Here is a 58471-nt window from a genome sequence, read left to right as displayed (position 1 = left end):
AACCGATTTAGTGTCCTGTTTCGGGAAAAAAACGCTTGAAAATTTAACTTGTTATTAAATATTAAAGCCAAAAAGTTCATTTTAATTTAAAACAAAGTTTTAACCAGTTTTTGTGTTCGCGCCTCGGATGGTTCCTAAACGGTGTCTTTCCCTGGCGATAGCCAACTTTACAGGGGCATCCCATCCTGCAATGTCGGCTTCACCGTATAGGTTTCGTGATTTGCTGGGAAGCTGCCGTTCGTGGGTAAAGTAGGTTAAAAATAATTTAAAAAATAAAACATGACAAAACATAAAATAAAAATAAATTTGATGACATAAAAGATATTTTAAAATAATATATAAAAGATACAATGATAAAAATACAAAAATTGAATCATAAAAATACAATAATATAATATAAAAAAGAAAATACAATAGAAAAAAGATGAAAAGAATATAAAAAATTGAAAATTTGACTTATACATAAATTAAAAATGTAATTTCGTATGATAGATCTCAAAACACGGTGCAGGACATAGTGCAACCTCACATTTTGGGCACCAATACCGTGTTTCTTTACGTATTTTTTTCCCCCGGTGGTCGCGTCTGTTGCAACATACAGCACAGCATCTTGTGGGGTTGGCTTTTTTCTCTGTTGGCGGAATAAACGCCGGGAAATGCCTTTCAACTAGTCTAAGAGGACCTGGAGTCCTCGACCGACTATGTTGGCTGATCATCCTTTGGGTGTGATAAGTCATTACAAGGCGCTCTACTAAATTCATTCGAAATAATAAAGGATTTTTTTCCCCACCATTTTTTTTATATAAAACGTGTGCGTTGTATATCGAAAGGTCCAACATTTGAAAAAATATTTTTTTATAGTATTTTTTGCCTCTTCCTCGTCACAGGATAATCATGGAGATGTTGATCTAAAAGATCAACACCTCCCATTCTCTGATTATAATCAAGGACACATTCCGGTTTTATTATTTCTATTCCGCTCCGAGTTTTTGTATTAATCATTTTTGGACTGTGGAATGTAGAGAGCATTGTAACAGTTCTTTTATCCTGCCATTTTTGGATTAATACTTTTCCCCTCTTCATTGCCACAGTCTCCCCTTTCTTCAATTTTTTGCTTTGAATTTCGTTTGGAACGTCTCTTCTTGTTACGCGGAGCGTTCCACAAAAATCAGTCTGGCAACTTACTAGATGATCCGCTAACTGTGGCGAGGTATAGTAGTTATCTGTTGTTAGGCAGTATCCTTTGCCTAACAACGGGTCTATCAAAGTAAGCACGATTTGGGTCGTTAGCGGCATATCTTTGTATTTTTCATTTAGTATCGTGCCTTTGCCTGTATAAATTATAAAATTCCATAAGTACCCCGAGGAAGATTCGCACAAGTTGTAAAATTTTATACCGAAACGTGCTCGTTTGCTAGGAATGTACTGCTTCCATGAAAGACGGCCTTTGTACAAGAGCAGGCTCTCGTCAACAGTTATGTTTTCTTCTGGTGTGTAGAGAGAAGAGAATTTAAAATGTAACTTTTCAATTATTGGCCAAATTTTGTTTAGTTTTGGGTTTGGGTGAGTTTCCGGGTCGAATGTGTCTGTGTTAGAGAAATGTAAATACTTTTTTATGCTTAGAAATCTTTTTTTTGTCATTAGTTTGCCAAATGAAGGAGTTATAAACAGTTCATTCCTGGACCAATTCATTTTTTCATCCGGTTTGTGCAAAATGCCTTCCATTATGCATATTGTTAGAAATATAAACATTTCTTCCATGGATACTAACTCCCACGTATCTGTTGATGCCCGTGCCTGTTGCATTGAGAAGCGGTTTGTTTCCGTTACTATTGAAGTCATAATATCCAAATCAAAAAACAACAAAAAATACGCGAGAGGGTCGAAGAAATTATTCACAGTGAAATGGCATCCTGGAGTTCCCTGAAAGGGAAATCGCGGAGGAGCTGGAGGAGGGTTATCGATGCTGACATCACACCAAGTTCTGGAGGTGTTGTCTCCACTGTCATCATTCTCGGACACCTCGCTTTCGCTGCCATAGCTATCTGACATGCTATCAGATAGCTGGGAATAATTGAAATCAGATTCCGATGACATTCTGCCAAGAATAAAAATCCTCTAAAAGCTCGTTATATTTATCTAACGCGTAATAAAACAATTATTATTATTCTCTGGAAATATTATATTTCTTATAAACTTACTTGATAAAATAGCGAAATATAATTAGTCAGAACAGATCAGATAATATCGATTTTCTAAATATCTAGCAAAAAGAAAAAAATTATCTAAAAACCCGTTATATTCATCTAACGTGAAATAAAACAATTATTATTATTCTCCGGAAATATTATATTTCTTATAAACTTACTTGAGAATTTCTGGATAAATTTTATCTAGCTTCTAAGAGCCCACAAGAACCAAAAGATAACTGTCTACTAGAAAGTAAGACAACGAGTGAGAATTTCTCGAAGCATTCGAAAGAAGAACAAAGAGACATGTTTGTTCCTAGAAATTCTTAGACATTATTTATTGCAGTCATAAATTATAACATTCGAGAACCCCGGTATCGGAAACTTTTGTACTTACAGTACAATATACATTTCCATTTAGCAAATTTTTATTACACGTTCTCCACCTGAGAATTGATAATTACATGCAGGTGTTTGGAAGTTCTTTCTAAATGCTTTTATACATAAATAATTTTACAGAAATAGGAATAACATATCACCGTTTATGATTGTTAACTATGTATGTTTACAAAAATTTATAAAATTCAAGACTTGAAAAAATCAAAAAACTTTTTTGTATAAACATTCGATCAATCTGTTATATGTTACATAGACAGGTATATTTTCTCAAAAAAAAAAACCTGCAGCTTTCTAAACCGACGTAGAGATAGAATATGGCCTATAGTTTACAACGCGATTAGTTTGGGGGGGCGGTTGAATTTGTAAAAGTAGGTCAACACACATTTGTGCATCGTGGTGTATATTTGATTTTGTTCATGTTATTTATACTATTATAATAACAGAGCACTATAATAAGCGATTATTACCTTATTATATGAACGACTATACATGTATTATTTTTTATGTATTACGGAAGTACCACAATAAACCGGAATTACTTTGTTTTTTAGAAAGACCTGTGGCTGGATGATTCTGAAAAAAACGTTTACATACGTAAAACAGTATGAATATACATATAAATTTATTAAACTCGAATAAAAATAAATGAGAGTAATGATTTATGATTGTTTGTATATGTTTGTAGCTGACAAAGTATCTCCAAGAAGGCATGGCTTTTAGCATGAAAATTCCCAACCCACAAACTCGAATCGATGCTTATTCGTTGAAGGATTGTCAATTAGCTATAATCTATCAATTACAGCTCAAAAAGCATGGTGAATGAAGGTTTGTTTCATCCAATAAACAAAAGAAGGTTGTTCTATAGCTATAACACGGGAAGGAGGAGTTTTGTACAAACTGTAATCAAGTCTGTAGCGATCTAAGCTTTCATCTGCTTTCTTGTATGTGTCTTTTCACTGTCTCAATCAAGAAATGTTTTTTCACCATCTCCGGACCATAAATATTTCGCGTAATACCGTCCTCTCCCATTATAAAGCAATTAGAGGTGAGGAGGCAGATTATTGGCTGATAAAATTGATAGTCAACTTCTTTTACACTGTAGTTGATTACTTTCTGTCTATGTGGATATTAGATCAACGAATGAGACACCTCTGGAAACAGTAGAGCTCAAATTTCCACTAAGTGCCATCCCTCTCAGGCTAGTCTGAAATATCTAAACAATCGCTATAAAATTGCTTGTTTCTATCGTTTTTTTAGCTCTATGTACCTAATTTATTGTTCTTAGGGAGTATTTAGGTGAGTAAGAATTATTTTAGAACTGTGAAGTTATAAATTATTTGGGAAAGTGAACATTTTTCCTTGCTATTACATAATATGAGAAAATATGTAAACAATCGCATGCAAAATTGCATAGTATAGTCGATTATTTAAAAATCGTCGAAATATTATAAAAATAATGCTTCTTATACATTATCACTAAGAAAACTTGTGTTGACTTCGACCCTCCGATGACTCATCCACTCCCCTCCTAGGAGAGTAATTAGAGAAGTAGTGTGAAAAATGACAATAACTTCTCACTTGCTGAAGCTAGAAAGCTGTGGTTTTCAAAGAACACGTGTGTGAGTAATGAATTTACGATATTATAGCGATTTTCTATAAATAAATACATTTTTTTTGGAACTTTAAAATTTTATTATTATAATTTTAAATTCGTGATAAACAAACTACAAAACTACAGTAAACTGTAATATGATTTTGCTGGAAAAGAAAAAGAGACTGAATGTAGCGCGAATTTGAAACGAGATAGCACATTTGAAACAATACTTGCACCCGTAAAAGTGCTTTTCCTGCAAAACATTGTATTTTTGATAGAAGAACACAAAGTTTTTATAAAAACTCTGTATATGAATATTTTTCATTAGCTTATTACCAGAGAAAGGTTTTTTTCTGTCCTACATTGCTTGAGCCGCACTACCTCCTGGAGTTTGTCATGAAGAGAGAAATAGTATATTGTAAACAATGATATTTCACACCATGAGGCTATACAAGGGCGCAGTTCGTTTATTACAGAAGAGAACATATTACTTTACATTATAAAATTTGCAAATAAAATCTATTGATTTATTTTTATTTTATGATTTTTTCGAAAATGAAACATGTAAATATTATTGTAAATTTGTGTTATATGAATAAAATTACATCAAATGTGTTTAGATGAAAATAAAGTATAAAAATACTAACTGCAAGAAAATATTCAACAATCTGTACAGAACAATCGATATAGGAAGATAAGAAAAAATTAGGCTAGACAAGTGTGTTATTTTGATTTCCTCCATAATTGCAGGCAGGTGTTCCAAAGAACTTTTATTATAAAAGCTTTATTATGTGTATTTTTACACAAATACAAACAATTTCTTATATCACAGTAATATTTGTTCTATAATTCTTCGTTTCTAGCTTTATATGCTGACATACAAGCTTTACAAAAATATCTCTCAAAAAATCAGAATAATTTATAATACACCATTTTACGAAATGATTTTCTAAAAAATTTTAGTTTAAAACTTTATTTATTTTATTATGTATTATTTAGAAACTTGTTATTTTTCTTATAAAACAAAACTGGCAAGAAGACACTTGACACAGGCTTCTAGCTAGCTTCACATATAGATACACAGCTGGATGACCTTGAGAACAGCTGATTGTAAACTTTCGCGGGATGTTCCCAAGATTGCCTGAAGGGGAGTAGGTTTTTCTACACGAGTCTGAACGAGTTACTGTAACTACTCGAATGTATTTCGTGATTTTCTAATAGTTTTTATACTAGTTTCTTCTTATTACTTATATTATATGCTAAGTATAACCTCACATTTTGTTTTTTTGTGTTTTACAGGAAAAACACCCAAAAATATTAAAAAAATTAATAATACACCAAATTATGAAATACATTTCTAAAAAATTTTAATATAAAATTTTATTTCCTTGGTTACGTATTATTTAGAAACAAATTATCTGTCACATAACAAAAAATCGCAGAGGATCACGTGACGCGCGCCACAGTTCGGTGTAATAAGCTTATCGTCCTTGAAAACAGCTGGTTGTTGATGTTGGCGGGTTATTCTCAAGTAAGTTTCAGGGGAAGACCGGTTTCTAGCCAGATGTGCTTCAGTTACCGTGAATACTCAAATAGGTGACGAAATTTTCGGTCATTTGTGATGTTTCTATAGGAGGGGACCAAGAAAATGGTAAAAAAAACCCACTTCTATTGGATGTTTAATTTTAAAATTTGCTGAGGTCATAAAAATTATCCAATAGAATACGAAATGATCTTTTCCCGAGTAATATAGCGCATAGAACGTTAACGAGAGATTTTTAATTGTTGCCCGAGTATACTCGGGCGAAGAACTACGTAAGCGCGCGTCTTGCCCGAGTATACTTGGGCTAGGGACTTAACGCGTTAACCTCTTAACAGTGGAACAGTCAGACGCGGCGCTACCAGTAGTTGTGGAGTAGAAGCGTGGGAAATTTTTTAAGAATTTTCCCACGCGTTTTTCTCGTTTCCGTTTTGGAAAAAAAATTTTTAAACAGTTACGTCTTGTAAAGAAAAAATCGTTCTTTATTGTCACATAATTTTTTTATATATGAATTTTTTTCGCGGTATTTTTTTGCTAAAATTTTTTTTTCAAATTTATATTAAATTATTTTTTTTATTTTCCATCCGTTACGATTTTTTCAAAAGTTTTGAATTTATTTTCAATTTTATATAATTTTTTAAAGTTTTAGGTATTTGTCATGACGATTTTTTTCAACCTGCGAATCAAATTCAAGAAAATGTAATTGACAGTTAACGAATTTCATCCACAACAATAGAAGACGTAAAGGTTGTTATGATTACAACTGGCGGCCTTTCCCCCCAGACTGAAATGTGGGTGAAGGTCGTCTCGTGTTCTACTTTCTGTAGAAGTGACGTAATCATTGTAAATAAAAGAAAATTTCAGTATATCTTTTATTTAAAATTTTAAAATTCGTTGTTTAAATTTACGCCGAAATATTAAAGCGGATTAAAATATTAGCATTTTGTATATAAACTTACTTGACATATAATAAATTTAAATGAATTAATCTTTAAGAAACAACAAAACAATAAAGAAATGTAGAAATATTTTTATATTCGTTTTCACATTTATAACATATGTTATCGTCATTGATCGATATTTAATTTTAAAAACAATTTTCATTATTGGCATCCATCAGAAATGAAAGCATAACTTTCCTAAAACACTTCACTGAGCGGGTCCGCTTCACTCTGAAAAAGCTGACAGTTTTATGTCAGAAATCCAATGTGTGACCAACTTTCTCTAACATAGTAAAACAAACTAAGTTACAGTACAACAATACACATAAACGCAAATAAATAAGTAGCCCAATAATACATACCTTCATTTATATCCATATGTTATATCCAAAGGTCAGTTCTCCCAAATTGTCGAAAAATAAATTATTTTCAACTTTTCTTTCTGAATTTAGAACTAATTCACAGTAAACTTTACGCCTTAAAATATCCATTGCAATGAACGCAAAATCTATCAATCCACGTAATAAAAAATTATCGCAGTGAACTTCGAAAAAACAAGAAACACAGAACCATCAAACCGCACTGTACGAAATCTGGCGGAACTGATCATATACAATAGACAAAACGAAAATGCTTATGTCCAATGTCATCAGGTGACAAAAAGTTTCTAAATAAACACTAAAAGTTTTAAAAAATTCTTCCACAAAAACCGATGAATTTAATTAATACACAATAACTAAATCTGTTTAATAAAGATTAATAATTTACTATTATAATTATGCAAATTAGATATAAAAAAGATTATTGCGCAAAATCTCCCGCGAAACATCGGATGACTGTTATGTCACGTGGCTTTGAAGCTTTTCTAAAAGCAAAACACTAAAAATTTTATATAATTATTTTACTAATCCAGTCAAATTTAAGTAATATAAAATGTCTAAATCTGTTTAATAAAGATTAATAATGTACTATCACTAATACGCAAATTAGATATGACAAAGATCACTGTAAGAATTATGCCGGCAAATTGATCACGTGACCGAAAGCTAACACCAAGAAATATGAAGAAATATGTTTAAAATTTAATTTTTCAGCTTACATAAACCGTACAATAAATGAATATTTCTTCGAAAGAAGTCGATATACACCAATAAATAATAATTATTTAATAATGCTTTTATCCATTTTAAGTTGATATTGTAAAAATTAAGCCATTTAATCTGTGTGGCTTTTATAATTTAGAGTTTCCGAGTATTTTACTGTGAAATTCAATTTAGTAAACAGAAACAAAGTTAGGCTACTAAGTATAAACAGCACAATACAATAATTTATACGTAAGTTGAGTGTAAATACAGAAAAAAACGAATTATATCAAAGATGGGACAAACAAGCTTACATCCCCAGAACAAAGCTTATAATTCGTTGTTACTTTCAGCCTGTTCCTACTTCGACTGTTTTATGTTGGTAAAAAGTTAATATTTTAAGATGTTCTTAGTGAAGAAAGATAAAAGTATCGAAAGATAATATTCACACACACAAAACTATTCATGTATGTCGACATTAGAAATTTGAAATCAATTATAGAATGTCCTGGATAGACATATCCTGTGATTGTCTGTTTCTTCTGTCTTATTTTGTTTTCTTCGTGAAAATAAGATATCTTTTAGAACTATTGATAATATAAACATTTTGTTTCGTTATATATTACCTTCAATTACAGATGCAAACTTTAATACATGGAGCATGTGAAAAAGTGTTATTGGATCGATTATTACATTTTTATGAATACATCTGAGACTAATGACAATATATATTAACCTAGTTTAAGTGTCAATATTTTATTTAGAATCATTTTAAACGTTATTATTACATCAAATTATGAAATGGAATGTTCCAAGTATAGGAGTAAGAGGGAGGGGAAAGAAGCCATGCGTGGGGAAAAAATGAGTTTTTATCTAAATTATAATAAAATTTACTTATATTTACGAGAAATATAGATAATTTTCTTTTGGAAAAATGTATCTTGATAAAATTAATTATCTATATAAATGAAACTTTCAATAATACATTAGTTACAGTGACTGACATTCCTTTCTTACCCTTTCTGTAGCATGTCTTGTGTATTAAACATAGTTTCCTAGATTACAGCATAATAATGTGTAAAAAAACGGAAAATTCTGTTAATTTGTAAACGCAGATACTATCACATAACAAGCATACTGTATCCTCTGAATATTTAAAGTCAGTTAGTTATTCGCGATTGAATTTTTCTAAATAAACCTGTTTAATCCGTAATTTATTTGACAGAAAGAAATTGTTTATGACCGTATTTCATATATCTAATGTTTTTCTCGTGATATTATTTCTAATATCAGAAAAAAATATACATTTCTAATATGGACATACATCAATATTTTTAATTCTGAATAATATATTTCGATACTTTTATCTTTCTTCACTAAGAACAAAGTACTTTTATTTTGAAAAATTAAGTTTTTACCAAGATAAAACAGTCGAAGTGGGAACCAGGCTGAAAATGACAATGAGTATATGAGCTCTGTTCGAGGGATGTCAGCTTATTCGTCCCATCTTTGATATAATTCGTTTTTTTCTGTATTTACACTCAATTTACGTAAAAATTATTCTATTGTCCTGTTTATAATTAATAGCTTGTCTTTGTTTCTGTTTACTGAATGGAATTTCACAGTAAAATATTCGAAAACGAAATTATAAAGGCAAAACAAATTAAATAGCTTAATTTTTACAATATCCACTTAAAATGGATAAAAGCATTATTACATATTTATTATTTATTCGTGCATATCGACGTCTTTCGAAGAAATAATCATTTATTGTAGAGTTTTTATAAGCTGAAAATTATTCTGTCGTCTTTGATGAAATTTGTTACAATTTACTAATTTTTACAGAAACATTAAATTTTAAACGATGACATTAGTTAAAATTTATTAATTTGTACACAAACATTAAATTTTAGACATATTTCTTCGTATTTCTTGGTAATCACGTGACCGAAAGCTATTTTTATCTTGGCGGGTGTTTTCCCGCAGTGATCTTTGTCATATCTAATTTGCATATTAGTAATAGTACATTACTAATCTTTATTAAACAGATCTAAACATTTTATATTATTTAAATTTGACTGGATTAGTAAAATAATTATATAAAAATTTTCAGTATTTTGCAGGAAACTTCAATCCAGATGACGTAAGAGTCATCCATGGTTCGTGGGAGAACTTGCGCGATCATCTTTTTTATACCTAATTTGCATAATTATAATAGAAAATTATTAACCTTTATTAAACAGATTTAGTTATTGTGTATTAATTAAATTCATCGGGTTTCATGAAAGAATTTTTTAAAACTTTTAGCATTTATTCTAAAACATTTCGTCATGTGATGCAATTTTTCATGGAGCATCCTATATGAATCAGTTGGCGCCAAATTTTTTACAGTGCAGTTTGGTGATTCTGTGTTTCTCGTTTTTTCGAAGTTCACTGCGATAAATTTTTATTACGTGGATCCATACATTTTTCGTTGTTTTTAACGGATAAAAGATGGAAATTTTACTTTGAATATAGAACTTGTTTTTCAGAATATGCTACTTTACAGAAAGAAAAGTTGAAAATAATTTATTTTCGACAATTAGCGAGAACTGATCTTTGCTTGGATATAAATGAAGGCATGTATTATAGGTTTACTAATTTATTTGTGCATATAATTATCTAGTTCTAATTTCGAAACATTTATGGTTTTTAGTGTTTATAAGCGTGTTATTTAGACATGTCTACCAATTTAGTGCTAAAACGTAGAACTACGTCAAAGAAGAATACAAAGTTCAATTAGCAAGTAGTCCCTTTATTAGCAAATTAATTTGTTGGTAGATTTTTTACATTTTAAGTGTAATTAGATGAAACTAAATGGATGTGAATATAGAAAGTAGAATATAACAAGACTGGTAGATAAAACTATTATTACGTATTACTCGATCAGAAAATGTTCAAAAAATTTATACTTGAAAAATTTTGTTTTGATAATTATCGCCTAGTGTTTATATCGAAAATATTTTTCAGTTATATTTGTAATCACAGTTCCAAATTATGTAAAATTCAGCTTGATATAATGATATATCATTCGAATAGTAATGGCGCTTAAATATTTATAAGATTAATTAAAGACATCGAATTTTGTTTGACAAAACTGAGGAAGGCAAAAGCATTGACAGTTGTATAATGAACTGAATTTAAGTAAATTATTTGACTTTGTATGTTTCGATGTAAGTTTTTCGTGATATTACGAACTTTTGATTTTGTAAATTGTATTATACTAAAAAATAAAGTTTTTCGTTATTCTCCTACTTAATTATGTATTTGTAATGTTTCTGAAAACTAAATAATACTTATTAAATTGAAATCCAAGCTGTACAAAGTACTATGAATAGTAGAGAAGACCGTTTTACTATAAATTACTAAGTCTTACTCTAATGTTGATTTTACAAAAAGTAGGTCAGACAAGGACCGTTAGACTAATGACGTAGGCTGTTTAGATTTTCGGTCGCATCGGTGCACTCCCGATAGCGTCATTTACAGAAGTCACATCTACTTTTTTCTGACGCGAGCCAATTAGGAATATTAATTTTTTTAACCAATCAGATGACGGCGAGAAATTTAAATTCGATTTATGTCGATAGATGGCCGTCTAAAATTTCATATTTATTTTAATTTTCTCTCTTTTATTGTAATTTCTCGAGAACTAAAGGATATGCCAAAACAAAGTTGGAGAACCCAACTACTCGGGAAAATTCTACGACTTCACGAAATGGTCCAGGTATTTTATAAGAATTTCTTAATTTAACGACTATAGTCGTCCTTCACCACTGCCACTCGATCGCCTTGGACGACTATTCTCGTCCTTCACTGTTAAGAGGTTAAGTTAGCATTAGAAGTAGTCAAAAATAAGAAAACATGTATCGAGTGGTTACAAGATAAAAGTCTCCTTCGTAAAGCAAAATAGTGTAATAAATGCAGAGAGTGGATGAAATTAGAAGTGCTCACCGTAGAGAAGTATAAACGCAAAGGATGGGGACGCCTGCGATGCCAAAAGCACGGACAGCGGCAACAAATCACTACTGGTACTTTCTTTGAGGAAGTCAGAATGTCACCATGGAAAGCAGTCATTGTAATGTACTGCTGGGCACACCAGATGACACTAGATAAAGCAATCCACGAATCGTCGTTTGAAGATAAAAAGACCTCCCCGAATACCATAGTAGATTAGTTTAATTACTGTCGTGAGGTCACCATGAATGCATTAGATGCAGAGTACGATTCAAAAGGAAAAATTGGCAGACCCAGTGACATAGTAGAAGTGGATGAAATGAAATTAGGACGTCCAAAATACAATTGTGGCAAGGTGGTGATCGTTGGGCATCATCGACCGAGGAGACTATCGATTAGAGATATGCCCTGAAAACTGCCAAGACAAGCCAACATTGGTTGTTCTGATACAGAAGCATGTGGAACCCGGAACTACAGTCGTCTCGGATCTTTGGAAAGGATATAGTGGATTAAAAGAATATGGATACGAGCACCAAATCGTGAATCATAGCGAGAATTTTGTAAATCCCGAAGATGGTGCCAATACACAAACTGTGGAGTCTAACTGGTGACTACTGCGAAGGCGACTCAGCCGCGGAGGAATAAAAGATGATAATCTAGCTTTGCATCTGTGCGAATATCTGTGGCTCTGTGAAGCGCAGCAACAGAATGTGGACCCCTTCCTCAAGTTGATCGAGAACATTAAGCAACAATGTCCTCTGTAGATGTGTAAGTGTTTAAAGTTTTATTATTAATAAGGATGGTGAGATAATGACATAAAATGCATTGTAACGGCAAGAGACAAGACTCCCAATCGCGATAGCCGGAAACTTAATCCAAGATTTTGAGGACTTACATCCTTGAGTATCGAATTCACCGTAAAAAAAACAAAAAAAGAAGAAAACCTAACCTATCCTTTTGGGAGATGACGTCGGACTACGGTCATCTCCCGGAGGGATAGGTTAGGTTTGTTGGACAAGCCGCGTAGAACTGTCGGCTAGTGTCGGCTGAGGGGCCGTAGGCCCCGAGGTCGAAGAGCTCGAAAGTGTGCGAAAAGGACTAACTCGAACTGTAGACGATCAGTGTGCTCGTGGATCAACATCTGCCTCTGTTGAAGGAATATATGGCCGACTTGTCGGATTGCCTGTTAATTAAACACGCGATAGACTTAACAGGGAGAAAGCAACGTGACTCCTGATCATCGCGCATTCGCCGGAAAAAAGTATGAAAACTTTTTTATTTTTTGCCTCCGGTTCAAAAGTGGGGTATCATTGAACTCATCTCGGTCCCTTGAGTTCAAATATATACTTAAAGTCCCGAAATTCCATAGGATGCAATCTATAGTATCCCCGAAATTTCAGCATCCATTAATTAGACTAGTGTTTTTCTATTGGTGGTCTGGGGACTGGTGCCTGCCACGAAAATTTTCTGCTGATCGTTGAGAAATTAGCAGTGACTATATTCAATGTCGCTTTTTGGAAGACAATTTTAAATATTTTACACGTTTAAATTACAAAAAAATTGTATATAAACCAAAACTGTAGTAAATTATCGGGTTATAGCTTTAATATACATTTGGACATAGTTTGAATCCAGATTTCTTTTTATATGAACAATTTGCTAGAAAACCAATTGGTTCTAGTAGTTCATATGGTAGTCTAATTATTGCAGTTTTCCATAAATTACAGTTTTTGAATCCATAATTATTTTAGAACGTCTGTTTCGGTTTTTCTATTTATATATGTTCAACAGGTAAAATCTTTTATCATTGACATTGTGAGTCATGGTCCAAAAATGCATATGTAGACATATATTTAACATACTACAATACACTTTTTTTTCAGCATTTATTAATAGACTTGAAACCATTAGAAATTAGCATCCATTAATACACTTGAAACAAATATCTTTTTCATTTTTCTTAATATTTGTTTTATTTGTTATTTCAACGAATCTTCATAATTCGTTTTTATACACTCGATTATTTTTAAAAATATTCTCATTTTCTCATTATTTCATGAAACAATGCAATTTTAATAATTACATTTTAACAATAATAACAAAATTTGTCGTCTTTTTCAAACCAGAAATTGTCACAATTCAAGCGAATGGTTAGTGTCATTACTAAAATTCTTTCAACTTGAAAAGATCTTTCGTATTCTTAAATTATGCTTGTTCGAATAATGAAAAATAAAAAATTTCACAAATATTGTTAAGCCTAAACAATTTCTGTCTATCTGGATATTCTAACACAAAAATATAAATATATGTACAGTAATTATATTGATGTATTTGTTTATAAGGACGTCGCTTCAAGTGACAAAAACGTCAACATTAAATGCAACGTTTGCGAAATGAATTTTCAACCGAAGTGCAATTCGATGAACATCTGAAGGATAATTCGAAATGCGGAAAGTTGACTTGTAACGTGTGTCGGAAACAGTTTAAATGGATCTCCAATTTGAATGTTCACAAGTTAATACATTCAAATGAAAAGAAATTTGAATGCGACGAATGTGATTATTCTACCAGATATATAACACATTTGAAGAGACACAAGAATAAACACTCAAAAAAAGAACTTTTTAAATGTAGCTATTGTAATTATTCAACTTTATGGAAAGACAGTTTATACAATCACATTTTGAAAACACATTCGAAAGAATCGAATTTCACTGAAAAAGTAAGTATTTAGGAAATTTTTTCAAGGTAATTTATATCTAGAATCGCAGAAATAAATAACTGTTAAAATAACTATCCAAAATTTGAAATTAATATTATATTATTATAACAATTTACTTTAGCAAGTGTTCAGATTATTCTTGTTTGTCAGATATTTTTTTAGTTTTCCGTTAATTTAGAAACAATCATTAAAATTCTATCGCTTGCAAATTAATTTTTTACTGATGTTTGTATAAATGAATGCATATTAATTACAAAATTAATGCTTTAAATTTTTTTTGAAATTTTCCGTGTACTAACATATATAGTACAAATAAGAAAAAAACTGATTTTATCTGACTCCATCGGTTTTAAGATAAGAGTTTGTTCGAAGTAATTTTTATGTTTTACATTATTTTATTGTTATAAAAACGTTTTTCATTTTATATGAAATTAGTACAGTTTTCAAAATAATTTGTTGGGTTAGGTTCCACAGAGATATCAAAATTTGGAAAAATATCGATGCAAATTTTGCCCGAAACTTTGTGCATTTCCATCTGTATTAAAAGTTCACGAGAGAAGTCATACGGGGGAAAAACCTTTCCAGTGTGATTATTGCTTTAAAAGATTTACAGAACAACGTTATTTAAATAATCACAAGCGAAGGTTTCATTTAACACAAGAAAAACAACCTTCGTTTCAGGTAAATAAAAATGTAATATATTTTAATCATTTAATATATAATAGTTCATCAATATGTTATGGTTTACGACAGCAACATACACAAGGGTGTAGAAAGTACTGTAATTGTAGATGTGTTTATTTCGTAACAATCTTCTTCAATCTATTCTATTATAATAACTTTGTGCTTGACATTAATGTACATTTTTACAATATACAACTGATTTGTCATATTTCCGTTTAGTTCTCAATATTTTAGGGTAGTTAAGATTTATATAGGTATTTAACTAGATATTTGACATCGAGAAACTCGAAACGGTGTTTATCGATGTACTTCGCTTGGGCGAGCAGTATGAGCTCTGATATGTCACAAAGAAAAGAATATAAGTGATTTCTTGTTGAAAAAAGAAGAATATATAATGAAAAGTAAAGATAAAAAAGAGAAGTGTAATTTAGAAATTAATGTAAACGAAAAACAAAAAATAAAAGAATAATAAAATAAAATCAGTTGGCACGTAAGTGGGACAATTCTTGCATAAATTAGAGTAGCTCGTTAAAAGCAGCCGCAACTGAGATTTTGTCCAATCTCCACTGATGGAAGTGTGCGTCTTGTACAACGGCGGGGTGTTGTTTGACACGAGTAAAAAAATTGTATTTGAAATACTTACATACAAGTTAAAAATTTCCGATGGGACAACAGAAAGGAGTTGTGCTGGTTTGATCCGGAGCAGTGTCAGTAACTGGTATGCAGTTCCCGGTGTGACCCACTATGTTCCAATATGCTGACCCACTGTTGTAAATCCGAATTGCCCGAGTGAAATACAAAATTGCTTTGTCTTCACCGACAGTTAGACCTGCGCCACATTAGTGCTGTTATCTCCAAGTCGTGTAAGCAAAGTGATACTTAAGGGTACGCCAGGTTTCCCTAATATAATATAATATATCACATTATGGGGCGACAACTTATAATTATTTTCGCTTAGGGGTACGTGTTCAAAAAGTTTGGAAATCACTGAATTAGTATATACGTAGAGTTGACATATATTCGGAAGATCCCTAAAATATATCAAGAATTGTTAAATTCCTTTTCTGCTAGTGTTTCATATAAGCGAAAAATTGTTTCAATTAAACGTTCAAATTAATTATTTCTGTTATTAGAGCTTGGTAACGTGGCGTTTTCTAGTGGGAATGAATGATGTTACTTTTTTATAATTCATATAACTTTTCTGTAGTTCAACCGAAATTCAGTAAACTCTGGAGAAATATCAAGAAACTCAATATTTCAGAAAACAGCACCAAAAAATGACGAAATGGTTTTTTGTTATTATGCGTGAAATTGGAGAAAGTCTACACTTTCGTTTTTTGAACATATCTTTTTTCAGAGTGGATTTTATTTTATAAAAAGTTTTTTGCACGAAGGCAGCGTCACATTGAGCATTTTCACACCAACTTCACAAAAATTTAAAGTGGGAATTATTTTGGAAAACTCAGACAAGAAAGTGAAATTGATACCCAGTAGCTTTTGCTTCGCCTAGTCAATTATTTTTTGTTAAATAATTTCTATTAGGTGATTGCAATTTCCCTTCTATGGTTACACGGAGATTGCCCTTATTCCAAAAATATTTATTGTTTTGCTAATCATTTGAATAAACTAATCACGTACTAAGAGCTTATGTGTCATTGCTTTAGTGAAATTCTGCTATTAAGACTTTTTTTGATATAAAAAGCAACACAAAAAGTTGTACAGGAAATTGCATAATTAACAATATTTTTGAATTGTTCAGCAAATTGGAAAAGAAGCTATGTCAATGACTTTTGAAATCTCTGAACAAACTCTTAAGCACTCTTCTGACATGTCGGCCTCACAATCAATGCAAGAAAAGCATCTTAACGGAAACGAAAATGACATAACTTCGCAATCTTCTGAACCATTATGGCAATGTCTTCAATGTCGCTTCACTGCAAACTCCAAGGAAGAATGCTGTCTACATAAACAGACACATATTGATGAAGCCCCATCTACATCGATGGTATTTATTTATTGTTTTCTGTTTAAAATTCACTGTTGCTTGAAAATATTCAGTTTAACGTTTGAAAGTATAAATTTTTAATTATGTTGGATATTACAGTATTTTATTTAGGAACTACCGTAACATTTAGTTCTGTATTCATAATTGTTTAAAACCAAAGACAAAAGTTAATTTTGTTTAAATACACATTTGAAAGACAAAATTTAAATATATTGTTCGTATAATAGAATTTTTCACAATTTTTAGAAAAATCTTCGAAGTTGGTAAATTAATTTTGTTATTGAAAACATGTCGAGGTTCTAATAATGAACGGCAAAATTAATTTTATTTGCTTTGAACATTGATTGACATATTCATTCCTAAGTATAAAATTAATAATTTATTAAAGGATATTCATCATTGCAGGAAACGGTAGAAACAGACCCAGAAGTGTTGAGAGCAGCCGAAATTCTTGTCGACATTAGAAAGAAAACATTAGAAATGATAAAAAATGAAAAGAAATGTGCTGATCCCGATACATTGCCAAATTCACAATAACCTGCATATATTTAATATTGATTGTTATATAATTCATTTTTTTCAAAATTGCAAAGATGAGATTTTCAAACTAGAATATTTTTATGCGAAATTCATACGATTGTCTTCTAAATTCTAATCTTTGAACAATTAAATTTTTTAATGTCTGCAATATTTTGACAAAAGTTTTTCGTGAGTGGAGACAATTTATTAAAATATAAATTTCATGTTTCTTGGAAATTTATTCAACATTAAAATACTTTTACTTATTAAAGAATATTTTCAATCGTGATAATTTCTTTGAGTTTAATCGTAATAATTTGCATATTATCTTATTAATTGTGCTAGATGATGCATTGTATAATATTCTTATGTCATTAAAACGTTAATATACGTGAATTTGCTGAATGCATTATTTCTATTTAATCTTGAATTTGTTTTGTAATTTGTGTTTTACTACGGAAATGGATAAAGGTGAGAAAGGAGACATCGATAATAAATTTTTTTTTTTAAAGTTCGTCTTGTTTTCACATCTAGAAGAAAAAACGTATAAATGTTTTATGATGCTGTCGTTGAAAAATGTAAACAAGAATGAAATTTTACAATTTTTCCGCTTAATGTTCGTAATGTTCCCACAAGAAACAGATCCAAAAGTGTTGAGGGCAGCCGAAATTATTGTAAACGTGAAAAACAGAAATTAAAGATAATAAAGAAAGAAAAGGAATCTTCTGATCCCCATTTTCTTATCAGTTTTTTTTTCAAAAGGCCTGTGAATTAATAAAGTAGTAGTAGACGAGATAAGTTTAAATTAAGATAAGGACACAAGGGCATATTAACTAAACCTTACATATAGTGTTTGAAAGCGTGATCGGCCTCCAGTTATTGATGTCGTTATGATCGCCTTTCTTGAAGAGCAGCACAGTGTGGGATTCTTGCCATGAAGCAGGGGTATGTTTAGTGTGCTGACAGGCGTTACAGTTTATAATGCTAAATATGTTATACATAATAAAAAATATAATGTTATATTCAACGGTTTGTGTAATCCTTACAAAGATTTATTAACATATATATATATTTAATACTTATTTTGTTTTAAAGGAAAATAAGTAATTAAAAATATAATTAATAAATATATAACAACATATTAATTAAACAATTTATAATTTGTATCGTTTCGTATTAAATTATTATTGTATATGTCAAAAATATAATATAACTAGCAGGTAGGCCCGGCGTTGCTCGGACAAAAGTAACGGTAGCGAAGATTAAGATTATTACGTTATAGTTAACCTTACCCGTTTTCACAGAATGCAAGAAATGGGTCCCCTGTTTGCAGACTAATTACAGAATTTTTAGATGGGTCTAAAAATATGTTCGATTTTTCGCAAAGACGAAAAAAGACCGCGTCTGCGTCTTGCACGTCGCTTTCTCTTAACAATTTCATTGTTACGTAACACTTCCATTGTTACTTAACACTTTTATTGTTGATGGAAGTGTTAAGACTTAATCCTGTCCCTCTACCCCGTGGGGAGAAATTTCGAAAAATCCCTTTTTAGTGTGCGTTCTCGTGATATACCCTAACTGTGTACCAAATTTCAACTTTCAACTCCTAACCGTTTGGGCTCTGCACTGATTATTATTATTATTATTATTATCAACTCGTCTTGATTATATATATACTAGCAGATAGGCCCAGCGTTGCTCGGGCAAAAGTAATGATAGCGAAGATTAAGATTATTACGTTATAGTCACAAAAGAAAAAGAGTAATTTCATCAGCAAACTAAATATTTCTAATGAAAGGTCGAATTTGAAAATCGAATATTGTAATATTGTTCGATTTTCACGACGTGTTCTGATTATATCGTTCGATTTTCATTGAATGTTCTAAAGAAGAAAAGTGGAGAAAAACCGAATCAATCTGTTTAAATTTGAAAATCAAATATGTTCTAACATATTACTTTTTTTTTTCTCCAGCGCCTGTGAATCTTCCACGTCGCTTTCTCTTGTTCTCCATTGTTACTTAACCCTTCTATTGATACTTAACACTTCCGTTGTTGATGGAAGTGTTAAGCCTTAATCCCGTCCCTGTCTCCGTGGGGAGAAATTTCGAAAAATCCCTTCTTAGTGTGCGTTTTTGTGACGTACCGTAACTATGTACCAAATTTCAACTTTCAACTCTTAACCGTTTGGGCTCTTAACATTTCCATTGTTACGTAACACTTCCATTGTTAACACTTCCATTATTGACACTTCCATTATTACTTCACACTTTCATTGTTGCTTCACACTTCCATTGTTACTTAACACTTCCATTGTTGATGGAAGTGTTAAGACTTAATCCTGTCCCTCTCCCCCGTGGGGAGGAATTTCGAAAAATCCCTTCTTAGTGTGCGTTCTCTTAACATACCCTAACTGCGTACCAAATTTCAACTTTCAACTCCTAACCGTTTAGGCACGTCTCGATAATGTATATAGAAACTTTAATCCTGTCCTTCTCCCCCGTAGATAAGAATTTCGAAAAATCCCTTCTTAGTGTGCGTTTTCGTGACGTACCCTAACTGTGTACCAAATTTCAACTTACAACTCCTAACCGTTTGGGCGCTGCGCTGATTATTATTATTATTATTACTATTATTATTATTATCAACTCTTCTCGATTATATATATAGATAGATTATCTTATTCAAAATAAATATATCATCATATATTTGTTTAGTTTTATTCTGAATTATATAATTTATATTACTTGTTAACATAATGTATAAATATTTATGCATAATAACATCTAAACATATAATTTTCAAAATATAAATATACTGTATATTTTAGAAATTTTATACAGATATCAAATATGGTATATATTCAATGTACTGTACAGTACATCAATCAATTTTAAAACATTGTTTTTTGTTGTGTAAACTGTAAAAATTTAAAATTGAGTTATATAATCGCTTGGTATAAACATTCGGTTTGTATTCTACGTGTATACTCTATTGTATACAATACAGGCAAATTTTATTCGAACCACTGATGTATAGAATCTCGTAATTCACTTCGTCCATGCATCGATTGAATTTATAGGTAGTATGATGACTTTTTTATTTTTCGTTTCTGGTCCAAGAGTAGGAAAAGTAACCAAAAGCAGGGGAAAAAGTATGTAGCAAATTTACGTTTTAAAAATGTTTTAGTTTTAAAAAAGTTTAAATATAGGCGCGTTTAGGTTATTGTCGATGGTCGCCATTTTGTATACCTAGGCTCACATTAACCAAAAACTCTTACTTCAAGTACAAAAAAAAGAGCTTTTTCTTCAGTGATCGTCGCTCTCTTCTCTCCGTGCTTCCGCTTGCCGCTAGCTTGTGTTTTTTCTACACCGAACATTAACTTGTCATCGCCCCGGGGCTCCACCACCGCAAGACAAAAGAAAACACCTGAAGATATCTAACGGACTGGAGTGTGACCTAATGACCTTGTCAATCATATGTAAGCATGATCTTCAAAAAATAAATGGTTTCTTTGTAAAACACTTGTTTTTTCTGCCTCCTCAAAACCGCCACCCGCATACGTATAGACCTTAGCCATCCCGACGATTGGTAATAACCCCCCCATTTCGGCAAACTTACAGACAAAACATTATGGTCTTAATATACATGTAGAATAGATACATATAGTATAGGCATAGTTAATATAATATTATATTGCTTTTGTAGGCATTTTTATGCATGATATACATCTAAAAAGATAAACAAAGACCGTTTTTGGAGTCGGGAACAGATTAAAAGTCCATTTACACAGAACAGTGACGTGTCGCCACAGTGACCGTTTGGTGACAGTGACGTCGACCACGGCACAGTGATGAGTATTTACACACAACAGTGACGTGATCGTGCTGTCAGTGAGTGGTCATAAACTTTTATGAGACTGAATACGCTATGATAGCTATATGTTTGGATGCAGAAGAAAAAGAAATGCAATAAAGAAAGCGCTGCAAGTGGGTACATCAAGCATGGACAAAAATATCAACAGAATGGGATTTTCATACTCTATAAAAAACTGAGATGACGAATCTACATTTTTTGGATACAGTGAAACCTCGCTTAACGAGCCTAATTCGTTCTAGAGTCTTACTCGTAATGCGAAACCCTCGTTAAGCGAAACAATTTGTCCGATAAAAATTAATGTAAAATACGATAATGCGTTCCACGCCGAAAAAATTCTCAAATGTTTTATGTATAACTTTTTTTAAAAAAAATTGTACAATATACACTGTTAAGGACCGTGAATCATCATCATCTTTTTTTCTAGCGCGGAATGAACCATCCTGGAATGAGAATTCGCTTTGCAGAAACAGGACAAAAAGAAAAAAAAAAGAATCACAGCTAATAAACACTCTGATAAACACTCCAAACGATATGCAAATTCTTGAGTTATGTAAATGCTATAATTAAATATTAGAAATTAATTAATTTGACTAAAGGTAGGCAGTTATGTTTTCATCTCGTATTAAATTTAATAATTATAAATAGTCAATTTTTAATTCAGACATTTCTAAAATTTAATTTGAAATCAGTCATTAAGTTTAATGACCCAAGAATATGGCATATCGTTTGGCGTGTTTATTACATAACGGGCTACGGTGTTGATGTTTATAAGTAATATGTGTGAACACAAGTTTGAAAAAATATGTGATCAAAAGCGAAACTGTGATGCTAGCGAAAGGAATGCTAAACGCAGACTGTGGCCGCATGCACACAATTCGGGACTATCCCTGTCCTGATCACACGTTTTGCGAAATATCGCTCATTAAACGAAATTTTTACAAATTGTTTTGCTCGTTATGCAAACTACTCGTTGTGAGAGGTGCTCGTTAAGCGAAGTTCCACTGTATTTTCGAATGTTCAACATGCATTTCATATTTAATTAAACAAAACAGAGCAATATTCATTTTGTATCCAATGTCCATGTATTTCGAATGAGATAAATCAAATAGAACAGAATGTTGATGCACGATTTCAATTAAATGTTCGTCAAAAAATTGGAAAACAAAATTTACTGTCAGTGAAAACATCGTTCCTGTCAAGTGTACTTTCACGGTACAGTCACACCACTTCCACTGCACAGCATTGTGACTGACGAATCTGGACTCGGTGGTTTAAAACTAGGTCAACGATTTCGCTCTGGCAAAAAATCACAGCACTGCGCGAACACGTCACTGTAAATAGACCCTAATCCGTTTTATATTGTTTCTTATGGGAAAATTTGTCTCTGTTTAAAAACAAGTCGGTTTTTTAACGACTTTTAGGAACGAATTAATGTTTCACTACATTTGAAACAAGTTTCTTTTCATCTTCCTTCATATTTTGTTTATACAAATATTTGATAATTTGTTTTTTTTTCGATTCGATTTCGCAAATAATATTTATATTGTTGTGTCTTCGATAAATACAATGAACATTATTTCATTAAACAATGCAATGTTAATAATTACATTTTAACAACAATCACAAAATTTGTCTTCTTTTTAAAACCAAAAATTGTCACAACTCAAGCGAATGGTAAGTGTCATTACTGAAATTATTTGAACTTGAAAAGACCTTTCGCATTCTAGAATTGTTTCTTTCAATGATGGAAAATACAAAATTTCATAACCATTGTTAAACCTAAACAATCTCTATCGATATGCATTTTCTAACAAAACAATATAAATAATATATGTAATTATATTGATGTATTTGTTTATAAGGAGGTCGCTTCAAGTGAGCAAAACGGCACCATTAAATGCAAGGTTTGCAAAAATGAATTTTCAAACGAAGTGCAGTTCGATGAACATCTGAAGGAGAATCCGAAGTGCGAAAAGTTGACTTGTGACGTGTGTCGGAAACAGTTTAAATGGACCTCCAATTCGAATGTTCACAAGTTAATACATTCAAATAAACAGAAATTTAAATGCGACGAATGTGATTATTTTACCGGAAATGGATCAAATTTTAAAAGACACAAAAATAAACACTCAAAAAAACGACATTTTAAATGTAGCTATTGTGAATATTCAACTTTATGGAAAGACAATTTAGACAGTCATATTTTACTAAAACATTCGAAAGAATCGAATTTCACTGGAAAAGTAAGTATATATTAAGACATTTTTTAAGGGAATTCAATCTGCATTTGTACAAACAACTAACACTTGAAACGACTATGAAGAATTTCTAGTTAATGTCATTTTATTATTATAATTTACTTTTTTAATGTTAAGATTATTCGTGTTTTTCAGACATTTTTATCGCGTTTTCTTTAATTCAGAGGCAACAATTAAATAGTTCTATTTCTTCGATTCTAATTCTTGTACTAATGTGTGCATACTTAAATGTATATTAATTTAATTATGATTTTTGATATTATATAAGACTTTAAAATTTTATATAAAATTAGTAGTTTTTACGATATCATTTTGGCTTAGCTTTCCATCGAGATACCTGGATTTGGAGAAATATCGATGCAAATTTTGCCCGAAATTTTGTTCTACACCATCTGCATTAAAACGTCACGAAAGAAGTCATACGGGGGAAAAACCGTTCCAGTGTGATTACTGCTTGAAAAAATTCGATCGACAGTATATTTTAAAACAGCACAAGCAAATATTTCATTCATCAGATGAAAGAGGATCTTCGTCTGAGGTAAATAAAAGTATATTTAAATAGATACAATATCCTAGTTTAAAATAAACAATAAGTTAAAAATATGTTATAGTTTTCTATTGTAACATATACGAGAGTCTACGTATAGAGAATCTTCTAATTGTAAATGTGTTGATTTCGTAACAGTCTTTGTGAAGTATTTTCTATTATAATAACCTTGACATGCTATGACACGAATATAGTTTTTCACAATATTCATTGATTGGTATGATTCACATTTATTTACAAATATTTTCACAGTATTAAAAATTCATAAAGCGATTTAATTATTTTTGTGTGATGTTACAATTTCTTTTCTTATGTTACACGGACAATTATGTAGGAATGTCCCGAAACCACGAAATTATCGATACTTAAAGCCCGTATCGGCATCGAGTAACGAAACTGGAATTCTTGCCGGCTGTCGCTGTTCAGTCTGTCGCGTCTAGGGATTGCAATCCAGCAGTGTTTTCAATCCAGCTTGATTTTTGCTGGATTGAAATCATTCCAGCTGGATCCAGCGTGGATCCAGCGTGGATGTATTTTTGGTGCAATAAAGTGTTATCTGTGTATCTATCTATCCTGCAATTTATGTTTTTTTTAATGAAATAAAACATTTTTAAAAAATACTTAAGAAGCTTTTATTATTCAGACTGGTCACTATAAATCAGTAAAACTTCTTACACATTTAGGTAGTAAACTTAACATTGGTTCGGTTTAACACTTGAGATAGAGATAATTAACTTTAAATGTTTAGTTAGATTATAATTATAATGTAATCTTTAAGTTAAATAATAGCAATGGTAATTCTACTGATTAATTTATATTAATATATTATAATAATGTAAGGACGGATAATCAGTGGCTAAGTGGCTATCAGTCTTACCAGTTTTCATATATAGGCTCTACATATTAGTCTGTAGTTATTTATAAGTATATAAAATTGTGTACTGGAAGTAGAATAAGTTAAATAAACTAAACCTTTATCAATCCAGCAAAATTTAATAAAATAATAACGTTTTCAATCGTTTTTAACGATTTTCCTCGGTTACAAAAAAATAGAACATTAAATATAGAGCATAAAATGAGTTCGGAATAAATATAAAAATTAACGGAAAACGCCCAAACAAACAAAATGTACATAAATAAACAAAATAAATACCGGAAAAAATATATACAGGGTGTTTTTTTTAAACTGGCGGTACTCAGAAACGTCTGTAGAGCAATCTAACAGCCGGACTGTCGCCAAATTTGGGAGAGTGACTAAGGATGACATAGAAAAGAGATTACGCGATGAAAAAAGTAGTACCGAAATTCTCCGGGTAGTTCATTTCAAACATCGCTGATGGTCCAAGTTGATTCAGAAACGAAAGTATTGCATAATATTTAACTATCTATTTATCTACGTATATAAATAGAAATCGAAACTCTGCGCATGCATAGATTTTGGAAATAAAATTTCACGCAATACATTTATTTATTTTTGGTCATAACCGAAAAAAGTGTAAATTTCATTTCATTTTCTGATTCGGCTGCAAAATTCGTTTTCGTGCACAACTTACGTGTCCGTGAAAAATGTAACGATACCATATCCGATACTCAAGGAAAAGTATCGCTATCAGCAGTATCGAGACGTCCTTAATTTATCATACTCAAATAATTTTTATGCTATTCATCGACATTCTATCATTATCATAGTAGTTCTGCTATTAATTCTCAATTAAATGTAAAAAGCATAATAAAATGGTATGAAAGGAATTGCATAATTAACAATATATTTCAATTGTTTAGCAAATTGCAGGAGAAGGTACATCAAAAACTATTAAAATGTCAAAACAGAGTGACATGCACTCTTCTGCTGGGATCTCGGCAGCGAGTTCAATGCAAGAGGAACATCTTAAAAGAAACCAGAAAGATAATCCTTTGCAATTTTCTGAGAAATTATTACAATGTCATCAATGTCGCTTCACCACATACTCCGAGCAAGAATGGTTTCTACATAAAGAAACACACGTTGATGAAGCCCCTTGCATATCAAAGGTATTTAATTGTTGTATCGTGTTTAAAAGTTTTAGTACTTTCTAAATAAATATTCAGTTCAAGTTAGGAAAAGACAACTTTTTAAATTATAGTATAGGAAAGTAAGTTTGTAGTTTATGAAATCGAGTTTCTCACAATTTTTTTTAATATAATACATTATGATATACTTATTTTATATTTACTAAACAACTGATGAAACCAGGTTAAAAAGGTAGAGCTCGCCAGAAACATCGATATCAAAAACACTTTTGAATGTTGTGGCATATAAATAGTGGAGGCAGTTTTGACAGTAAGACTCAACATGAGAGTAAAGTTCACATTACATAGACTTCAACTACAGAATGATTTGGAGGATGATTTATTATCATGATGACTATTTCCTCCAAACCTTTTTGTAGTTGTTGTCTATGCAATGTGATCTTTATTCATATGTTAAATTTAACCGTCAAATCTGCATCTACTATTCTTATGCCAGAAGTTTCAAAAACTTCCTCTATTTAGATGTTTCTGTCGAGCTCTATATTTTCGTCCTAGTTTTAACTGTGTTTTTAATGAGATTTCAAGTATTGTTCAGTTGTCAGTTGTTCATTTGTATTTATAAGAAAATAGTTTTTATGATAACTCATATGACATTCATAACTCTTGGTATATTCATGTGACAGTCAGGTGGTAGTGTGCAGATTTTTCTGTGTCCCAGGTAATAAGTGTGAAAAATCTGGTGCAGATCGAGCAAAGGGGATTAAAAGCTAATAAAGAGTGTAAAATCAGGAGTATGCAGGTTTTCGTAGTAGTCTATATTTTCGCCGAAGTTCCAGAGAATAAATATGAAAACTTTACTTCAGATCGGATAAAGGATATAGAAATTAAGAAGAGGAAAAATCAGGGAAGGACGTGTGTCCGAATTTACGCAGTAGTCTATATTTCGCTCAGTGTCTTCGAAAATAAATATAATATAAAGTACGTAGTATAATAAATAGCTAAGAACAGAGAGACGTGAACATTCTGTCATCTATATACAGTAGTAGACAAAGAAACTCAATATGTAGATTTGGAAAAATTCGGAGGATCAAATTTCTCACAATTCCGATATTATTTCTTGTTATGTATAGGCACATAAAAACTACAAAATATAAAAGTGAAACATTACTTTATAAATATTGTATTTTTAAATCATTAAGTTTGTATTAATAGATTAAACGTAATCACAAAACGTGTTAAGTATTAACGCAAAAGGTGACATTCCTCAGTGTTTTCAACACCTACGTTTCTCTCCTCAACACTTTTCTCTTCTGAATTCGATTTCCCCTTCCCTTTTCGTAAACTCGCCACATTATTATTTACTGGTTAAGTTTTGCAAGTGCAGAGACAAAACAGGAAGTGTATTGGCTTGTAATTATCCAATAAAACATTGAAAATTTCCTTGAATCTGATTTGTTAAGTGGTGTTAGTCACACCTTCTTCTACTTGCTTAATTGGGCATTTTTATTGGTCAAACCCTGCATTCAGCTATTGGCCGTGAATCGTTACCGAACTATATCAGAATCGCGAATCATAGATAACAAATAAATCTAAGCAACCAATCTGCCAGCAATACACATTAATGACAAGTAACAGTTATAATAACGATAACGTTTAATTGTGCAATGTTTTTATCACTTCTTAGAAAACCACACAGATTAGAAATGACTATTTACATTTATTAAACTAACAATAAAATAAAAATTGTCGTCTTGATATTGACAGTAAAGGAACATCGCAGATGGAAGAAAGAGGGTCAGTATCTCGTCCACATGCCGACTCTGCCCACGACCTCATTCAGTCGTGAGGGCATACTTGCGACAAGTTTGTCACATAGTTTGTCCCCACGAAGGTCCTCCCAGCAACCTATGACAAGTTCCCAGAGTGCGCTGGGAGTTGCCGTCTGAATGAGGCCGTCAGAGAGGCGAGCCCAAACATGCCCTATGGGGTTTAGATCTGCCCCTCTCCCCGGCCATCCCATGTCTATAATGTCTGGATGATCTTCAATCCATGTTTTAACAACTCCGGCGGTGTGTACCGGGGAACGGTCGTGGACGAAATAGAAGGGATGTTCTCCATAGACGGCCCTCACCGTCGTCAACAATACCTCTTCAAGTATTTCTATATATTGGCAGGCGGTGAGGTTACCGTCTATACGGAACAACTCCCCGGGACCTGCGGCAGTCATCCATCCCCAAACGGCTGTAAACAGAAAACGTCAATAAATTTGTGATTTATGAAATGAACATGCCGATATGTTGTCATCTTCAAAGAGTTAAGGACATAAATACACGAAAACACTAAATTTAAAAACTCACCTAAAGAGAAGAGACCACTTTTTTGGGTGCGCCACACGTATTCTGTGTTATGGCGTGTGCCTGGTGGTCGGCGCACCCACTTGATTTCACAGGAATCCGACGAGAAATCTTTTTCATCGGTTAACCAATCCGTTGCCATGGGATGACCAATCCGTTATTGTCCAGTTTTTATATTGTTGGGCGAACTCAAGACGGTCGAATTAGTTGCCGATAGTTAAGGACTGTTTCTGGGCTGCCCTTCTTCCAAATAAGTTCGCTTCTCGCAACCTATTAATGAAATATATATATATTAACCTATGTATATAATTCGTCTCTGTAATCCAAAAGGTTTTTTGGTAGACGGTCTCACAGCAAAACGTTAAGTTAGGAACTCTCTTTTATTCTTTAAAAAATGACATATGCATTTTGGGTTGGTATATTCATCCAACCTCTCCTCAGTGCTAATTTTTAAAAGACAAAAAAAGGAGGAAAGGAGGTATAATACCCAATACATGACACAAATACAAACAAGATGTCACACTTACTTATTCTTACAGTAAAAGTTGCGTATGGGCTACCACTACATCAACACACCGAACATTTTCTTTCCATTTAAAATGCACTTGAAGTGTTTGCATAACTTCACTTCTAAAAACCATTGTACATTATGACTATTTCTATAAACAACCAGTATATACAATAACCAATACAATACATACCTCTAAAATGTCAATAGCATGTGAACAATCAATTCAACAAGTGATAACCTGAATACCACCTTTCAATCAATCGCAACAATATCACCATTCCACCACTATATAGCGCCCTCTATCACTTTATACCATCTAGAATCTATTTGCATTCCATCAGAAATATTTATTAAATTATTTTGGCTTTACTTAATTTCTAAATGTTCTTTAAATTTACGTTTATATATATCTCTTTCATGATGTAGGATTTTAATATTATTGCGATTAATTTTACATTCATTAATTTCCGTGTGTTCATACCAAGGTGAATTTTTATACCTCAACCTGATAGCCGCTTCATGTTCCTTTATTTGTATATTTAATCTCCTACCCGTTTCTCCTATGTAACTACATAGATTCATACAGTTACACTCTATTTTATATACAATACCTGTTCTATTTAACACATCTATATTATTGAGATTGTTGCGATTAATATGAAAGGTGGTATTCAGGGTATCACTTGTTGATTTGATTGTTCACATGCTATTGACATTTTAGAGGTATGTATTGTATTGGTTATTGTATATACTGGTTGTTTATAGAAATAGTCATAATGTACAATGGTTTTTAGAAGTGAAGTTATGCAAACACTTCAAGTGCATTTTAAATGGAAAGAAAATGTTCGGTGTGTTGATGTAGTGGTAGCCCATACGCAACTTTTACTGTAAGAATAAGTAAGTGTGACATCTTGTTTGTATTTGTGTCGTATATTGGGTATTATACCTCCTTTCCTCATTTTTTTGTCTTTTAAAAATTAGCACTGAGGAGAGGTTGGATGAATATACCAACCCAAAATGCATATGTCATTTTTTAAAGAATAAAAGAGAGTTCCTAACTTAACGTTTTGCTGTGAGACCGTCTACCAAAAAACCTTTTGGATTACAGAGACGAATTATATACATAGTAACATACAGCAGTCCAGATACAGAGTATATATTAACCTGTTTCTTACATTTCTGTATACGCAAGAACACGTTAATAAAGTTGTATTTCTGGCGGTTCATTATATCGATAGAAATATATTTCGAATGATGTTTGAGTATTATATTACAAATATTACATACCTTCTTTTTACTGTATCTGTTGATACATCTAAATTCAATTCTTTTCGCAAAGTTGCCGCAGACTTAAACGGGTTGTCTTTGCTGCAAGACTGCAGTTGCGCGTCCTGTTCTTCTGTCGTGCTGCATTTACGGCCTTTTGCCTTGCCCGGGGACAGGGAACCAGTGTCCCGGTACAACTTCACAATTCGCTGAACAGAACGAGTTGATATTTGGAACATTTCTGCAATTTCATCAGAAGGTGTTCCTTCGTTGTTGTGACGTATTATTAGTGAACGTATATCCGGAGTTATTGCTTTCGGCATAGTAATGTCCAAAATAACACCCAGTCGGTTGAACAAAACACAAAGGTTATATTTACAAGACAAATATACAAAATAATACAAAATAACGTTACAACTCATTACGCACAGAACACTAATCCAAGTGACCACCGACTATCATCCGTACAGGTTTCGTCAGAAAAACACCTTACGATCTTCAGTTACAGACTGCGAATTAGCAACACCTCTGAGTCAAGAAAGTTCGTAATAGACCACTGGAGTTCACTTTCACCAGATTTCCGTCACGTCCACAGAGAGAGATGGTTAGAACTTCGATAGAGAAGATCCCATCCTTTCCCGCCTGAAACTACGTCTTAAATAGTGGCCGGCGTTCGAATCCTCCACCAATCCGCTTCGCTATTTCAGCAACGTCCGGCCAACGGCCATTCTCCGCCAGCCAAACGTATGTCGATCGTTGATTCAAACCGCAACGGTTTTTCTAACGGCCGTTTCTAACGGTTCTTCCCTGACGAAAGTTCGTTATCTTGCGAACAGGGCGGGAATCGCTCGCCTAGGCGATTCTCTACCCTACAGGCATCGTGCCTCGATTAATCCAGCAGGTCATCACGTGCTTTATATACTCTTGCTCCCCATGGCAATTCAATTTAATTCCATGCTAACAGACATAAACAATATAGACAAAAATCTGCCATTAATTTTTATGTCTTTTTTTTAATGTGTTGACCTCTAATATTCTGATATATGCAAAACAGTAGGGAAATGACCGTTTGAATTCGCATTTCCCTACTGTTTTGCATATACCAGAATATATTTTATTCTGAATATTTTTGCCGAAATTCCAGAGAATAAATATGAAAACTTTACTTCAGATCGGATAAAGAATATCGAAATTAATAAGAGGAAAAATCAGGGGAGGACGTGTGTCCGATTTTACGCAGTAGTCTATATTTCGCTTAGTGTCTTCGAAAATAAATATAATATAAAGTACGTAGTATAATAAATAGCTAAGAACAGAGAGACGTGAACATTCTGTCATCTATATACAGTAGTAGACAAAGAAACTCAATACGTAGATTTGGAAAAATTCGGAGGATCAAATTTCTCACAATTCCAATATTATTTCTTGTTATGTATAGGCACATAAGAACTACAAAATATAAAAGTGAAACATTATTTTATAAATATTCTATTTTGTATTAATAGATTAAACGTAATCACAAAACGTCACGTCACGTGGTAGATGATTTACCAGTGAAATGTTAATATTTAAAAAATAGGCTATAATTATACAAATATTCAATATTTTTAAATAAAACCTTAAGAAGGACCACGAAAGAAGTGGTCAGCTCTCGAAAGAGCTATTAAACATACACAGACTCCTTCTAGATTTTCCAGTAGCTTGTTGTGACCGAAAACTCTCTCGTAAATCTAGTCGAAAAAATGCTAAATTTGTGATTGCCTAGATCTAAAACGATCCAACGAATTTTTTCAAAATTTGTGACTACTATAGTCCTCACTGCCGACGCTAAATATTTTAAATTTCATCCAAATCGGTTCGTTGGTCTTGGAGATATTAATTGTTATTTTGGCACTTAAACATTAGACGTGTGGCTGAATTCTACTATACCGATGTTATAAATATCACACAATCGGATGAGAATTCATTAATTAACAATGATACCAAGTTACTTTTAACGACAAATAAAATTTGTGAGTGAAGAAGTGTTGGGCTCTGATTCGTGAATGATTAATTCTGTTTACATTTCTAAATTGACATTTATTCAAAAGTAATTTTTTTATTTTTTTTCTATTAAGATATATTACAAAAATATTCATCGTTGCAGCAAGAGGAAGAAACAGATCCAGAAGTGTTGAGAGCATCCGAAATTCTTGTCGATATGAAAAACAAAAGATTGGAGGAGATTAAAAAAACAAAAATCTGATTTCGATACTCCGCCAAGTTTACAATAACATACGAATGTTTAATATTGATTTATATTCTGTTTATGATTTATATATAAAGATTTTCAACCTTTATTTTTTTCCATGCAAAATTGCTCTAAATAGCCTCTAACTTCGACATTTAAGACGAATTGAACTTATTGATATCTGCAATATTTTGACGAAATTTCATGAACGAAAATATTTCAACGAAATATAAATTTCATCTTTATTGGAAATTTATTGCGCATTAAAATACTTTTACTTGTTTAAGAATAATTTCTTCTCGTCATTACGTTTTAATTAGGCTAAAACAATCTGAATATTATTGCATTGATCTTGCCTATTAAGGCATTTTATGATATTCTTATGTCAGTATGGAGTTAATATAAATAAATTTTGTAATAGCGCGTTCAATTAAAAATGTAAAATGAGAGTTGTTAACATCTCTACAAATTAAGTAATTTACGCTATCTGTGGTAACATAAAGAACGATAAAACGAAATTTCATTTAAGGTGAGCAAAAATAGTAGGATTTACAAAGAATTCACCTACACACATGTAAACGGATTTACGCCTTTACAGAAAAATTATATTAAAATTACTTTATACAGTACATTCTGAGTAAATACTCTATTGTGTTTTGAAAGATTGATTTGCTGTCTTCGTTTAGTGATACACACTTTAATATTGTTTTGATGATTGACATTGTGATGCTGTTTCTGCAGCCTTTGACGAAACCATTTCTGAATTTCACATTGATAAAACAAAAATAAATTGCATGTACAATGATAACATTTTCTAAGTCACTTTTTAAAGACTCGGAAGATGATTACATTCAATTAGATAATAGAACGTAACGTAGTCACCGTCGAAAAAATTTTAAAAGTTGTTATAGAAGTTTCGCGATAAGGCTATTGTTTTAAAATTTAACATTTTTAATTTTAATGAAATAAGTTTAAAATACGCCATTTGCCAAAATATTTAAAAATGTATTAACTAAGAACACCGAGGTCACTGCAACATATGTGTGATCGCTAATACGAAATTAATAAAACGTTTATTTTTCAGGTAATTTTTCCACAAAATAAGTAGCCTATGCTTTCTGTTAGAATATAAAACAAATACAACCAAAATTTCAACTGGATTGGACAAAAACTACAAGAGTTATTAGAAATTAATACACGCACACGGCGGCTTTTATATTAGTAATATGCCGGTCTTTAATGTATTAAATTATTTATAAGAAGGTGCAGTTGGAGTCAACTTTGACAATTTACGCGACAAAATAAATATACCGGAAAAAAACGAAATGTATCATCGCATATTCAGAAGCTGCATTATATTCCTACTAGAACGAAACTAATACTAACAGAAGAATCGAATATGTCGAGAGGTTCACTAAATTTTATAAAAAAGAGTAAATGCTCTTTCTCTACATCTTAGAGGAAAATTCTCATTATAAAACTTTCAAAGAAAATTAAGTGTTAGAAACCATAAATGAAACATGGAAATGTTTCGTTTACATTTTCCATTAATTGTACGAGGAATGTTTTCATGCATTAATTCAAGTTTTCACGGAAACGTTTCTTTTTTAAACAGTGTCACGTTTAACAGGTTAGTTTACTATGTATCAATCAACTCAGAAAGTATAATGTCTGGATGACTGGTATATAGTTCGAATGGTTTTTATATGCTGGGAATGGATTCATTGAATTAAAATAAATTGAACAATTCATCTGGATTTATGAGTAGTATGCGAGTTTCAGTCGGATGGTCCTTAGTAGTGTTCTACGCTATTCCGTCTGTTTGTACACAGCAAGGAGATTTGTGATTTAATTCGAAGTGTAAAGTATTGAGAGCTATTCTAATCAGCGTAAAAATTTCAGAAAGTGAAGTGTTCTTATTTATTAAGTAAATATATTTTCGCAAACTGAGAAAGTAAATTCGGTAAATCATCCTCATACTTGCTACCGGAGGTTATTTCTAATTTCGAGTGCAAAAATCAATTAATTCAGTTCAAGTCGTAAATTTGTCGTTTAAAAAATTAAAGATTAACTTAAGGTTTCATATTATAAAACGGTGTAACATGTTTTAAACACATTTCGGTTTTTGAAATATTCCACATTTATGATTATAAATACAAAATCTTTACTTAGAAAAATTATTGTTGAAATATATAACCGTTATAACTTTCCCTAAAATTCTGTTTATATTATTGAATTGTCTAATAATTATCTTTTTCCTAGTTTTTATTTCCTATTCTATTACTTTCGGCTGTTATATAGGCTATAACAGAGGGAAAGTTTGGCGATTGATCAAAAATGCTCTCCCCATATTTTTACATATTTAGATTCACGGAACTGAAAATAACCAGAAATACAAAGAATATTAAGGTTTTTTCAGTAAATATAAATGTTTGTGTGTGAAAAGATTCTATTCAGGGTCTTTGAAGTTTAATAACTTCTATAATTTTTGGCAAAAATTCCTAAAACTTTGCAGGAGAGATTGTGTATTAGGGAGTTGGTGCTATTAAATTTTGTTAGTTAGAGGTCGAGAAGTGGTGAGATGAAGAAGAGTCGAACTTAATGACGATTTTACTCGTTATTAGTATTTACAATTTTTTATAAAATCTGTGTCTACTCTCAGAATTCAGCTTTTTGCCATGTTATAATAATTAAAAATATAAAATAATATAACAGAGAGGCCACACGCAATTTAAATGCTACCCAGTAAGTTTTGATGATAAGGATGGATTTTACAGAAAAGTTTTAAATGCTAATAACGAGAAACATAGTCATTGACTCCGGCCCTTTTCGAGATATGACAAAATTCCCATTTATCTTTCCACTCCTACACCTTTAACCAACAAAATTTAATAACATCAATTCTTCTAATCAACAAATTACCCTGCAAAATTTCAGAAATTTTCGACAAAACGCACTGAGTTATTAATTTTGAAACGGTGTAAATAAAATAGTGCAACACACACACATACAGAACAACATCGATACACGCATAAATTACCCCTACTATTTTTTGCATTTCTCGATGTTGCAAGGTGTCCCGAGTCCAAAAATGTATAATCCTAGAATTATATTTTAACCTATCGCAATACTTTTCCTCTGTTATGTATGTAACAGAGTCGAAAAACTAATTAATTGTTTAATACATGTGTTATTATATTATTAATTATTACAAATGTAAAGCAATAAATATATCGTGAACAAACTATATGACACCTGTTTTAAAAGCACAAGGAATAAAATTCGTTTACAATACAATGTACTAAAATGTGAGTAGATATCACAACGATATAAATTTAAAACCTAAATAAAAAGTCGTACTAAACTGATATTATAACAAAAGTATACAAAAATAGTTAGAACTATAATTGTACACTAGTACAAAAGTACAAAATGGTAAAAATGTAGATAGCAAAATATAAAATACAGTAATACGTATATCGTATATCTGGGAAATTATTTACATATTTAAATAATAATGACTAAGATATCACAGTAAAAGTGCTCAGCAAGTAAACTACTATAATACAACACCTTAATTTTGCTGAGAATTAGATATTTTAATCACAAACGCTTTCAACCTGATTAACAGGCCATCTTCAGGTCTACAAAAAACGATAAAATATACAAGAGAATAAATAAAAATAAAATAAAAAATATAATATACATAATAAATCTTCCCATAACTGATTCTAGCATGAGTTTTCAGTGAATTTTTTAATCATGTATTTCCACGCCGACGACAGGCTCTCAGCATCTCTCGCATTCAAACACCCTTCCCGTAGCCTACTCCTATATATTTCAATCTTCTCCGCTGTCATTGATAAAGTGGGGGAAGATACTGGTTTTATAATCGTTGCCTCGTCCCATTTTACTATCGAACCTTGGACTTGCGACATTTGTGACAAAACCGTGGAATTGGATCCTTTTTTTACGTTATACCGATGTTCTTTTAGCCTTACCCCTAAGCTCCTGTTGGTGACGCCGATGTAGTCCTTCTTAACTTCTAGCTGGATGTTTTCATAAGGAACTTTATAGACCCCTGGTTTCTCTTCTGTCTTTATTCTATCTTTATCATTTCTCAATATCTTATATAAATTTGGGGCTCTTTTTAAAATCATCCTTGCTTGTTTCTTATTAGCCACTTCTTTCATAATACTGCTCAAATTACTGTTATACGTAAACTTCAAGCGTCTATTGTGATCCGTATTTAATCCTTGTTTCTCATTGTTCTTTTCATATTTTTTGTGTAATCCTACTATGGCGCTTTTCTTGTAGCCTAGGGTCTAAGCTACTTGCAATATTCTTTCAATTTCTTTATTTCTGTCACCGATTCTATCACAATACAAATAGGCTCTTCTTATCAAAGTTTGAAACGCAGCCATTTTATATCGATATGGATCCATGGACTGTGCTGGTATATATAGCGGGGTGTGAGTAGGTTTAACATATACGCTTGTGGACAAATGATCTCCCATGAACTTTATATTAATGTCTAAGAAGTGCACACTCACGGAACTTTTTTGCTCTAACTTTAATCTAAGACCATCTTTGTTATTATTGATTTTATTCAAAAATTCATGTATCCTGCCACTGTTTCTCCATAATATAAAAACGTCATCCACATATCTGATGAAATGTATGATATCTTCCTTAAAATTTTGTAGAGCTTCTCTTTCCAACCTTCTAACTACCAACTCGCAAAGAATTCCAGAGAGGGGACTTCCCATCGGAACCCCTCTCATCAGATATGTGGATGACGTTTTTATATTATGGAGAAACAGTGGCAGAATACATGAATTTTTGAATAAAGTATGTATCCTTCAGTAAGGATTGAGTCATGTGTGAAGGCATTATTGGATTTCATGTACAACAACAACCCTCAGTTGCTTAGTTACACCCAAGACCTAGAAGAACTCGCTAGCCTGGTATGTTATCAATCTTGTTTTACATTTTGTGGTCGAATTTACAGGCAGAAAAGAGGGGTTCCGATGGGAAGTCCCCTCTCTGGAATTCTTTGCGAGTTGGTAGTTAGAAGGTTGGAAAGAGAAGCTCTACAAAATTTTAAGGAAGATATCATACATTTCATCAGATATGTGGATGACGTTTTTATATTATGGAGAAACAGTGGCAGGATACATGAATTTTTGAATAAAATCAATAATAACAAAGATGGTCTTAGATTAAAGTTAGAGCAAAAAAGTTCCGTGAGTGTGCACTTCTTAGACATTAATATAAAGTTCATGGGAGATCATTTGCCACAAGCGTATATGTTAAACCTACTCACACCCCGCTATATATACCAGCACAGTCCATGGATCCATATCGATATAAAATGGCTGCGTTTCAAACTTTGATAAGAAGAGCCTATTTGTATTGTGATAGAATCGGTGACAGAAATAAAGAAATTGAAAGAATATTGCAAGTAGCTTAGACCCTAGGCTACAAGAAAAGCGCCATAGTAGGATTACACAAAAAATATGAAAAGAACAATGAGAAACAAGGATTAAATACGGATCACAATAGACGCTTGAAGTTTACGTATAACAGTAATTTGAGCAGTATTATGAAAGAAGTGGCTAATAAGAAACAAGCAAGGATGATTTTAAAAAGAGCCCCAAATTTATATAAGATATTGAGAAATGATAAAGATAGAATAAAGACAGAAGAGAAACCAGGGGTCTATAAAGTTCCTTATGAAAACATCCAGCTAGAAGTTAAGAAGGACTACATCGGCGTCACCAACAGGAGCTTAGGGGTAAGGCTAAAAGAACATCGGTATAACGTAAAAAAAGGATCCAATTCCACGGTTTTGTCACAAATGTCGCAAGTCCAAGGTTCGATAGTAAAATGGGACGAGGCAACGATTATAAAACCAGTATCTTCCCCCACTTTATCAATGACAGCGGAGAAGATTGAAATATATAGGAGTAGGCTACGGGAAGGGTGTTTGAATGCGAGAGATGCTGAGAGCCTGTCGTCGGCGTGGAAATACATGATTAAAAAATTCACTGAAAACTCATGCTAGAATCAGTTATGGGAAGATTTATTATGTATATTATATTTTTTATTTTATTTTTATTTATTCTCTTGTATATTTTATCGTTTTTTGTAGACCTGAAGATGGCCTGTTAATCAGGTTGAAAGCGTTTGTGATTAAAATATCTAATTCTCAGCAAAATTAAGGTGTTGTATTATAGTGACTAAGATATCGATGTAAATTTTTATCGGTGTTTTAAATTTAGTCATTATTATTTAAATATAAAACTAATTATAAATCCTTTATCTACAAATGCAGTTACACTCGGCGTTTTTGAGATCCAAATGCAAAACATTTAACATTTTTCACACAACACTTTCAGAGTACCTTTTCGATACAAGCATGATGAAAAATAGACCCAACTTTCTTCTCAGCCACGCCAATGTCGTAAGCAGCTTTTATAAATATCTGCGAATAAAATATTTATCGATAATATTTAATGTACGGTATTGTTATTTCTATTGTGGAAACGTGACAAACATTAAGCAGAAAAAATTGTCAAATTACATTCTGTTTACATTTCTTATCCATAGCATCATAAAACATTTACACGTTCTTTGTTCTATATGTGAAGAAAAAATGAAATTTAAAAATTCTCACATATTTATTAGTTTGTTTAAAAACTTATCACCGTTGTCTCCTGGAACATTTGTATCCTTTCCCGTAGTAAAACACAAATTATAAAATAAATTTAAGATTAAATAGTAATAACACATTCAGGAAATTTACGTATATTAACGTTTTACTGAAAATATGTATATTATACATTAATAAGATTAATTAAAGAGCACGATTAATAAGATAATATGAAAATTATTACAATTAAACTCAAAGAAATTGTCACGATCGAAAATATTCTTTAATAAGTAAAAGTACTTTAATGTTGCATAAATTTCCAATAAAGGTGAAATTTATATTTTAATAAATTGTCATCACTCACAAAAATTTTTGTCTAAATACTGCAGACATTAAAAAGTTTAATTCTTCAAAGAATAGAATTTAGAAGCCAATTGTATGAATTTCGCAAAAAACTATTCCAGTTTAAAAATCTCTTCTTGCAATTTTGAAAAAAACAAAATGAATTTGATAACAATCAGTATTTAATATTCGCAGGTTATTGTGAAATTGGCGATGTATCGAAATCAGGACATTTCTTCTCATCTTTTATCATCTCCAATCTTTTCTTTCTAATGTCGACAAGAATTTCGGCTGCTCTCAACACTTCTGCGTCTGTTTCTTCAGTTTTCTGCAATGATGAATATTCTTTAATAAATTATCAATTTTACACTTAGGAATAAATATTTCAATCGAAAAATATCAATGTTCAAAGTAAACAAAAATTAATTTTATCGTGTATTACTGGAACATCGATATGTTCTCAATAACAGTATCAATTTGTTACAGCCCAGAATTAACAAAAGTTTTGCGGGCGAAAAATTAATTTTTGTATTTTAAAACGTGCTATAAATTTTCTCGGGATTGTAAAAATATAAAGGATATGATTTCATTCCTCGGTGAAGTCACTTTTCTTTCAAGATGATACATAGAATGTGTCACTAGAAAGAAACTTGGCGATCAGAAATTGCTATTGGACATATGCGTTGCAACATTGCCAAAAAAGCTAAGGGAAAGGAGGGAGGACTCTTAATAAAAGGCAATGATTGATGACGATAGTAGATTTGTCCATGAGCGAAGTTCTTCCGTCCTACAAGTAATTCGTTCGCCGAATAAGGGGACAGTACGTTCGTTTGAGTATCCTTTATCATCGAAAGTTTGCCTTAGTCAGAGTTGGATACCTACGATCATATATCTTAGTGACTTTCCTCCATCATAATAAACTTTTCCAAATAAGGGCATTTTTCATGTGAAGTCCATCAAAGTGAACTTCTTCTAAAAGTGAACTCAATCCAAATGAACTTTACCAATTTTTCCATTACTTTCAGATCCCTAACCAGAAACCATCTATATGACCTATATGTAAATTCTCTCTCTCGAGACTAGTATTAGGAAGCTTTAAAGTTTAAATATAAAATATAACATTATTTGTATAACTAGTTTAATAAACGCAAAATTGTTATCGTTAGAATCGTGATTACCATCACTTGTGTTGGATCGAAGCGCTTACACACGACCGCTTGTGGTAAAAAACGAAAATCGTGGCCATCTAGGTTTCTGTGTGTATTTTAAAGACACAGTGGTATCAGTACTGGTGAATTAGTCATCGCAAACGCGGTGTACACCCTTCGGTCCCGTGGTGCCGAAGCATAGGAAGCGCTTTGCGCATGGTCACGAATTTGTAGTTAACAGTATTTGTTCATCTTTGTTAATGAATCTTCTTCTCATTGTGTAATATTCAAATCATCCATGTCTATAATAATTGTATAGCAATTCGAAGATTTTTTATAAAACTGTGAAAAATACGACTATACGAACAATAAATGTACTTTCTTCTTTCAAATGTGTAACTTTATAAACTTTATTTTTAAGGAGGATCTTTGATTTTAAACAATTATAAATACAGAACAAATGTTAAATTAATTACTAAATAAAATACTGTAATATCCAACATAATTAAAACTTTATATTTGGAAAAGTTAAACTAAATATTCTCAAGCTACATTGAATTTTAAACAGAATACAATAAATAAATACCATTGAGGTGGATGGGGCTTCATCAATATGTGTCTGTTTATGTACACACCATTCATGTACACACCATCTTTCTTGGAGTTTGCGGTGAACCGACATTGAGGACATTGCCATAATGTTTCAAAAGATTGCGAAGTTATGACTTTTTCGTTCCTGTTAAGAATCTTTTCTTGCATTAATTCTGATGCCGACATGTCAGAAGAAGGACGCTTATGAGTCTGTTCAGAGATTTCAAAACCCTTTAACTTATCTTCTTTTCCAATTTGCTATACAATTCAAAAATATTGTTAATGATGCAATTACCTGTACACCTTTCTGTATTGCTTTTTATATAAAAGTGAGACTTAATAGCATAATTTCACCATAACAATGATACACAATCTCTTACTACGTGACTAAGTTTATTCAGATGACTAGAAAAAAAAGTAAATATTTTTGGATTAAGGACAATCTCCGTGTAATCAAATGGAAATTGCAATCACCCGATAGAAGTTATTTAATTATAAATAATTAAATAGCTATGTGGATCTTACTTATCCTGAAATATTCAAAAATAAACGGAAATATGACAAATCAGTTGTAAATATTGTAAAAATGTATATTCATGTCAAGCACAACGTTATTATAATAGAATATATTTGAAAAAGATTGTTTCGTTATAAACATATGTACAATTAGAAAACTTTCTACACGTAAACCGTAGTATATGTTACTGACGTAAATTATAACATGTTCATAAACTATTATTTATCAAGTGATTAAAATATGATATACTTCCTATTTAAATATACTGTACTTTTATTTACCTGAAACGAGGATTGTTTTTCTTGTGTTGAATGAAACCTTCGCTTGTGATTATTTAAATTATGTTGTTCTGTAAATCTTTTAGAGCAATAATCACACTGGAAAGGTTTTTCCCCCGTATGACTTCTCCCGTGACGTTTTAAAGCATATGGAGATGAAAAAAATTTCGGGCAAAACTTGCATCGATACTTTTCCAAATTCTGATATCTCGGTGGTAGCTAACCCAAGAATTTATTTTAAAAACTGTACTAATTTCACGTAAAATAAAAGCGGTTTATATAACATATAAAAGTAAAATTAGTATGTAATTATTTATATACGCATTAGTAGAAAAATTAATGTTCAAGCAATAGAATTTTAATGATCGTTTCTAAATTAAGGTGAAAACAATAAAAATGTCTGACATACAAGAATAATCTGAACACTTGCGAAAGGTAAATTGTTATAATAAAATTATATGAATTAGAAGTTTGAATTACCATTTTAAATATTAATTGTTTACACGATTTCAGTTCAAATTTTGTCAGAAAAAGTTCTCTAAATATACGTACATTTTTAGTAGAATGCAATTCTTTGTAATGTGTTAACATATGCCTGTCCAAATACGTTTTCCATAAAGTAGAATAATCACAATGGTTACATTTAAAGTGTTCTTTTTTTGAGTGTTTATTTTTGTGTCTTTTAAAATGTGATCCATCTACGGAAGAATAATCACATTCGTCGCATTCAAATATCTTTTCATTTGAATGTATTAACTTGTGAGTTTTCAAATAGGAGATCGAACTAAACTGTTTTCGACACATTTCACAACTCAATATTTTGCACTTGGGATTTTCTTTTAGATGTTCATCGAATTGCTCTTCGTTTGTGAATTGAGTTTTGCAAATTCTGCATTCCATGCTCGAGTTTTTATCACTTGCAGAGGACTCCTTGTAAATAAATACATCGATATGATTATATATATTTATATTATTCATTTTAGAAAAACAAAATCGACAGAAATTTTTTTGCTGTGAAAATAATTTTGGGGATAATTATAATCTATAGTTACCACCATTGCAAGTATAGTGTTTGAGAATACAAAACGTGTTTTCAAAATACAAGAGTTTTAACGATGACATTTACCATATTTACTTGTATATTGACGATTTCTGGTTTGAATAGATGACAAATTTTGCCAAATTGTTGTTAAAAACTTATTATTAACATTGTATTGTTTAAGAAACTATTGTTTATTCTATTCTCAGAAAATACATCAATACAATTAGTTTGGAAAAAAATCAAGTCGAAAAGATAACGAACATGAAGAAAAACGAAAAAAAAATAATTCAAATGTATTGTGTAGTATAATATTTGATTATATTGAATAGAAACCTACGTAAGCATTTGCAGAACATATTTTACAATGTTTGTACTAAAATACTTTACCTGTGAACATATATAAACAGAAGCTCTGAAAGTATTGAGGAGAACCGAAATGTTTATGCAGATAAGAAATAGAAATTTTTAAATGAGGGATTCAAACATCATTAATTGCACAAATACATCATCACTTCACAATAATTTATGAATAATTATTGTCAATAATTACCTTGTTGATACGATAGTTTGTATACATTTTTTGGAAGTATAATTAAAATTGTATTTCATTAATTTTCACAAATTTATATACAGTAAATGTTTTGTCAGTATCCAGGTTTTTGATTATATGTTTACGAAACAATAAATGTAAAAATATACTTTTTAAATCAATTATTTAAATTTTGTGCTGTACAAATATAATAAACTTTACGTATCATAAAAGAGTATAATAAATATAATTTTAAAATTTATATATATTATGTTATATTTAATTAATTGTTGCGATAAGAATATAGCGCGAAATAGACGCGCTGTATAATTACTTTTACAGGTAAAACATAGGATTTCCTGCGTAGGATGGAAAGTGTTTAAGCCTGTGAAAGCGTGTAATCAGGCTATAAGTATTTAATTTTTTACATCTAACAACTCGGGTTTTTTTATTTCTGAATGATACTTCCTGAATACTAATAAGCGCCCTTTAGTACTGATTGCATGAAATAACCGAACTCTGGTATTTAATTAACAGCGGTTCGGGAATGGCCAACCTACCCGGCCACGTGCAGTTTTCTGGGTTTTATTCACGGTAGTAACACCTAAATAGATCGATCGTGTCGCGTGTCGCGTTGCCATAACCAAATATATCAAATATTATGGAACGGATTATGTTTGTTAACCGATCACCCACTGTACTGTCGAATTATAAGTAATAGTTTTTGTAATTTACTGCGATTATATAAATTTTATAACAGGTAATGTTGAAAACACTTCATTTAGAAATTAATATTTTTAGATAAAACTATAGCTAAATATTCCCCTTTTTTATAATTGTTTAATTTTACATAGTTATTCTTCTTTAAGTGTTGGCGCATTCTGATTGAATTAAATTATTTTCTAACTAAATGTGTACAATATATTCATTATGCTTCTTACCGTGTTTCTTATATTATTTTTCATCATTGACAATTGTAAAATCGAAATATCGATTTAATTCTGAAAAATCGATTGTCTTAACATGTCTGTAAACACTTTAATCTTCGATAAAATCGTGGAAACCAGAGAAAAGTCATGGTCGAACTTCCGATTTACTAGATTGAAGACACAGCGTGAATATGGTAAGCGGTGAGACTCTTTTGTTAAATTTGATGCTTGGTGATATTAACGCCTTTAAGTAACGGTTGTGTAGACACGCTCATTGATAGGTTATACCTAAAGTGACCAGATATGTTAGGTTGAAATGCGAGACGGTTCCTGTGTTGAGGAAGCAAATGACTGGGGTAAGCCTCCAACATACATATATATAATAATAAAAACTGATTCATTAATAAATAATTTAGTAGAAAAATGTATAAATACATAAATGCACAAATAAACTTAAAAATAACTCTTTATAGAAAAATAATTAATGGCGCTGTTTGTATATCTGTCATGGTATGCCTAGAATAGCCACTAGGGGCGCCCCTAGATATTATTTAAATTATTGATAAATTCAGTATATTATTATTCCAATAAAAATCTATTATTGATTTATTGATATAAATTTATTGTTTATACCACGGAATGACACCGTTGCTGCTAGAACGCCACCTAAAGGCGTCCCGGGCTATTAGTAGTAAAAGAAAACGACAATTTTGTGCTCTTGACAACTTGCGAACATGTTGAAAATGTTACATGACCAAATGCGGGACACTTTCCGGGACGGTGCTCAATGCGGAACTAACAACCCAAATCTGGACAGTCCCGCACAATCCGGGACGTCTGGTCACCTTAGTTATACCATTTGTTATACAGACCAATATTAAATACACAAGAAGTTTGTTTTTTTACCAGCAGGATGTTTTATCGCTAATTATTGTATGTTTGAAAGCTTTATGACAACGTGTTTAACTGAAAACCAATTAAATTCACATCCCAAGGAAGTGTAAACGATTTTCATCATATAGCAGTTACTATTGATTTTTGTGTATATAGTTAGTAAAATTACAATTTATCATAATGAAGTTAAAATTTACACCATGAGGATACAAGAAAGTATTCGTAAACATATAATTAGACCAAACACATTTCTACAGTTCATTCAGTTGTTACTGTTATATATACGAAACATGTTTAAATAAACTAAATTTATAAATACCAAAAGCTAAAGTAATATAAATATTAAAAGTTTATAATAATTATTCAAAAATTAAGTAGAAAATGCAATAATTATTACATGTTATAAATAAAAATTACGAAAAGAATTCTGTGTAAAATAATTAAAGATATATTAATTGATTATTTTTAAATAAGGTAGGTTTTTATCTGTATAAGAAATGATTATCGTAATGAATTTGATAGATATATATAATACATGGATAAAATAGTTATTGATATCATTTTATATATACACTATAATCATGTAAATATTTTTCTTGCATGTTCCTTACAGATTTGAACTTTGGGTAACAAAATCAAAAAATCGTATATTTATATATAATATATAATCGAGATGGGTTGGTGATGATGATGATAATGATAATAATAATAATAATAATAAGTGCAGAGCCCAAAGGGTTAGAAGTTGAAAGTTGAAATTTGGTACAGAGTTAGAGTACGTCACGACAACATACACTAAGAAGAAATTTTTCGAAATTTCTCCCACTGAGGAAAGGTAGAGGATTAAGGCTTACTTTCAAGAACTCTGCTGCTACTCTACTGTTTTAGATGCAGTTTTTCGCGTTTTTGATTGCGTTTAAATAGGGTACGTACACTAAGAAGGGATTTTTCGTAATTCCCCCGGCGGGAAAGAGGTTGTTAACACCCCCCCCTGCGGAAAGTGTTAACAATGTAAGTGTCAACAATGGAAGTGTCAACAATGAAAGTGTTAAGAATGGAAGTGTTAAGTAACAATGAAAGTGTTAAGAGAAAGCGGCGTGCAAGATTAACAGGCGAAGATGCGTTTTTGCAGCAAATCGAACATATTTTTAGACCCATCTAAAAGTTCTCTAATTAGTCTGGAAACAAGGGGACTAATTCTTGCATTTTGTGAAAACGGGTAAGATTGGCTATAATGTAATAACCTTAATCTTCGCTATCGTTACTTTTTGCCCGAGCAACGCCGGGCTTATTTCCTAGTTGTTTAATAATCCCGCATTCCAGAATTTTATTTAATTGTAATTTTATTAATTGTATTGCGCAATTGATTTATAATTATATTAAAGGAATGTACGCAAATTTAATTATTAAATAAAATAGAAATTTTAACTTCGTTATCTTTTGTGAGTTATAAAACTTATTACAGAAACTTGGTTTTAGTAATCAATGTAGAAAACGGCAATAATTCGGGCCATAATCCAAACTATTTTCAATTGTGAAATATAACAAAATCACTTTCTATTCAAACAATTAACTTAAATTAATTGTTGTACGTTATTTTGATGACTTATTTTTCCGATCGGAAAGATGACACTTTTGTCACTTTTCTGGCAAAGACGGAAATCGAATTTCTGTTCACAAGGAATTATCTCAAATTTTAAGAAACATCTGGATGTTTAACTCATTAGCATGTCCAGTCAGCTGATATATATCTCAAATTTATATTGGAAGAAACCTACGCATAAAAAGAGCGATTTCCCACCAGTCGGGGAGTTTTGGCAGTTGACGAGTTAACTCTTTACTTCGTGCTCCATCCCCAAAAAATCCTTCACCACTCCACATTTTCTCCAAGCCGACAATTGCCGAATTTCACTCCAGTTTGCCGATAGAAGAAGAAGTCCGACAACAGGCGAATATTATTTTCATCTGCCACACGTGCAACAATTTGTCAACCGAGGTAGTAAGTTTTTATTGATGTAAACTCTCTCTCTCTCTGTCTCCTGGCGTCCAGATAGGGACTTTAAAACTTCTTTTTGAATGATCGCATATTTGTATTATATTTTAATTTGTTTTCATTAAATTTTATCTTATTTCGATTAAAATGATCTTGTTTTTAATTTCAAATATCAGACAAAGTCTTTTTGCGAATCCACGAATCCTTTGCCTCGGACTAAAGTATAAAATTATTATTTCGCGTGCCTAACGCATTAATTAGGCTAGTGTCAAAAAAAATCTACAGGAAGATCACAATAACTTCCTGTTCACAAATAAAATATTATTATAATCCCATCCAGTGACACTGTGTGCAGATATTTCGGATCTGACACCAACACAGGAAAGAAACAACCCTTTCTTAACCCCGGATTCCCACACTATATCTATCTTTCTTTTTGTTTCGGAAAGCGATATACAGTAGAGAACCGAAAATCGGAATCAATTGGGGACTGGGGTTGTTCAGATTAGTGATTTGTTCCGAATACCTATTATGTACGAAGAATACATATTAACCTGTCCGATGTTCAAATTTTTCTCCGTTGCGTGTCGCTTCGTGTTGAATTTTCGTCGATTTTAAGCCTAACGAAAATTTTTATAATAATAATCGGCGCTATAGTATCGTTAAAAATTATTTCTGCATTTTGTACAAACAAAATAAATATATTGAAGAATATAAAAACATGAAAATTATACTTTAGAAGTAAATTTAGTATCAAAAACGATCGATTCAGCACGACACAGTTCGACTGAAAATCGTTCCGATTACCGGCGATTCCGATTACCGAGGTTTCGATTAACGAGTCTCTACTGTAATTGGTTTTCTAATATTAAAGACATTATATAGCCTGCCAACATTATATAAACATATCCTTATTAGGAAGTTATCAATTTAAAAGAAAAAAATAAAAAATCTTGCTAGTATGGTCGGTATATCCTGGTAATGAAGGGAGTAGCAACACAACGGTTACTTAATAGCGTTAATATCATCTAGCCAATAAATGAATAATAGAATTCCACTGCTTACCATAGAAACATTTTGATTGTAGAGATAAACGGGTGTGATTACGTTATGTAGATTATGTGTTGACAGATGAAACTGAATGTGATTGGCTATATTCGAAAAGACGCATATTTGTTTAGATTTTGAACGTATTTTGATAAACGAATGTCAAAAATTAGGACTGAACTGCAGGAGTGCAGATAAAGCCTTGTATACACTGCAGGAGTACGATAAAGCCTTGCATACACTGCAGGAGTACGATAAAGCCTTGCATACACTGCAGGAGTACGATAAAGCCTTGTATACACTGCCATAGTACGATAAAGCCTTGTCTGTAGGATTACGATAAATCCTTGTATAAACTGCAGGAGTACGACAAAGCCTTGTATACACTGTATATTTCTCATTAAAGCATAACAGCCGAGTGGGTAGACAATCCATACGGGCAGGACACGATAACGTGTTTACCTGGGTTTCTTGAAAGTTTAATTTGTAACGTCAGCACACGAAAAACTTTCCGATTTTCGAGGTTTATTAGCGTTTGGGATTTCGGATAATGGATTTTCAACGTGTAATTTTGTAGGGCAGACTTGATGTGTTAAATAAGAATTGCGTAGAAATAACGATGCACATCTACTAACATTATATTCGGGAAGAATTAAATTTCGTAATTATTCCATACGCTTGTTATGAAACGAAAAGAACGCAATTCAAATGCTACTTTTATTTTCATTTTTGTCTCAACTAAGAAAATAAAACAAAAAACCTTTTTCTAATTATCTTGAAAAATGGGTTTGTCAGCTTTCCATCGAATTATCTGCACCGATTCGGTCGAAAATTCACACTAGACCAGAGGTCGCCAAAGTGGTCGATATAACATTATTAGGGGATAGTTGCGGTTAGGAGGTTGATTGGGTGTTCGATGGAAAAATGGTTATTAAAAATCAGAAATATAACTATACATTTTATTATATTCTTTGAATATTGTTTCAATGAATTTGGGTGTACTATAGATTACTATCTATGGAATTTCGAGACTTTGAGTATATATCTGAACTGAGGGAACCGAGACGAGTTCAACGGTACTTTACTTTTGGGCCGGAGGCAAAAAATAAGAAAGTTATCATACTTTTTTCGGCGATCGCGCGATGATCGGGAGTCGCGTCGCTCTCTCCGCTAAGCTTATCGCGTGTTTAACAGGCAGTCCGGCAAGTCGGCCATATATACCTTCAACAGTGGCAGATGTTGATCCATGAGCACACTGATCGTCTACAGTTCGAGTTAAGTCCTTTTTGCACATCCTCGCTAGTCAATCTCGAAGGCTTGCGGCCCCTCAGTCTCTACCGCGTCTCTACCCCTCAGATTTTACCGCGAGATGACAGCACTAGCAACTACGGTGCCGTCTGTTTGAAAGCATTAAAAATGTATGATAACTTAAAAACTATGATAACTTTCTTAATTTTTGTCTTCAGTTCAAAAGTAGGGTATCGTTGAATTCGTCTCGGTCCTCCTCAGTTCAGATATATACTCAAAGTCCCGAAATTGCATAGATAGTAATCTATAGTATCCGCGCATTTACTGTATATAAACTGTGAAAATTATAAAATACAATTATAATTACACATTCAAGTAATGTATAAAAACTATCGTATCAACAAGGTAATTATTGACAATAAATATTCATAGATTATTGTGAAATGATGAGCAAAATTCTATTTCTTATCTGCATAGAACATTTCGATTCACCTCAATACTTTCACAACTTCCGTTTATGTGTTCAACCAGTACAGTATTTTACTATAGACATTATAAAATATGTTCTGCAAATGCTTACGTAGGTTTGTATTCAACGTAATAGATGCTACACTATACAATACATTTGAAAAAACTTTTTCGTGTTTCTTCATGTTTTTTTCGACTTCATTTTTTCCAAACTAATTTCATTGCTGTTTTTATTGATAAACGAATAAACAATATTTTATTAAACAATGCAATATTAATAATAAGTTCTGACAATAATCGGGCAAAATTTGTCATCGTTTCAAACCAGAAATTGTCAAAATTCGACTAAATATGGTAAGTTTCATTGTTAAAAATTCTTCTACTTTAAAAAGACGTTTTGTTTTGATAACCTGAAACCGTGTCGTGTTCTGTTTCTATTGTTTCTCATACACAATACAGTGCAACTTAACGATCACTTGGCTTTCTTTCATTTTTATTCTGGTTGATACGCTTATACATCTCGCGTTTCGGGCCTAATATGCCTCTCCTCAGTTAACTTTATATCACGGTTTCTGCAAACTAAACGAGGTTTCACGTATACGCAACACGTATGTAACCTACATACATACTTTGGCAAGTCTTGAATAATTCATTTTTTTGTCTTTCACGGTTGAATCATAAAAAGAGGAGTATTTTATTTTAAGTATTGCACTAAAGAATAGATTAAAATAAAAAAACTTGAAATAGTGGAAAATCCGAAATTCAGAGTTGCCAATAAACTCAAAAGAAGTTATATTCTCAGAATTAAAAAAGCGAATTACGACGTTACAAAAGTTGAAAGAGCTAGATTATAAACAAAAATGGTTTCTACTCAACGAGGAAAATGAACGTACACCTAAAATAAACAGGTTAATAAATAATATAAGTAAAATATTACAATTTAAAATCGAAACAGAAGACAATATTAAGCATGAGTTAAGTTATCTAAACATTACAATAAAACGAAAAAATAAAAAAACTGAACTTGAGTTCGAGATTTATAGGAAACCATGTGCAATAAATACAACTATAAGGTTTAATTCTAACATACCTTTATATATAAAGAAGAATACCTTTAACATGAAATACAACAAAATTAAAAATAGAACCAGTACATTAATTAACACACAAAAAAGTATATCGGATCTCAAAAAAAGTTTCTGTTAGACGGATATTTAAAACGACTAATTAACACAGGGAAAAAGGAAATTGACAATCAAAAGATTACTGTAGGTAAAAAGAAAATTTAAAAGTCAAATATGAAATTTTATATATATTAGAGGATTATATGAAGAAATAAATAAGGAAACACAGATAATTAATATAAAATTAGCACCAAACTACGAAAAGTTATCGGCCAGGATCAAAGCTAGAACTATTCACAAAAGAAAGAAAACAACCAATAGAGAAAATGAGAAATATAGTTTACCAAATTCCGTGTACATGCGGTACTAATAAAGTTTATATAGGAGAAACGAAAAACAGATGAAAAAAGGACTTAAAAAACACATAGCGGACTTAACTCAGCATTTCATGATCATTGTACAACAAACAATTGTAACATCGACCAAACTAATATGAAAACTTTATATAAAGAGCCAGAAACATAACAGAAAGTTTAAAGAAAGTGTTGAAAATTTCAAAAACCGAAATATTATAAATAAATATCCAAGTGTAAAAATAAACGAAAATTAGTTTAAAATATTATAAAATAAAGAAATGCAAGCTCATAACATGATGTATAATATATATACTATTATACTCCTCCTTTTTATGATTTAACCGTGAAAGACAACAAATGGATTATTCAAGACATGCTAGAGTATCATTGTAGGTTACATACGTGTTGCGTATACGTGAAACCTCGTTCAGTTTGCAGAATCCGTGATATAAAGTTGACTGAGAAAAGGCGTATTAGGCCCGAAACGTGAGATGTATAAGCGTATCAACTAGAATAAAGATGAAAGAAGCCAAGTGATCGTTAAGTTGCCCTGTATTGTGTAAGAGAAACAAAAGACGTTTCGTATTTATAAATACTAAACTTTCAACGATGGAAAACAGAAAATCTAACCAAAATTACTACACACCAAAAAATTTCTATCGATTTTGTTTTTCTAAAATTAATAATATAAATATATGTAATTATATTTATGTATTTTATTTAATAGGAGTCCACTTCAAGTGATAGAAACACGAGCATCGAATGCATAATTTGCAAAAATCAATTTATAAACGAAGAACAATTCGACGAACATCTAAAAGAATATCCCAACTGCAAAATATTGACTTGCGAAGTGTGTCGAAAACAGTTTACTTCGGTCTACAATTTGAAAACTCACAAGTTATTACATACAAATGAAAAGAAATTTAAATGTGACGAATGCGGCTAATCTACAACACATGAACCAAATTTAAAAAGACACAAAAATATACATACAAGAGAACAAATTTATAAATGTAGCCATTGTGGTTATTCTACTTTATGGGAAGAGTCTTTGAACAGGCATATGTTATCACATTTAAAAGAATTGCATTCTACTGAAAAAGTACGTATTTAGAAAATTGTTTCTAAGAGAATTTAAACTAGAATAGTGGAAACGAATAATACGTAAAATGATAATTCGAAATTTCTAATTACTATTATTTTATTATAACAATTTACTTTCGCAAGTGTTCAGATTACTCTTGTTTGTCCGACATTTTTATTGTTTTTCCTTTAATTTAAAAACAACCATTAAAATTACATTAACTTAACACTAATTTTTCTACTAATTTGTGTATAAATGAATGCATACTAATTATATTTTCATATGTTATATAAACCGTTTTTATTATATGTGAAATTAGTACAGTTTTTAAAATAATTTCTTGGGTTAGCTATCACCGAGATATCAAAATTTGGAAAAGTATCGATGCAAATTGTGCCCGACAATTTGTGCAACTCCATCTGCTTTAAAACTTCACGAGAGAAGTCATACGGGGGAAAAACCATTCCAGTGTAATTATTGCTTTAAAAGATTTACACGACGAGATAGTTTAAATTTACACAAGCGAAGGTTTCATTCAACACAAGAAAAACAATCTTCGTTTCAGGTATATAAAAGTATTTCTAAAGAAGTATATCATATTTTAATCATTTGATAAATAATAGTTTATGAGTATGTTATGATTTATGACAGTAACACATACAAGTGTTTACGTTTAGAAAGTTCTCTAATTGTACACATGTGTATAACGAAACAATCTTTTTCAAATATATTCTCTTATAATAACGTTGTGCTTGACATGAATATACACTTTTACAATACAGTAGAGAGTCGTTAATCGGAATCAATTGGAGACTGGGGTTGTTCAGATTAGTGATTTGTTCCGATTACCGATTATGTACGAAAAAATACATTAATCTGTCCGATGTTCAAATTTTTCTTCGTTGCGTGTCGCTTCGTGTTGAATTTTCGTCGATTTTAAGCCTAACGAAAATTTTTATAATAATAATCGAGGCTATCGTATCGTTAAAAATTATTTCTGTATTTTGTACAAACAAAATAAATATATTGAAGAATATAAAAACATGAAAATTATACTTTAGAAGTAAATCTAGTATCAAAAACGTTCGATTCAGCACGACACACTCCGACTGAAAATCGTTCCGATTACCGGCGATTCCGATTACTGGGGTTCCGATTAACGACTCTCTACTGTATTCGACTGATTTGTCATATTTCTGTTTATTTTTGAATATTTCAGGATAGGTAAGATCCACGTAGCTATTTAAAAACAGTGAAACCTCGCTCAACGAGCGATTTTTCACATAACAAGTGATGTGGAGAGGGGGAAGTCTCAAATTGTGCGCATGCGGCATGCTCCATCAGCCTGTGCACTCGTTTGGCTAGCATGTTAGTGTCGCTTGTGACCACATGTTTTTTCAAATTTGTGTTATCACATATTATAAACATCAACAACCATAACTCGTTATATAATATACACGCTTAACGATATGCCAAATTCTTGGGTCATTAAATTTTATGACCGATTTTAACTTAAATTTTAGAAATGTCGAATTAAAAATTAACTATTTATAATAATTTCATTTAATACGAGATGGGAACATAACTGCCTATCTATAGTCAAATTAATTAATTTTTAATATTTAATTATAACTTTACATGACCCAACAATTAGGCATATCGTTTTGGAGTGTTTAACAAACATATTAGCTGTGATTTTTTTTTATTTTTGTTGCAAATCTAATTCTTATTCCAGGATGCTTCATTCTGCACTAGAAGAAAAGATGATGATGATTCACGCTCCTTAACAGTGTATATTGTACACTTTTTTAAATAAAAGTTATACATGAAACATTTGAGCATTTTTTCGGCGTGGAACGTATTATCGTATTTTACACTAATTTCTATGAAAAAAATTGTTTCGCTTAACGAGTGTTTCACTTTACGAGTAAGACTCTGGAACGAATTATGCTCGTTAAGCGAGGTTCCACTGTATTTTATATTAAATAATTTCTATCGGGTGATTGCAATTTCTCTTGTTTAGTTACACGGAGATTACACTTATTCCAAAAATATTTATTTTCGCTAATCACCTGAATAAACCTAGTCATGTATGGATAGTTTGTGTATCATTGTGCGCAAAAATTCTGCTATTAAGATTCAATTTAATACACAAAGCAACACAGAAAGATGTAAACGAATTTGAATAATTAACATTTTTTTTCAATTGTTTAGCAAATTAGAAAAGAAGCGAGGTCTTGTGAAATCTCTAAACAGACTCATAAGCACCCTTCTGACATTTCGGCCTCCAAATCAATGCAAGAAGAGCCTCTTAACAGGAACGAAAAAGACATAATTTCGCAATCTATTGAATTATTATGGCAATGTCTTCAATGTCGTTTTACTACAAACCTCAAGGAAGATTGGTGTCTACATAAACAGACACATATTGATAAAGCTTCATCTACATCAATGGTATTTATTTATTGTATTCTGCTTTAAATTCACTGTTGCTTGTAAATATTTAATTTAACATGGGGTAATATAAATTTTTAATTATGTTGAATATTACAGTATTTTATTTAGGAATTAACGTAAGATTTAGTTCTGTATTCATAATTGTTTAAAATCAAAGATCTTCGTTAAAAATAAATTTCATAAAAATCGACATTTGAAGGAAGAAAGTAAATTTATTGTTCGTGTAATCGAATTTTTCACAATTTTATGAAAAATCTTCGAAGATGGTAAATTGCTGTACAGTTATTATACACATGGAAGATATGAATATTATACAATGAGAAGAGGATTCATTAATAACAATGATGCACAAATACTATTAACTAGAAATTGGTTTTCTTATTGAAAACGTGTCGAGGTTCCATTAATGAACGACAAAATTAATTTTATTTGCTTTGAACATTGATATTTGTTCGATTGACATATTTATTCCTAAGTATGAAATTAATAATTTATTAAAGAATATTCATCATTGCAGGAAACGGAAGAAACAGATCCAGAAGTGTTGAGAGCAGCCGAAGTTCTTGTCGACATTACAAAGAAAACATTAGAGATGATAAAAGATGAAAAGAAATGACCTGATCCCGATACACCACCAAGTTCACAATAACATGCGAATATTCAATACTGATTGTCATCTAATCCATTTTGTTTTTTCAAAATTAGAAAAAGGGATTTTCCAGCTGGAATACTTTCATGCAAACTTCATTCGATTGGCTTCTAATTTCTAATATTTGAAGAACTAAACTGTTTAATGTCTGCTATATTTGGAGAAAAACTATTCATGAGTGAAGACAATTTATGAAAGTATAAATTTCATCTTTATTGTAAACTTTTTCAACATTACTTTTAAAGATTACTTTTACTTTTACTTATTAAAGAATATTTTCGATCGTGATAATTTCTTTGAGTTTGATTGTAATAATTTGCATATTATTAATCGTGCCAGATGACACATTCTATAATATTCTTATGTTATTAAAACGTTAATATACGAGAATTTCCTGAATGTTTTATTGCTATTTAATCTTAAATTTATTTTATTATATGTGTTCTTTACAGAAAGTAATTCTGGCTTAAAAAGCAGACATCGGTGATGATATTTTAAATAAACATCGAAAATTTATTTAATTTCATCTTAATTTCATCTCTAAAACAATGCACGTGTTTTAATGATGGTGTGTACAATGAAAGTGAATTATATCATGATACCAACATATTTGCACAATAAAACAATCCATATAGCTTTAAATTCATAAATTATTCAGGAAGTACGGGTTGGATTTCTTTTGAATCCGACACAACAACAAAAGGGCAATTCACTCGAAAACTCGGAAAATAAAATAAAGATTTTCCGGATAATAACAATAAATAACAGATTACACATTACTCTTAGCATCGACATCTGCAAGGTATCAATTTCACTTTTGTAGCTAAAGTAATTCGACAATCATTCAATTCTTAAAATAAATTATTATTGGGTAGTGGACCCAATTTTTTAATTGATGTCATTAGCTCTTCAGTAGACATGAATACTGTAACAACTCTTACGCAACCATTACTACCAGAATGAATCTGTATAAGATGACCAATTTTCCATTGGCTTGGAGAAAGTTGTTTATATTTTAGTAACACTCGGTCATCAATTTTCAAGTTTGGCGACGGACGATGCCACTTACATCAAAATAATTATAGAAAATTTTTAGTGTTTTGCAGGAAATGTTCAATGCCACGTGATCTTATGGTTCGCGGGAGATTTTGTGCAGTGATCTTTTTCATATCTAATTTGCATAGTTATAATGGTAGATTATTAATCTTTATTCCACGGATTTAGTTATTGTGTATTAATCAAATCCATCGGGTTTTATGGAAGAATATTTTAAAACTTTTAGCATTTACTCAGAAACTTTTCATCAGGTGATGACTATTTCACAGGTGAATTATCCTATATGCGTTAGTTCGAACCAGATTTTGTGAGTGCAGTTTGGTGTTTCTATGTTTCTCTTTTTTTTTTTTTTTTTTTTTTTTGAAGTTTACTGCGATAAACTTTTATTACGTGGATCCATACATTTTGCATTGTTTTTAACGGATAAAAGGTGAAAATTTTACTGTCAATTTAGAACTTGTTTCAGAATATGCTACTTTAAAGAAAGAAAAGTTGAAAAATGATTAATTTTTTTGACAATTAGCGAGAACTGATCTTTGGACATAATGCTTGGATATAAGTGAAAGTATGTATTATTGGACTACTAATTTGTTTGTGCTTATAATTATCTAGTTCTAATTTCGTAACATTTATGTTTATTAGTGTTTATAAATTTATTAATTAGCATGTTTACTGATTTATTGTTATTACGTAAAACTACATCAAAGAAGAATACAAAGTTCTATTAGCAAGAAGTCCCTTTATTAACAAATTAATTTGTTGGTAGTTGTTTTTACATTTTAAGTGTAATTAGATAAAACTAAATGGATGCGAATATAGAAAGTATACGTAGAATATGGCAACACTAATATAAAAAAAAGTATTATTATGTATTACTAGAATAGAAAATGTTAGAAAAATTGGTTCATATGCGTTAAGAGGACGCCAGTCGAAATTACGATTTTTCTACATAATGCAAAGTTTTTATTTTTCAAATTTAAAACAATTGTTAACTCAAACAATAAATTAACCATTTACAAAAAAGTTAGTTTTATTATTTAACAAATTTCAAAAACTGCCTACTTCTTACAATTACAGATAACAGTTAATGTTACCTAATGTTAAACTGATGATGTAAATTGATTGCTTTTTATGGTTGTATCAGAGCTATCGCGAAAGCGTCATTTACAGAAGTCACACCTACTTTTTTCTGACTCGAGCCAATTAGGAATATTAATTTTTTTAACCAATCAAATGATGGCAAAAGGTTTAAATTCGATTTATGTCGATAGATGGCCTTCTAAAATTTCATATTTATTTTAATTTTCTCTGTTTTATTGGAATTTCTCGAGAACTAAAAGA

The 58471-nt window shown here is 31.3% G+C and overlaps 2 protein-coding genes across 2 annotated transcripts; one reads left to right on the top strand and one right to left on the bottom strand.

The window, feature by feature from the left end:
* Window positions 1–855: 855 nt before the first annotated feature.
* LOC136971448 (piggyBac transposable element-derived protein 4-like) lies at window positions 856–2097 on the bottom strand. The gene has a single exon (XM_067265904.1). The coding sequence runs from the start codon at window positions 2095–2097 to the stop codon at window positions 856–858; it is 1242 nt and encodes a 413-aa protein (XP_067122005.1).
* Window positions 2098–13842: 11745 nt separating this feature from the next.
* Window positions 13843–56058, top strand: LOC136971449 (uncharacterized). Its single transcript, XM_067265905.1, has 3 exons — window positions 13843–13888; window positions 26132–26380; window positions 55943–56058. Exons 1-3 carry the CDS (start codon window positions 13886–13888, stop codon window positions 56039–56041), a joined length of 351 nt encoding a protein of 116 aa, XP_067122006.1. The 5' UTR covers window positions 13843–13885; the 3' UTR covers window positions 56042–56058.
* Window positions 56059–58471: the final 2413 nt, after the last annotated feature.

Source organism: Centruroides vittatus, unplaced genomic scaffold (assembly GCF_030686945.1).
Source record: "Centruroides vittatus isolate TY-2023 unplaced genomic scaffold, ASM3068694v2 contig_2544, whole genome shotgun sequence".
In the NCBI taxonomy this organism is placed as follows: domain Eukaryota; kingdom Metazoa; phylum Arthropoda; class Arachnida; order Scorpiones; family Buthidae; genus Centruroides; species Centruroides vittatus.
Note: the sequence above shows the minus strand (reverse complement) of the source record. Positions and strands in the feature narration are given on the sequence as shown.

What these genes read in the sequence shown, in the direction of transcription:
- LOC136971448 (XM_067265904.1), bottom strand. Translation starts at nt 2,097, where the DNA reads ATGTCATCGGAATCTGATTTCAATTATTCCCAGCTATCTGATAGCATG.
- LOC136971449 (XM_067265905.1), top strand. An exon ending in AAGCCCCTTGCATATCAAAG is followed by an intron (nt 26,381 to 55,942) that starts GTATTTAATTGT and finishes TCATCATTGCAG; the next exon opens with GAAACGGAAGAAACAGATCC.